The sequence below is a fragment of the Diospyros lotus genome, chromosome 15 (genome assembly GCF_014633365.1).
Source record: "Diospyros lotus cultivar Yz01 chromosome 15, ASM1463336v1, whole genome shotgun sequence".
Taxonomy (NCBI): Eukaryota; Viridiplantae; Streptophyta; class Magnoliopsida; order Ericales; family Ebenaceae; genus Diospyros; species Diospyros lotus.
Window position 1 is genome coordinate 16,177,088 of NC_068352.1, and position 72,089 is coordinate 16,249,176.

Sequence of the window (72,089 nt, forward strand, 5' to 3'; positions counted from 1 at the left end):
GAGTTTATACTCAACTATTTATTCTTTTGTAATCAAGTATTTATTATAAGTTTAGATTAGATCAAAAGTAATCGAGTAATCAAATTTATAATCGAGTATTATTCTCATATAATTGAGTATTTTTCCTTTATAATTGAGTGTAAGTCGATGTATAATTGACTATATTTAATTGGTGATTGAGTATTTTATTTATGTTGTTAAAGCTGATTTGTAAAACTCAATCTATTTTAACACCTTACAAATCTGCTTAAGTTGTTTAAACTCAATCTAGTTTGAAAATTAATATTTCTCATGTTATAACACCACTATGAAACTTTAGGGAGAATCCACCAAATTATTTATGGTCATATATCCTACACCCCAAGATTAGGAAGAAAAATGTCATATTCATCCATGATAAATTAGTTTTAATCCACCCTCGTACACAAAGCCACAAAAATATAAAAAATGAACATTACGCATGTATTTATACCATTGATGATGGAATTTATAAAAATAAAATGACAAAACTGCAAATTTAAATGGCATTCACAATATTGAAAGAGTAATGCTATTCGGCCACCCGAAAAGCCACCCAAGAGATATTGCTATATTTCCAATGAAGAGATGGTAGCAAAATTTTTAAAATTCAAATTCCTTTCTCTCTATCTCACACCTCTCTCTCTCTCACATTTTCTTTGTGTGACCCTTCCTCTCATTGTAGTCTTCTCTCTCTCTCACTATCCCATGGGAGCCTTTGACTCGTTCCTTCCTTCCTCTCGTTCAAGCCATCTCTCTCTCTCTCTCTCTCTCTCTCTCTCTCTCTCTCTCCTGTGTGTTCGACTAAGCCTTCAGCATCCCTGGGGCTCATTCTTACCATTTCTCTCTATCTAACCTCGTGCGACAACATCTCCAACATCCCTTGGGCTCGATCTAGCCCTGATCTACAAGGAAGTAAGTCTTTAGTTTGGATTTCATTTCAGCAAAGGTATATACACGAGTGTTGGCTTTAGCCGAAAGTTTAAACTTAGATTTATGAAGATTTATTGATATAGTAAAATTGAGTTATTAAAAAAAATTATTTTAAAGATGGAAGATCAAATTTTTAAAGACAAGCATAAAAAATCAAAAAGACAAAACGTGAAGATTTTTAAATCTTGTTAATAATTAGTTGAATAAGTAGTGTATAATACATGAATAATTTTGTTAGTAATTGAAGATTGAAGATCAAATTTTTTTATGACGAATGTTTGATTAAATTTTTAATTATATTTAAAATATATATAGTTGAATTATAATCGTACTTTTACTATTTGAAATATTTTTCATATGTCGAATTGCTAGCAAGCATTTATATATAAAAGAAATAAACAATAGATAAAACAAACATTTTTACTAAAATTATAATAAAATTTAAATTGGTGAGTAAATTTAATTTAAATAGTTAAAATAAAAATTAAAAAATATAATTTATTTTAAATTATAAAACATAATTTATTTTTTATTATATTATATATATATATATCTAAATATAGTTAACAAATTAAAAATAAAACTTTTTAAATTAAAGTCTTCAGTTTATTATCAAAAGAAATTAACATAGTTTAAATTTAGTAAATATTTTTTAATTTTATTTAATATAAATTTAATATATATATACACATTAATAAATATCTAAATTTAAATAAAATTAACAATAACACAAAAATAAACTTAATAATTTCACTTCAAAAATTTACCAACAATTCAATTTATTAACATTCAAATTTTAATCAATCATTTCATTTTAAACTTCACAATATTCAAAAAATCACAAATCTAATATTCAACTTAAGATTTGTTGACGTTCGGAATTGGTCGACAGAGATTTGTTAACCCGCACCTGTATGGTAGACCCGAGAGAGAAATAACGATGTATTTGGTCCGGTTTGCTGAGCCGACAGCCCGTCCCTACAAGGTACTCTGAAGCCCAAGTTAGTGAGCGAGTAAGCAAATATATTGGGTGTTCGTCAATTAATGGTAAAGAATACCTTCCCCGGCCCTTAAAAGGGCTGGTTGATATATATATATCAGCAAAAGCTTCTTTGCTTGCTCCGTACGTGTATAGGCGATGGGATGGAGTAGCCGGCGGGGGTGTCCTTACCGCGGCGAGGTGTCGATGAGACCCTCATTAATGAAGACGGGATATGCCATTAATGCGGATGAGATCTGTCATTAATGAGAATGGGATCTGAGGAGGATGTCTGGAAATCCAGGTGCGATTGTAATGATGTTGTTGCCAGAAGGCCAGGATGGGACTGGCATGGGCCGGCGAAATGGGCCAAGAGAATGGGCCCAAGGGGTCTAGCCAGGATGGCCCTTGGCTTGCCGGTATGCTGCGACACGTGCCCCTTCTACGATGCGAGCTGACGGGCTAAGCCGACGAGCTATGAAGGTCGCTGGGAACTTGCTCAGAGCATAACCGAGGGCCTGCTCGAATATGCCAACGAGTTAGAGGTGCTATCGGGAGCTCGCTTGACCCCGACGTTTAACCCTAAGCTTCAGCACTATCTGAGCTCGCTTCGACGAGCTCAGTTCGATTTTTACTAGGCCTTGAGCATTTGGGCCGAATCACCACGTTAAGTCCAGCCCACAAAGTGGAGCGGGAAATACCCGTAACATCAAGCCCCCCGGCTCACGGTGCGATCTTTGGATTGGGAGTTGACACATGTCTGGTTGTTTCGGCCTTCAATACGCTTTTCAGCTTTCCGTCCAATCATTTCAAATCATACTGTTACGTGCTGCACGTCTTGTCTGTGACGCATTTAATGTGCACGTTTCCCATAACTGCTAATCATCATGTCTGTAGTCCCCACGCTTTTGCACACCACCATTGGATCTGGGAAAGCTCATCAGTCCCTTTATCCAACGGCGGGCGTCCTGAGCTATAAAAGGGGGAAGGGGGCTATTTGGCTCCCCCTTTACCATCTTATTTCAAAACTTTCCCTCGTTCCTACAACTTGCTTTCTTTCGATTTCGAGATTCCATCGTCGTCGGTCCCGAAGCCTCTCTGCCCCAGCTTCTCAACTGGTTCCTGTTCCTGATTCTTGCGACAATCGACTTAAGAACAGTAAGCTCCTCATGTCTCTTTAATGTGTTTCAACTCTTCTCCATCCTTTCCATTATTTCTGCCTCCGTGCCTTGCCACTCGGCAATGGCAGGGCAGTTTATGGAAATAGGCTCCGCCTATTTCAGGAGCCTCAATAAACTTAGAAACCCCATCCCCCATTTTTTCTTTTGAGTCATGCCCTGTTGCGAAGCGCACGACCAGACAGGTAGAAGGTGTCTCTAGGAGCTTTGATTCGACGCTCTAATTCTTTTCTTCTCCTTTCTTTCTCTTCTTTTCCTTTTTTTTTAATAGATGTCGACGTCAGGTCAAAAGCGACGTAACCACAGGGTAGAGAGTGATGACACCTCCAGCTCTTCGGGGCAAAGAGGAGTGATGCTGTCGTGGACTGTTCAAGACGTGGCTTCATCTCGTTCAGAGATTGTTGAGAGAGCTCTTCAATGTACCGTCCTTGTCTTAGCCCAGTGATCTGCTGAGGAGCATGCGGCTCGCGAGATCTTCAAGCAATATCCCTCAAGGCTGACTATCAGCGAGTTGACGTCGCATGCAGCCACATACCGCCTTCCTTGCGGGACTCGTTTGATGGTCCCCTCCCCTAGTGACCACGCAGCTTTTCCCTTGCAAAGGCCCAAGGGCTTGGAGCCCGCACTGAGGCAGCCGGTTCGAGACATGACCCCCTCCGTCTTCCTGGTGCTAAACCTACGCTAATAGCCACAGTTCCCTCAAGGTCCATTCCTGCCGGCACCTTTTCGAAGTCAAGGGCAGCCGAGACCGTCGCGAGTCGTGGGAAATCTGTGGCTCACGAGGAAACTTCTAGAAGCAAAAGGAAGAACCCTCCGACCTCGCAGCCTGGTCAGCGGGCCCAGGCGGACAAAAGGAAGAAAACGAGTGCCTCTGTGGGGTAGAACGCATCTAACGTCGTGGCCAGTGGCTTCGGCCCCCTTCTTGACAGCATAGACCGGGTCCTTAGTAATTATGCTAAGAGCCTGGATAGGAAGGAAGTATCGGGTGAAGCCCTTGAGGATTACGTCGCTCGCCACTGTTTCCTGGTGAGGTTCCTTTTCTCGCCCTTGCACTTCTTTATTTTACCTTTTTCAAGTGTGCTGACCCCTCCGATTTTGTAGGCTTCCTTAGGCATCTTTAAGCTGAATGAAGAAAGAGCTCGCGCTAAGAGAGAGGCAGAGAAGCTCGAGGCCGCTACTGAGGGGCTCAAAGGAGACAAAAAGAAATTGGAGGAGAGCCTAGCCTTTATGACCAGTGAATCTCGCAAATATCGGAGCCAGGTCAAAGGCCTAGAGGACCAAGTAAGGGAGGCCGAGAGGGCTAAGAAAGAGGCTGAGGACGAACTATATCGTCAGAAACAAGTGCTCGACTTGGCCTATTCCCAAGCCACCTCGAAGCTAAATTAGGCGGAGGTAGACTTAGCTGCGATGCGGGGCGAACTGGAGCGGGCTCGGTTGGAGGTTGAGCAGCTGAAAGTCAACGTCGAGGTCTGGGTCACGAGGGAGCATGAGGAGGTTGAATCTGATGTCTGCGGTACGTTCCTTTTTACCTTGTGGAAAGCGCATCCAGACCTCGACTTCTCATTCTTTGGCGAGGAAGCAGTGGAGGAGGTGAAGAAATATGCCGCTGATGCTGCGAGCTCCGAAGTCGATGCCCCTGCGTCCGAACTTGACTAGGCCGTGGTCGATCTTTCTGCTGAGGACACCACCAACCCTGCTTCCCAAGGCGCGGCGACTCCAAGCCAAGATCCTCCAGGCCCTTAGACCATTTTCTTTTTCTTCCTTCATTATTGTACTTGAATTTTGGGAGTAGTACATTTCCTTTGTTCAATCGACTTTCTGTTTCTTTGTTATTTGCTGCGAACTTTGAAAACACAGCATAGAAATGAGTTGAAGTTCAGTTAACTCGAGTACACCTTTAACTTGTAAATAAGAAAATTTGAAAACGAACGGCTTTAAACAACACATCGAATAAGATATTGTTAGCTCAAGCCGCATGCTCAATAGGTTATGATTGCGGGATCAAATCCAAACTAACATGGAGTAGCTTAATAGTTGTTAAATTAATTCACATTTTGCCGTCAAGTTATACGCCCATGTAGGCCATAGTTTGCCCCCAGCTAACGTACCATGACTTTTGAGGGCTTTGGCGGGATCAAGATAAACATTCAGGCAGGTTATAGCTCATGCGTTTTGTCTAGATAAGAGGACCCCCGGCCAGTGAACCATGACTCAGGAGTTTTTAAGGGTGGTGACTCGTTTTTGCGCCAAACCATGACACTGCGGCCAAGATGAATGGGCTTTGTTTTTTCCAACCATAACCTAAGGTGAAGACTAAGATGAATACTCAGGTAAGCGACAAACCATGGCACGTTAGCCAAGTTGAATGGGCCCTAGCTCGCAAACCATAGTCTTCTAGCCCTCTAATTATTTTCTGATTCTTATTCTTAACAACCAAAGCGTGGGTGTAAAAAGATTTATCAGAGATAAAAGACACGTTAATATGGTTCAAACAGAATTTTGTTACTCGATTTAATGAAGCAAATACCAACAAAGTTCACAATTGAGAATGCGAGAGAGGGAGAAGATGTTTGCTTATCGAAAATATGGTCTCAGATGTTCCGTGTTCCAAGCTCGCGGGAGAGTTGCTCCATCCATATCGGCCAAGTGATAGGCTCCGTTGCTGAGGTTTTCCTTCACGATGTAGGGGCCTTCCCAACTTGGCCCCAACGTCCCTTCACTGTTCTTTCGAGCTCCGGGAAGGACAAGGGGCAGCACGAGGTCGTCGACTTTATAGCATCGGACTCAGACCTTCCGATTATAGTATCTTGCCATGCGCTGTTGGTAAGTTGCCAATCTCAAGCGAGCTGTCTCCCTTATTTCCTCGAGCAAATCAAGACTTGAGGCCAGTAGTCAGTCATTGTCCTCTTGGTTTAAAGTGACTCTTCTCTGGCTTGTTACTTCATTTTCCACTGGGATCATCACTTCAGATCCATATACCATAGAAAAAGGGGTTTCTCCTGTGGTTGTGCGAGTTGTGGTCCAGTAAGCCTAGAGCATGGTTTGTAGTTCATCCACCCAAGCTCCCTTTCTCGATTCCAACCTAGTCTTTAATATTTTCTTGATTATCTTGTTTACGGATTCGACTTGACCATTGGCTTATGGGTGGTCCACAGCTGTGAAACTTTTTCTGATCCCCAATGACTCACAAAATTGTACGAACTGCTCGCTGGTAAATTGGGTCCCATTGTCGGTGACTATTTGTTGAGGCACACCGAACCTGTAGATGATGTTGTTCCACACAAAGTTTTCTACCTTTGTGGTGGATATCTATGTGAGCTCCTTTGCTTCTGCCCACTTGGTGAAGTAATCCACGACCATGATAGCATGCTTACACCCACCGCGAGCCGTTGGAAGTGGCCTGATCAGGTCGATGCCCCTCATTTGCTGAAGATAGACGGGGGGAGCTCGTGGCACTTTTGTAAACCTTTGGCATGCGTCGCACCTCCTCACCAGGTCCGTAGCGTCTCGCTTCATGGTAGGCCAGTAAAAGCCTTGGCGAAATGCCTTCTGAGCCAAGGATACCCCCCAGCATGATTGCCGCAGTGGCTGGCATAGATTTCATTGAGAATCACTCAGCAATCAGGCTTATCGATGCATCTAAGTAACGGGGCTGAGAACCCCCGCTTGTACAACATATCGTTGCAGATACAATATCTGGCCGCCCGGGCTTGAAGGCGTCGTGCCTCCAGTTTGTCGCTTGGCAACTATCCCCCTTGCAAATAGTCCATGATCGGTTTCATCAATGAATATGGCCTTAGCTCAATTGTCAATGCCTCAGATTTTTCCTCCATGCTCGGTGCTGCTAGGAACTCTATAGGGATGGTTCCCAATGAGTTAGCATCTCCAACTGAAGCTAAACGAGCCAGGGCATCGGAGTGAGAGTTCTGGCTCCGTGGGACTTGATTTACTTCGCACTCCTCGAAGGAGTGGAACAATTCCTGAACTTTTTGGAGGTATGCTACCATCCTTGGGCCCTTTGCCTGATACTCTCCTTGTACCTGTCAGACCACGAGCTGGGAGTCGCTGAAAATTCTTAATTGATCTGCCTTGACCTCCTTTGCTAAGCGGAGACCAGCTAGTAATGCTTCGTATTTAGCTTCATTTTTTGTCACTCTAAACTTGAACCTCAGTGCGTAGGGGATCTGATGTCCCCCCGGGCTCTCCAGGAGTACGCCATCTCCAGACCCATGTTCGCTGGATAAGCCGTCAACAAATAATTCTCATATTGGCGAGGTTGGGGGGTTGGTTCTTCCACTGGTCTTGTGAATTCTGCAATGAAGTCTGCCAATACCTAACCCTTTATGGCCGCCCGTGGCCTGTATTCTATGTTGAATTGGGCAAGCTCAATAGCCCACTTGAGTAGGTGGCCGGACGAGTCAGGCTTCTGTAAAACCTGCTTCAGTGGGTGCTTGGTTAGCACGCTGATCTGATGGGCTTAGAAATAGGGGCGTAGCTTTCGGGACGCGACCACCAGGGAAAAAGCGAGCTTTGCCATGGGGGAATATCTTGTTTCGGCATCGAGCAGCCTGTGGCTTACATAGTATACCGGGTATTGGACCCGGTCTTCTTCTAGAACCAAGGCGGCGCTCACTGCGTACTCAGACACCCCTAGGTAGACAATCAGTTCCTCCCCTTCCCTTGGCTTTGACATGAGGGGAGCCCACCCCATATATTCTTTCAACTGCTGGAAAGCAGACTCTCACTCTTTCATCCATTCGAAGCTATTTGCTTTCTTCAGGACTTTGAAAAATGGGATAGATTTATCAAAAGATTTGGATACGAACCTACTAAGGGCCGCGACTTGTCCGTTTAGGCTTTGCACTTCTTTGGTTTTGGTGGGTAAACGCATGTCAAGTAGAGCTCGGATTTTCTCAGGGTTAGCCTCGATTCCCCTTTCATTTACCATGAATCCCAAAAACTTTCCAGAAGCCACACCAAACGAGCATTTGAGTGGATTTAACTTCATCTGGTACTTCCTCAGAATCTGAAATATTTCTCCCAGGTCGTTAACATGGTTGGTGACCTGTCTGGATTTCACTAGCATATCATCAACGTATACTTCCATGGTCTTTTCGATCAGATCTTTAAACATCATGCTAACTAGCTGTTGGTACGTCGCCCTTGCATTTCTCAGTTCGAAGGGCATACCTTGTAGCAGTATAATCCCCGGTTCGTCATAAAGGAGGTATGTTCTTCCTCGTCGAGATTCATAGGGATCTGATTGTACCCCGAATAGGCATCCATGAAACTCAAAAGCTGGTGGCCGGCCGTTGCATCCATGAGTTGGTCAATTCTTGGTAGAGAGAAGCTGTCTTTCAGGTAAGCTTTGTTTAGGTCTGTGAAGTAGATGCAAGTTCTCCACTTCCCATTCTTCTTCTTCACCAGGACTGGGTTAGCCACCCATGTCGGGTATTGGGCCTCCCAAATAAATCCGCTGGCTAGGAGCTTGTCTACTTCTTCTTTCAAGGCCGCATACCATTCAGCCGTCATTGGCCTCCTCTTCTAACAAACCGGCCTATGGTTGGGGTTGACATTGAGCCGATGCTGCATTATCCCTAGATTTATTCCCACCATATCTTTGTGGTTCCATGCGAATATGTCTAGATTTGCTTTAAGGAATTCAATCAGTTGGGATTTTACCTCGAGGGAGAGGCCTTTGCCCACCTGGAGGCGCCTTTCAACGTTTGAGCTACTAACCATAACATCTTCCAGCTCGTCTATCGGGCTAGCGGTTCGGTCGCAATCCACGTCGCGTGGATCCAGGTCGTGGCTGACTCCCTGGCCATTAGTGACTTGGGCCTCCCCTCCGGAAACCATATTTATCTTTTTTCCTTTGAGCCCTATTTTTAATACTTCCTCATAACAACGCCTCACCGAATGTTACTCGCCCTTCACACAACTAGTCCCCTTCGGGGTCGGGAATTTGATAGCCAGGGCCTTGGTTGAGACAACTAGGTCCAAGTCGTTCATGGCATGCCTACCCATGATGACATTATACGCGGAAGGACCGTCAATGATGAGGAAGTCCGCCATTGCTGTGGCCTGGAGGTTTGATTCCCCAACTATTAATGGGAGCCTTATACGCCCTTTCGGTATTACCGCATCGCTGGTGAATCCGTATAGTGGCTCTAGAGAGGATGTCAGCTGGTCCGGCCTTAATCCCATCTGGTCGAAACATCCCTTGTACATGACGTTCACCGAGCTACCTGTGTCGACCATCACCCTTCGTACTTCCATATTGCTAATCCGAGCTTGGATCACAAGGGTATTATTGTGCGGCCAATGCATGCCTTTGAAATCATCTTTAGTAAAATAGATGTCTTTCAAAGCTATCTTGGCTTTCTTTGAAGGTCCCTCTTAGCTGGCATCCTCGACAAGGAAAAGGTGGTCGGCTTCCCGAACATATCGCGACTTGTTCGAAGTTCTTGCGATATGGGGCCCACCATGGATAGTGAAGATAGTTCTCATTGTAGGCGTTTGGTCTTGCTTGGGAGCCCGGTGAGGGCTTTGTTGAGCCAGCTGTTTGGGCTGTTGATCCCTAGGATGCATTACATAGTCACGCAGCCGACCTCTCCTGATCAGCACTTCGATTGCATCTTTCAGCGCCCAGCACTCAGAGGTGGTGTGCCCCACTTCGTTGTGATAGGCACAGAATTTGCTCTTAGTTCTGTACTTGTCGGGAGTCTTCAGGGGGTTAGGCCTTCCAAAATCCTCCTTGTTGCGTTTTGTGGCGAAGATCCTGTCTTGGGAATCAGATAAGACACTGTAGTTTTCTTATCGACCTTGGCGTGCTGGTCGCTCACCCCCCTGCCTGAACCTCGCCTTTTTGGCCGCCTGGTCGTTGGGGCTTCGTCTTCGACCTTCCTTGCGAGAGTCGTTATCAACTATCTTCTTGCTCTGGCTGGTGTGTTCTACTCCCTTTTTCTGGTCACTCGGCTTTTTCAGGCTGAATGCTTCTTCCCACCGGACCTTCTTCACAGCTCACTCGTAGAATTCGCTAAGGTCCCTCACTAGGGATTTATAAATGCTTTCGTAGAGTTTCCTATCCTTTCGAAGCCCGGCGGAGATCGTGGTCAGGATACTCTTGTCGGAGGGGCTCTTGACATTATTCCCTTCACGCTTGAACCTTTTTATGTAATCTTTACAAGATTCGCTAGACTGTTGGAATACTGTAGCGAGGTGGCATGTTGGGGGGAGCTGCCTTCGGAGCGACCTGTACTGATCTATGAATTTCTTCTGGCATTCTTCCCAACTGCTAATGCTGCGGGGGTGAAGTCCCCTTAGCCACGCTAGGGGGTTATTTCTCAGGGTCGCAGGGAAAGTTCAACATTTAGCCAATGAGCTGGAGGTTTGCAGGTCCATCTGGACATTGAAAGCGTCCAGGTGGTCAAAAAGGTCGTTGTCCCCCTTACACTAAGGGATGCCAGGGACCTTAAATCTGCGAGGGAGGGGCTCCAGCTCTATTTCCCTGGAGAATGGGGTCTTTTCTTCACGGTTTTCCCTCCGATCGTGCGCACCATGTCTAACTTCCAGCTACTGGATTCTCAGCATTAGTTCCCCCACTATGGGATCCTGGTTTACCAACCGCCCGGTGGGGAGTTGTTCTTCCCGTGCGGACACTGGTCCTAAGTGATGGAGATCTCGAGGGGGAGGTCGCCTCCTATTCTCATGGTCAGGGGAGCTGCGGTGGGTGCCATGGCTACTGCTGATCCCCACCAAGGAATCCCCACGTCGTGGATTCCCAATTCGACAATTCCCTCCATGGGCATCTTTGTGGCGATTTTTGCAAGGGCTTGCACTGGTCCTCTGTTTTGCAAGGTGCACCCCAGGCTCCCTATCATAGCATTGCCACTCTTCTTCCCTTCGAGAGTGTAGGTTGGAGGAGCGGACCGAGCCAGCTCGCCTTGTGTCCCTCCTATCTTCTCTTTCTTCTAGAGGGGGTCTGCCGCCTGGAGGTCGAGAGGCAGCCGCCTGCGCCTGTGCTGTCTGGGCTTGTGTCTAGGCTAACATCTTCACTGCATTGGCGAGCTGCATGATAGTGTTCTCCAATGTTTCCTGACGTTGCTGCCACATCTGCGTTACTTCTGCGTCGGTGGTTGGAGTCACGGGCGGGTAGGAGCACCACAAAGGGACTCCATGGATACCTTCGGCTGGAGGAGGCATGGAGATAGATGCCACAATTCCCCCAACTTGTGGAATCTCTGGCATACGATTGGCGTGATTTGTAGGTCGGTTGGTTGTTGCTCCAGAACCTCTCGTGTTTCTAGTTTTCGGCATTGATGTTTTACCAGAGCGGCCCTCCTTCTAGCACCAAAATGTCGACGTTCAGAATTGGTTGATTAAGAATTGTTAACCCGCACCTGTATGGTAGACCCGAGAGAGAAACAATGATGTATTCAGTCCGGTTTGCTGAGCCGACAGCCCGTCCCTGCAAGGTACTTCGAAGCCCAAGTTAGTGAGCGAGTAAGCAAATATATCAGGTGTTCGTCAATTAATGGTAAAGAATACCTACCCCGGCCCTTAAGAGGGCTGGTTGATATATATATATCAGCAAAAGCTTCTTTGCTTGCTCCGTACGTGTACAGGTGATGAGATGGAGTAGCCGGCGGGGGTGTCCTTGCCGCGGCGAGGTGTCGATGAGACCCTCATTAATGAGGACAAGATCTGCCATTAATGTGGATGGGATCCGTCATTAATGAGAATGGGATCTGAGGAGGATGTCCAGAAATCCAGGTACGGCTGTAATGATGTTGTTGCCAGAAGACCAGGATGGGACTGGCATGGGCCGGCGAAATGGGCCGAGAGAATGGACCCAAGGGGTCCAGCCAGGATGGCCCTTGGCTTGCCGGTATGCCGCGACACACGCCCATTTTATGATGCGAGCTGATTGGCTAAGCTGACGAGCTATGAAGGTCCCTGGAAACTTGCTCAGAGCATAACTGGGGGGCCTGCTCGAATATACCAACGAGTTAGAGGTGCTACCGGGAGCTCGCTTGGCCCCGACGTTTAACCCTGAGCTTCAGCACTATCTGAGCTCGCTTCGACAGGCTCAGTTCGAATTTTACTAGGCCTTGAGCATTTGGGCAGAATCACCACGTTAAGTCCAGCCCACAAAGTGGAGCGGGAAATACCCGTAACAAGATTCAACTTCAACATCTACAATACAAATTCATAATTAAATATCACATTAAATATTGACATTTATAACATGAATTAAAATAATTACAAAATAATATTTAAACACTAATTTGTAAAGCCCCATATCGTATATGCTTAATTGTCCATTTTCCTTTGCAAATGAGACCCAAACTCCTTCTCATAATGCACATAGAACACAATAAAAAAACACATCAAATTTTTAAATTTTCACTTCAACAACCAAATCATCATCATCATCCCCATCAAAAAAAATAACACAAGCAAATAACAAAAATTAATGTAGAATAAAGGAAAATATATAAATATATGTATGTATGAATGTATGGATGCACAAAAATAGTCACAACTACCACCGCCAGTAAGCTGCCGGTAGGGGTGAGCAAAAATTCGGGTAAACTGAACTAATCGAACCGAACCGACAGAACTTGTCGGTTCAGTTCAGATATTTTCTTCAATATTTTCAGTTATTTAGTTCAGTTAAATTATTAGCTTCAGTTCTGTTCGGTTATTTTTTTTCAAGAATTTTGATTATTTTTTTTCAAGAATTTAGGTTATTCGATTTGATTTTTTTGGTATTATTAACCAAAAAATCGAATCGAACCGATAAATTAACCATCTTTTATTAGGTTTTGTTCGGTTATTAGATTCGGTTCGATTTTTTTGGTAAAAATTTCGGTTTGGTTACAACAGCTCAAAATTCAGTTACTTCGGTTTTGCTTATTTTGGTTAGTTTAGATGATTCAGTCGGTTCGGTTCGGTTATATGCCTTGATTCGGTTATGTTCGGTTAATGATTTTTGGTCGATTCGGTTATAATCGATTGTACACCCCTAGCCGCCGACGATCACTGTCGATCGAAAATTGACACTATTAGAACATACTATTAGAAACACCATGTCAAGAGGGTTAATATACAAAAAAATGGGCAAGATTTAACTGTTAGATTTTTGTAGATTTGAATTTTAATTTTTTGCCACAACTTAAAAACGCATTGCTAGCCACCATCGTGGCCAGTTGTTTCCAGCAATCAAAGAAAACCACCTGACACCCAAGGGCTCATCAACCAACATACCCAAAAACTAGCAAGATCTAACGGCTAAATCTCTATAGATCTAAATTTAAAGTTTCGACCAAACCCATAGCATGTATATACACACTATCAGTCACCATCGGCTACCATGGTCGGTGGTTTCTGGTGATCAAAGGCAACCATCCGACACTCAAAGGCCCATCGACCAACATACCCAAAAACCAACAAGATCTAACGGCCCAATGTCCTTAGATCTAACCTTAAAGTTTCGGTCAAACCTAAAAAATGCATATATACATATATATATAATGGATGTGTGCAAAAATTCATGAGTAAAAGTTTAAAAGACTTACTTCCTTGAGATCAGAGCCAATAGAGATGAGAGACAAAGAGAAGGCTGGAACAAGCCCAAGGAATGTCGAAGATAAAGTCACACGAGTAGGAGACGATGAGCTTAATGGTCTGAATGATAATCAAAGGGTTGCGCATGACTAGGAAGAAAGTAAAAGAGGAGAGAGAGAGAGAGAGAGAGAGCAAGTGAGAAAGAGAGAGAAAGAAGAGAGAGAGAGAAAGAGCAAGTGAGAAAGAGAGAGAAAGAAGAGAGTGAGAGATTGAGACGTCGGGCCTCTAGTGTAAGAAAGAAATGAGGTCATTTTCGTAAATTCAATTATGGGTAGATTGGTATTTTCGTTGAAGGTGGCTTTCTAGGTGGTCGAAGAGTATTACTCATATTAAAATATGAATTTTGCAACTCAAACAATAAATCATGCACAACATGAATCTTTTAAGGGTTAAGAAACACCACTCACCTTAAAAAGTGTTAAATTAGTTGTCCTATTATGTGTCTAAGTTCCTCGTTTGGCCTATTAAAATGATTGTCAAGCCTCTATCTTGGCCTTGAACATGCCCCGACCTTCTAAATATTTTTTTTGATATTTTTTATATATTTTTCATAAATTTCACCTCTTTATTATTTTTAATTTTTAATTTTTTTCTTTCTTTTCTTTTTCTTCCTAGTGTGTGGGCTTCATGTGCACCTAGATCTAGTGCACATGCTCAAGCTCTTATCTCTAGTCTTCTTTTCTAGCAAGACGCTTGTTGTGAATCACGTATAATTTGCTAGTTTCTTTTTCTTTTATTTTTATTTCTTATCATTTTTCCATCTTGCTTTCTCTCTTTCTTCTTTTCAAGTTAATACAGCCACCTTTTTTATTGATTGTGCATTACCAAACTCGATGAGGTAAAATTTTCTAACAAATTAACAAAACTCTCCCAAACCTAACCAAAATTCACTCTACATAATCTAATCTCTTCCGGTCTTTCCTCTATACCTTACCTAACCTTGATTTCTTAAAACAAGCCCTAGCAAGCTACCAATTTCTCTAGAAAGGCCTCAACTTCAACAAATGCCAAATTTTTGGCCTGTTACCAAAACATACTCAAAAACAACACAAAATTGTCAAACCTAGACCTCATAAATAAATAGAAAAAAGAAACTTATCAATAATTTGCATTTAGTACTTATTGCATTAATAATTTAAATCTTTCAATTGCTTTGAAATAATAAATAGTAATAAAATTTTCCTCTAAAATTTGCATTAATAATTTGCATTTAGTACTTATTGCATTAATAATTTATATTTTGTAATTTGCATTAATAATTTAAATATTTCAATGGTTTTGAAATAATATGTACTAATTATCATAAAATTAATAATGAATTTTAAATACACGAGTTTTTCAATGCTAATCATGGATTTTTCAATATATTATTATGTAAATATTAAACATTTAATCAATCCATCAATCAATAAAAAATAAATACTATTTATGAGAAATATGAATACATTTAAACTATTAATTAAATCACAGAAAATTATTCATTTATATAAAATTCTATCTTTATATAATATAATATAATATAAATATTATATATTATATATAATCTTTATATATATATATATATAAAAGTATGATAGTCTTGAAAAAAGAAATTTTCTCCCAAAACTTGCATTAATGATTTACAATTAATACTTATTGCATTAATAATTTGTGTTTTGTAATTTATATTAATAATTTAAATCTTTCAATTGCTTTAAAATAATAAGTAGTAATAAATTTTTCCTCAAAAATTGCATCAATGATTTGCATTTAGTACTTATTGCATTGATAATTTATATTTTATAATTTGCATTAATAATTTAAATCTTTCAATTGTTTTGAAATAATATGTACTAATTATTGTAAAATTAATAATAGATTTTAAATACAAAAGTTTTTCAATGCTAATAATAGGTTTTCTAATACATTATTATGTGAATATTAAATATTTAATTAATCCGTCAATCAACCAAAAATAAATACTATTTATGAGTAATATGAATAGACACTTAAACTATTAATTAAGTCACAGAAAATTGTTCATTTATATAAAATTCTATCTTTATATAATATAATATAAATATCTTTATATATTATTATAATATATAGTAGAATAGTATGCAAATATTTCTCCTCTCCAAAAATCTGCCAAACTATTTTGTACATCTAAAATTTGTATTAAACTTGCATGAATTTTTCAATACTATTAATTAATCAAAAATAAATATTTTATGTTAGATATTCTCAACAATTAATCTGTCAATCAATAAAAAAAAAATACTATTTGTGAGAAATATGAATAGACACTTAAAGTATTAACTAAATCACAGAAAATTATCCATTAAATAAAATCTTATATTTGTATAATATAATAATATATAATATCTTTATATATATATAAGTAGGATAGTCTTTTAAAAAGAAATTTCTCCTCAAAACTTGCATTAATGATTTGCGATTAATACTTATTGCATTAATAATTTGTATTTTGTAATTTGTATTAATAATTTAAATCTTTCAATTGCTTTGAAATAATAAATAGTAATAAAATTTCCCCCCAAAACTTGTATTAATGATTTGCATTTAATATTTACTGCATTAATAATTTATAATTTTTTAATTTACATTAATAATTTAAATATTTCAATTATTTTGAAATAATATGTACTAATTATTGTAAAATTAATAATGAATTTTAAATATAAGAGTTTTTCAATACATTATTATGTAAATATTAAATATTTAATTAATCCGTCAATCAATAAAAAATAAATATTATTTATGAGAAATATGAATAGACACTTAAACTATTAATTAAGTCACAGAAAATTGTTCATTTATATAAAATTCTATCTTTATATAATATAATATAAATATTATATATTATATATAATCTTTATATATATAAAAGTAGGATAGTCTTGAAAAAATAAATTTTTCTCCAAAAACTTGCATTAATGATTTACAATTAATACTTATTGCATTAATAATTTGTATTTTGTAATTTACATTAATAATTTAAATCTTTCAATTGCTTTGAAATAATTGGTAGTAATAAATTTTTCCCCAAAAACTTGCATCAATGATTTGCATTTAGTATTTATTTAATTAATAATTTACATTTTATAATTTGCATTAATAATTTAAATCTTTCAATTGTTTTGAAATAATATGTATTAATTATTATAAAATTAATAATAAATTTTAAATATACGAGTTTTTCAATGCTAATCATAGGTTTTCCAATACATTATTATGTGAATACTAAATATTTAATTAATTCGTCAATCAATCAAAAATAAATACTATTTATGAGTAATATGAATAGACACTTAAACTATTAATTAAGTCACAGAAAATTATTCATTTATATAAAATTCTATCTTTACATAATATAATATAAATATTGTATATTATATATAATATATAGTAGAATAGTATGTAAATATTTATTCCCTCCAAAAATCTGCCAAACTATTTTTTACATCTAAAATTTGTATTAAACTTGCATGAATTTTTCAATGCTATTAATTAATTTAAAAAAATATTTTATGTTAGATCTTCTCATTAATTAATCCGTCAATCAATCAAAAATAAATACTATTTATGAGTAATATGAATAGACACTTAAACTATTAATTAAGTCACAGAAAATTATTCATTTATATAAAATTCTATCTTTACATAATATAATATAAATATTGTATATTATATATAATATATAGTAGAATAGTATGCAAATATTTATTCCCTCCAAAAATCTGCCAAACTATTTTTTACATCTAAAATTTGTATTAAACTTGCATGAATTTTTCAATGCTATTAATTAATTAAAAAAAATATTTTATGTTAGATCTTTTCATTAATTAATCTGTCAATCAATTAAAAATAAATACTATTTATGAGAAATATGAATAGACACTTAAAGTATTAACTAAGTCACAAAAAATTATCCATTAAATAAGATTTTATCTTTGTATAATATAATAATATATAATATATATTATATTAAAGTAGAATAGTTTGCAAATTTTTGTTCCCTCCAAAAATCTGTCAAATTGTTTTTTGCCTCTAAAATTTGTATTAAATTTATATGGATTTTATAAGAAATATTAACAGATAACTTAAACTATTAATTAAGTTATAGAAAATTGTCCATTTATTTAAAATATTATCTTTATATATTTATTCTATATATATTTATATAATAATAAAATATGATAGTCAATCAATGGTGAATTTTTTCCCTCGAAAACTTGTATTAAATTAAATTTAGTGATTAATTAATTATTAATTACTTTAATAATTATATTATAGTCTTGAAAATGTGATATCTTAACAAATTCATAAAAAAATATTTAGGTTATCAAATGTTAGGGTTTTTCAATGCTAATTAATATTTAAGGTATCATATTTTTAAGATTATGGAAAAAATCAAAATTCATATTTTTAAAATGTTGTTATTATTGAAAAAACTGATTTTTACTCATATTTAAGAGTTTTAATTTATATTTATAACTATAATATAATAAACAAAAAATAACGAACGTCTTTAAGTGGATATATTATAAATTTTATAATACTTATTTATAAATAAATATAAGATAATAAATAAATAAATTTATAAATATTTTGTCAAATAACCTATTTAATGTGTTAATTATTCTTGAACACATTGAATAATAGTATATTGAATTAAAAGTGTTCTCCATTAGCATATTGAATAACGAATAATTAATTAAACTTAAATTTTGATAAATAATTAAAAAATAAAAAAAATATAATCATCAATTCTATTAAAATTATTTAAAATAACAAATTTATTTTTTTATTTTTAAATTAAACTCTCCCGTACATCACCCGATTTCATCACTACTTATTAATTAATACCATTATACAGTGTGCTTGGGTACAGGCATAACCGTGCATCACCAAACATGGCCGGGTGAATTCCCAGGCCGCGTTATTAGATTTATCAGGAAGGCAGCAGTGGTGGAGAGTCCACTTGTTGCCGCCTCATCATACATATAGCTATAGGGTCGGTGAGAGTTGGAGAGAGAGGGGAGTGTTCGGCTGAGTGTGTAGAAGAAGAAGAAGAGCAAAACGAAGAAGAGGAACTCGCAGTGGATAACAGAGGAAGAAGAGGTTGCAGAACAGGGGAGAGCTTCGGACGTTGCAGCAGCTTCTGTCTTCGGGTACCTGCAACTTAACAGGCAGGCTCCCTCCCCTTCTCGCTTCCTTGAATCTCTATTAACCTTTAGTGTGCGTGAGAGCTCTGCTTTGTGTGGGTTTCTGTCCATATATACATGTATGCATGCCTGCGGGTTAGGCCGGCAAGGAGAGAGAGGTTCGTCTTCCTTTTTCTGTTGTTCCTTTAAGATTTTTCTCAGTTGGTGGACCTCTCAGTAATGGCCGATTTATGTAGCCACTCATGTTGGGGAGAAATTGGAGATATATATATATATAAGTATACGCTTATTATATAAACACTCGGCTATGCGTATATATGTACGCTGTAAAATGTGCTGCTCGTTCATGTTTATATGTATATTGCAAATGGACAGCTTTTGTATATATATATATATGATGCCTATTGGTGTTCTTTAATAGTATATAATAGTTTACTCAAGTCTAGAATCCTAGTTACTACTAGTTGGAGAAGGGACTCCACTTATATATACATTTATACATATCATTGTAATGGTTGTGGGAAGACGGAAGTGGAAGTGGAAGGCAACTTCCCCCTAGTTCATTGGATGCATAAAGGGTTACATAAATATATATATATATATTATTGTGTAAAAGCAAGTAAACGATACTAGTAATTAATACTAGTAACTATGTATATATTTGTTAATTTAGAGTTATTACTATATGTTATAATATTAGTCAATAATACTGGTACTATATATCTTAATTCATCAAATTTATATTTAATTATGAATAAAGCGTTATTTATAGATATGTAATATAGGTGATAACTCAATGAGTTATTATAATATAAAAGTATAATTTCATAATATAATAGGGGTTGTTGTAAGTGTATTCTCCGCATCCTGGTTGAGTTTCCAGAAGACTTATTCACTCTTTACTTTCAAAAAAAAGGAATGAAAATAAGGTATCTTCGGGCTAGATGCTAGCTAAGGTCCTTAACAGTGCCTTCCTTGTTCCAACTAGTTAAATTCATACGACATGTCCAAGTGCTAAACGTACACTCAAGTCGAGTTTATGCATTTTGTGTAATTCATTTACACTTCAGTCCTTGTTACATGATCGTGATATATTTATTTGTAGTTTGTAGACACGAGAATTTGCATTTGGCGTGTGTTTTACTAGTTGGGCGAGGCTTGGCTTATGGGGGATTTGTATCCTGTCCGGTCTACTACGTTACCCCTTTTTGTTACATTTACACAGTCTTGGTGCCAGTTCTTGAGATACAGCTGTACGGTGTCAGGTTTCCTGAATCAAGTTATTTAGAAACGCTTCGGCATGCCCAGTTTCTATCGTAGACGCTTATACGTGCCAGCGGGTGTTGGTCGCTCCCACCCAAGCGAGCTTTGACTCGAGTGACAGGTACCGTTTACCTTCAGGGCAACAGTAGGTTTGTGGTATGGATTTGGGTGCTAGTGTATTTCTTATTTGGGCCCCACGATCCTGTATGTGAGCATTATTATTTCTACAGTTGGTACCTATATCAGTTTATGAGATTGCATGGCATGTTATGTAAGAGTTTCAGTTTGTTATGCACTCGAGATGCAGGTTCACTCTTAGCATTTACTTTATCCGTCTTTCCTTTCTTTATGAGCTTGCTGAGTTATTTGGACTCACCTTGTCTTATCTTCATTCCAGGTAAAGGCAAGGACCCGGTTGGGGGCGAGTCTAGTAGATCTCAACTTCTTGATTAGACGGTGTACAGGGCCATGCAGGCCCAGCAATTGTTAGGTTGGGGGTTTCTTTTTATGCATTTTGTCGCTTCCAGATTGCATTTTGATTCAGTTTATTGGGTCTGTATGGATTATGTTTTGTTTTGTGATTGATGTGCTAGTGTTTCATGTTATCCGTGCCTAGGCTACGAAAGCCTAGAGATCTGGTTGAGATTTTGATATACATGTCGGGATGGCAAGTTTCCTTTATCAGTTTTTTTTGCTATTTGACAGTTGTGTGCATAATAGGTTCATCCAGGTCCAGGTTGTCTCTATTTTAGTAGGGCACCTACTCTAGTTCTTTGGGAACCTGGGTGAAGGCCTTACATTTCTTGGTATCAGAGCAAGTTTGGGTTATTTAGGTCAAGTTGTCCTTGTACAGGACCTAGGTTGTTGGCTAGAGTTGGGTTTGTTTTGGTATTAAGTTAATCTTTGGAGTTGTATTTTGTCTCTAAGTACTGTTTTTATACAAGAAGTATGAATACTCGTAGAGGACAATGACGACCACACCATGTGAACCGTGGGCAGGATACTCCCCCACCTAAGGTGCCTGGAGATGCAAGTGGAGCACAATCGTAGGGGACTCCAGATATACAGGATACCTTGGCAAGCATTTTCCAGGCAGTGGATGTGTTGGCTGTCGCACAGTTGAGGCAGGGGCAGCATGATTCGGATTGCGGTTGAGTATCTCATTCAAGGGCACCGAGTGTTGAGGGAAGCTCTGGGGGTGCGCTTCTTAAGAATTTCATGTCTTTGCGTCCACCTGAGTTTCGAGAGGGTGCAAATGTAGCTGAGGCGGAGAATTGGCTCTTGGAGATAGAAAAGCATATGAGGTCTATGAGTTACGCAGAGGATCAGAAGGTGTAGTTGGGGACTTTTCTCCTGAAAGGTGATGCAGGGCGCTAGTGGGAGATTACCAAACGACAGTTTGGAGATAGGGTGCCTTCTTGGGCTGAATTTGAGGCTTTCTTTCGTGAGACCTACATTCCTGAGTGGGTTCAAGAGCAGAGAGTTTATGAGTTCATAGAACTACAGTAGGGGGGCATGATTGTTGCTCAGTATGAGGCCGAGTTTGTTGCACTAGCCCGATATGCTCCAAAGTTGGTGACTCCAGAGTCCCAGAAGATTAGCAAGTTCGAGAGGGGTCTACGTGCAGAGGTCCAACATGCTATTGCTAGAGTTTGGGCTGAGGACTTTCCTACTATTATGAGGCGAGCCCATGTTATTGAACAGAATTTACAAGAGGCTAAGATGCAGGTTCAAGCCAGGGATCAGGAGCTATTCTAGAGTGTAAGACTTGTGGTAGGAAGCATCGGGGCTAGTGCAAGGAAGCTCAGGGGAATGTATGCTATCATTGTGGGCAGCTAGGTCATGTGCGAAAAGATAGCCCATGCAGATTTACAGTTGCATCGAGCCAAGGGATTGTTTGCTATCGTTGTGGCCAGTCAGGTCACAAGGCTAATGTATGCACCTAACCAGCATTAGTTGATGGATCGAGGACTAGAGGGTCAGGTCAGAGGTCAGCCCAAAGATCAGCCACTACTAGGGCAGCAGGGAGCAACTTAGCAACCTGTCACTATTGCCACTGCTAACAAACCTCAAGTAATGGGCAAGGTGTTTGCTTTGATTGCTGCGGAAGCTGAGGGAGGCAATGAGACAATGCAAGGTATATTTTCCTTATATTGTTTAGATGTACGTGTTTTGTTTGACATAGGCTCTACGCACTCCTTCATTGCACCACATGTTCTGCATTTAGTCCCTGTTGTTAGTTGCTCTCTACCATACATTTTATCTGTCATGACAAAACACATTTTATGGTTCAGATGTACATGTTTTGTCATGATAGATAAAACATATGGTAGAGAGCAGCTAACAACAGGGACTGTTGTGCAATGAAGGAGTGTGTACAGCCTATGTCAAACAAAACACGTACATCTGAACCATATAAGGAAAGTATACCTTGCACTGTCTCGTTGCCTCCCTCAGCTTCCACAGCTATCAAAGCAAACACCTTACTCGCTACTTGAGGTTTGTTAGCAGTGGCAATAGTGACAGGTCGCTGAGTTGCTCCTTGCCCCCCTAGTAGTGGCTTATCTCTGGGCTGACCTCTGACCTGACCCTCTAATCCTCAATCCATCAACTGATGCTGGTTGGGTGCATACATTAGCCTTGTGACCTAGCTGGCCACAACGATAGCAAACAATCCCCTGGATCGATGCAGTTGTAAATCTGCGTGGACAGTCTTTTTGCACATGACCTGGCTACCCGCAATGATAGCATACATTCCCCTGAGCTGCCTTGCACTAGCTCCAATGCTTCTTACCACAAGTCTTTCATTCTGAAATAGCTTCTGATCATTAGCTGGAGCATGCATCCCGGCCTTTCTTCTTACCCTAGTTCCATGTGGTCTTCCCCATAGTCATTGCCCATATCATCTTAGCCTCTTGTAAATCCTGTTTAATAACATGGGCTCGCCTCACAATAGTAGAAAAGTCCTGAGCTTGAACTTTACCCATAGTGTGTCGGACCTCCGCACGTAGACACCTCGAACTTACTAATCTTCCAAGGCTCTAGAGTTACCAACTCTGAAGCATATCGGGCTAGTGCAACAAACTCGGCCTCATACTGAGCAACAGTCATGCTCCCCTGCTGCAGTTCTATGAACTCATAAACTCTCTGCTCTTGAACCCACTCAAGAATGTAGGTCTCACGAAACAAAGCCTCAAATTCAGCCCAAGAAGGCATCCTATCTCCAAACTGTTGTCTGGTAATCTCCCACCAGCACCCTGCATCATCTTTTAGGAGAAAAGTCCCCAACTGCACCTTCTGATCCTTTGCACAACTCATGGACCTCATATGCTTTTCTATCTACAAGAGTCAATTCTTCGCCTCAGCTACATCTGCACCCCCTTGAAACTCAAGTGCATGCAAAGACATGAGATTCTTAAGAAGCGCACCTCTAGAGCTTCCCTCAACACTTGGTGCCCCTGAATGAGATACTTGATCGCGATCCGGATCGTGCTGCCCCTACCTTAACTGTGCGGCAGCCAACACATTCACTACCCGCAAAATGTCTGCCAGGGTATCTTGCTTATCTGGAGTCCCCTGTGATCGTGCTCTACTTGCATCTCCAGACACCTCAGGTGGGGGAGTATCCTGCCAACGGTTCACACGGCGTGGTCGTCCTCATCCTTTACGAGTGTTCATGCTTTCTGCATAAAAATAATGCACAGAGACAAAATACAACTCCAAAGATTAACTTAATACCAAAACTACTCGACAACCTAGGTGTACAGGGACAACTTGACCTAAATAACCCAAACTTGCTCTGATACCAAGAAATGTAAGGCCCCCACCCAGGTCCCCAAAGAACCAGATGGGGTGTTCTACTAAAATAGAGACAACCTGAACCTGGATGAACTTGTTATGCACGTAACTGTCAAATAGCAGAAAAACCTGGTAAAGGAAACTTGTCATCCCAGCATGTATATCGAAACCTCAACTAGATATACAACAACTGATCTCTAGGCTTACGTAGCCCAGGCATGCATAACATGCAACACTAGCACACCGGCCACAAAATAAAACATAATCCATACAAACCCAATGAACTGAATCAAAATGCAATTCGGAAGCGACAAATTGCATAAAAAGAAACCCCTAGGCTGACAACTACTGGGTCTGTATGGCCATGTACACCATCTAACCAAGAAGTTGGGATCTATTAGACTCGCCCCCAATCGGGGCCTTGCCTTTACCTGGAATGAAGAGAAGACAAGGTGAGTCCAAATGACTCAGAAAGCTCATAAAGAAAAGAAAGACGAATAGAGTAAATGCTAAGAGTAAACATGCATCTCAAGTGCATAACAAACTGAAACTCTGCATAACATGCCATGTAATCTCATAAACTGATACAAGTACCAACTGTAGAAGTAATAATGCTCACATACAAGATCGTGGGGCCCAAATAAGAAATGCACTAGCACCCAAATAAATACCACAAACCTACTACTGCCTTAAAGGCAAGCGGTACCTATCACTCGAGTCAAAGCTCGCTCGGGTGGGAACGACCAACACCAGCTGGCATGCATAAGCGTCCAAGATAGAAATTGGGCACGCCGAAGCGTCTCTAAATAACTCGATTCGAGAAACCCAACACCGTACAGCTGTATCTCAAGAACAAATGCCAAAACTATGCAAATGCAACAAATAAGAGGTAACATAGTAGACTGAACATGATACAAAACCCCCATAAGCCAAGCCTTGCCGAACTAGTAAAACACATGCCAAATGCAATTGCTCGTGTCTACCAACTATAGATAAATATATCATAATCGTGTAACAAGCACTCAAGTGTAAATGAACCACACAAAATGCATAAACTCAACTTGAGTGTACGTTTAGCACTTGGACGTGTCGTATGAGTTTAACTAGTTGGAAGAGGAAAGGCAGTGTTAAGGACCCTAGCTAGCATCTAACCCGAAGGTACCTTATCTTCATTCCTTTTTTTGAAAGTAAAGAGTGAATAAGCCCTCTGAAAACTCAACGAGGATACGCTGAATACACTTACAACAACTCCTATTATCTTATGAAATTAAACTTTTATATTATAATAACTCATTGAGTTATCACCTATATTACATATTTATAAATAACACATTATTCATAATTAAATATAAATTTAACGAATTAAGATATATAGTACCAATATTATTTACTAGTATTATAACATATAATAATAACTGTAAATTAACAAATATATACATAGTTACTAGTATTAATTACTAGTATCGCTTATTTACTTTTATACAATAATATATATATATATATGTAACCCCTTTATGCATCCAATGAACTAGGGGGAGTTGCCTGCCACTTCCGTCTTCCTGCAACCATTACAATGATATGTATAAATATATATATAGGTCAAGTCCCTTCTCCAACGAGTAATAACTAAGATTCTAGACTTAGTAAACTATTATATACTATTAAAGAACACCAATAGGCATCATATATATATATATATACAAAAGCTGTCCATTTGCAATATACATATAAACATGAACGAGCAACACATTTTACAACGTACATATATATGCATAGCCAAGTGTTTATATAATAAGCGTATATTTATGTATATATCTATATATATATATATTATAACAAAACAGCCGTCAAATTTTTTCCCGCCCATTTCCAGTTACTATTTTGATATTTTATTATGTTTTTTTAATTTTTTTGACTTACCCAAAATGAAATTTTTATAGGTCATTAATTAAGTCTTGAAAATGTAGTTCTTGGAACATGTAAATGATTTTTTTTCATAACTAAATAGTGTTTGGAGAATGTGTAAGCATGTTGGTATACGAAGAGTCAAGATAAATATTATTAATTTATTCATATTATTAATTTTTAAATATTAACATAAAATTTTAATTGAAATAAATTACAGAAAAATGAGACTTTTTTAAATCGGGAGAAATCTTGAGATATTAGGTAATACTGTTGAATACCGACTGTCAATTAAATTTTTTATTTTATTTTTATTTATATATAGTTTAATTAATTTATATTTATTTTTTTATTATTTTAAATGTTATAATTTTATATATAAATTAAATGTTATAATTTTATTTTTTAACTCTATTTTTTTTGGTTGCTTTTTAAAAAACGTGACATGTCTTAAATGTGATAATTGATTGCTAGGAGAAATATGTAAAGTCATGTATGGATAATCAATTTTAAAATTTTGATTATTATTATTTATATAATTAATTAATTATTTAAATTGTCTTTATTTTATATATAGTTTAATTATTTTAAATTTATTTTTTTATAATTTTAAATGTTATAATTTTATATATAACTTAAATGTTATAATTTTATTTTTTAACTTTATTTTTGTTTGTTGCTTTCTTAAAAATGTGATATGTCTTAAATGTGATAATTGATTGCGAGGAGAAATATGTAAAGTCATGTATATATAATTAATTTTGAAAAATTGATTATTATCATTTATATAATTAATTAATTATTTAAATTATCTTTATTTTATATAATTTAATTAATTTAAATTTATTTTTTTATAATTTTAAATGTTATAATTTTATATATAACTTAAATGTTATAATTTTATTTTTTAACTTTATTTTTTTTTGTTGCTTTCTTAAAAATTTGATTTGTCTTAAATATGATAATTGATTGTCAGAAGAAATATGTAAAGTCATATATGGATAATCAATTTTAAAAATTTGATTATTATCATTTATATAATTAATTGATTATTTAAATTATTCTTATTTTATATATAGTTTAATTTATTTAAATTTATTTTTTATATTTTTAAATATTATAATTTTATATCTAATTTAAATATTATAATTTCATTTTTTTAACTTTTTTTTGGTTACTTTCTTAAAAATTTGACCTGTCTTAAATGTGGTAATTGATTATTAGGAGAAATATGTAAAGTCATGGATAATCAATTTTGAAAATTTGATTATTATCATTTATATAATTAATTGATTATTTAAATTATCTTTATTTTATATATAGTTTAATTAATTTAAATTATTTTTCTTATAATTTTAAATATTATAATTTTATATATAACTTAAATGTTATAATTTTATTTTTAACTTTTTTTTTTTATTTCCTTAAAAATTTGACTTGTCTTAAATGTGATAATTAATTATTAGGAGAAATATGTAAAGTTGTGTATGGATAATCAATTTTAAAAATTTGATTATTATTATTTTATATAATTAATTGATTATTTAAATTATCTTTATTTTACATACAATTTAATTAATTTAAATTTATTTTTTATAAATTTAAATGTCATAATTTTATTTTTCAACTTAATTGATTATTGTCATTTACACTGAAGATGTGTTATATGTTAGACTTTGAGAAATTAAATGCAAATTAAATTTGTGTTTTGAAAATTATGTTAAGTGAGTAAGATTCAAATTGTGTGGCAAAGCGTGAGAAAAAAGAGAAACTTAATGGTGGCATGTGATTTGATAAATTGAGAGAAATAGAAGAATTTGAAGGAAGAGAAATTAATAAAAGAAAGTAAATATCTCTCTCTCTTCTTCTTCTCCGTTCCCGTTCAACCCTTCCATTTCTTCTCTTCTCATTTCTCGATTATTCTTCTCAAATTTTATTTTCTTCTTTACTTTTATTTAGTAAATTTTAACCGTATTTTTTTACCCAATTTGATTTTCTGGTGTAATATAACACTATTATTCTGTCAAGTGAGTGATGTGAATGCAACTAAGAAAAATTAGGCCTTGAAGGTTCGTGTGGTATGCACATATGAGACAAATACACGTAAAAATCCACACAAAAAAAACGTCTATCCTTAAATGCATATTTCAAAATAAAGAGGTTGGTTATCATTTATTTTTTTTCCTGTTATTGTGTAATTTTTTATTTTTTACGCATTGCTTATTATATTACATGTTAATTTAAGTTTATTTTTACATGGTTTCGAGATAGAGTTATGTGCTTTTAATTATTCGTCTACCCTTGAATGCATATAAGGAAATCTTTCAAAATTTGTAATCTTTTTGTTGTATTTTTATGATTGTAACACGATTATTTTATTTATTTTTTATTTCTTTATTGTGATTTTTATTTATTATAACTACTAAATTATATAATTTTTACTTTAATATATATATATATTTTTTACTATATCCATTCATCCATGCATCGCATGGGTGATCCACTAGTATATATATATATCTCCAATTTCTCCCCAACATGAGCAGCAGCTTGATCTAGAATTTAAATAGATTATAGTATATTTTAAGAACCCACACTAAACCAGTTAAATTGGAGAACAGGGCAAGAGGAAAAGGCTTAAGCAGGGCCTCAGCAGAACAGTCACTGCGTGCTACAATTTTTATATGTATATACGTAATGTATGTACCGTTCCTTACGCGCTTATACCCACAGCGGCTACATAAATTGGCCATTATTGAGAGGTCCACCAACTGAGAAAAACCTTAGAGGAACAACAGAAAAAGGAAGACGAACCTTTCTCTCCTTGCTGGCCCAACCCGCAGGCATGCATACATGTATATATGGACAGAAACCCACACAAAGCAGAGCTCTCACGCACACTAAAGGTTAATAGAGATTCAAGGAAGAGAGAAGGGGAGGGAGCCTGCCTGTTAAGTTGCAGGTACCCGAAGACAGAAGCTGCTGCAACGTCCGAAGCTCTCCCCTGTTCTGCAACCTCTTCTTCCTCTGTTCTCTACTGCGAGTTCCTCTTCTTCGTTTTGCTCTTCTTCTTCTTCTTCTACACACTCAGCCGAACACTCCCCTCTCTCTCCAACTCTCACCGACCCTATAGCTATATGTATGATGAGGCGGCAACTAGTGGACTCTCCACCACCGTTGCCTTCCCGATAAATCTAATAATGCGGCCTGGGAATTCACCCGACCATGTTTGGTGATGCACGGTTATGCCTATACGCGAGCACACTGTATAATGGTATTAATAATACTAACAAGGATAATAGTACTACAATATAAATAATAATAATAATAATCATAATAGCAATATTAATAATAATAATATAATAAAAGTAATAGTAATAATAATAATAATAATAATAATAGCAATAGCAATACTAATAATAATACTAATAATAGTAGTCTTAATAATCATAATACTAATAACATGACATTAATCATAATAATAATAAGAGTGATATTAATCAAATAACAATAACAATATAAATAATAGTAATAATACTAATAATCATAAGAATGTGCACGTATAACTTCACAAACACATGATAAACTTTTAACTAGAAGCATCAACACCTCGAATCATCAAAGCATGAACCACACGTTAAAAGGAAAAATAAATTTGGGTCATTACATTATGTGCATCTATGCCATGTTTTACTCAATTACATAACTTTATGCATATGTACAGATGCACATATACGGTCATTGGGGTTTGCATAAGACATTCTGGCACTCAAGACCCTAAAATACAAGTAAAAATACATATTTATAAACAAATCATTAAATTGTGGACCAAAATCCTTCATTACATTAGGTTTACACCTACCGAGCTTATGGCATAAAAATTATCAATATATGTATGTTTGTACATTAACAACATACATATATCCCCAACAATGATCAACCATAATATTAAATCAACAAATGCATGTATGATTGACTGATACACATACACAATACAACCACACCTATTTTAAATGTGAGGACCCAACATGAGAGAAGTATCATTTCTTTGAAAATATAGGGTGAATCAAACCCTATTTAAAATTTTGGACGAGATGTAATACCCAAAAATTTTGAGATATTTATGTAATAAATGTTTTCACGGAAATATGAAATTTCATAAAAATTAATATCAAAATATCCTAAATAAGTGACCGAATCAACTACAAGGAGTACCCTGGGACTTAGATATCTAAGGAAAATGTTATTTGATCGATGAGCATCTCGAGACAAGATTTATGGCATAAAGATCAAAGATAGTTTTCGGTACAACTATGATTCAAGCTGAAAAATTGAATAATTGTAAGGGATTTTCAGAAAGTCAATGAAACCCTGAGAAGTTTCATATTTAGTATAAGGAACAACCCTTAAGTGGTTTCGAGAAGAAATGAAAAGGTTTTCAATCAAAACATGATTTTACTTATATTCGGGCCTAAGTGTAATTTTTTAATCTTACCCGACGGAGGTCGAAATGATGTTATTTCTACATCTTTGGGGATGAAATGAAGAGTTTGAAACTTATGGGGTTTAGTGGAATTGTTAGAAAACTTAGGGGCTTCAAGAAAAATGTCAAAATGGCATTTGGAAGAAGCTTGGGGTGATAGTGTAATTTTTTGAAACTTGCAGTGTGAACACAACAGCATGGCCGACCCGCTGCTGCACATGGGGCCAAAATTTGGCGATGGGATAGTCAGATCTTGCTAGGGCATGGCCAGCATGGGCCTAGGAAACGTATGGGGTGAAATTATGACGGTGATTGGCCGAGGAATGGCCAAATTTTGCTTATAAATAGGCCAAAGGTTTCAAAGGTTTTGGGTATCAATTTGTTTGTGTTTTGAAGTGTTTTTGAGAGACTGGATAAAGGGCTTTTGTTACTTAGTGTGTGGGCATCATTTCTGGTGAATTTTGGTGAGTTTTCATGATGGTTTAATTAAGGGTGTTTCGAATGGTGGCTGAAAAACACAAGCTTCGTCAGAGCCAGACCTGTAACAAACTGATTGGAAGTCTTCTGATGGTGTTTTCGGGCCAAATAGGTTGCCATCGTGATCGACTTGAAGAATACTTCAAGAGGGTAGGGTCAAATCGACCATTAGAGGTCGTTGCAGTCGCCAATGGCGAAGGGCTCGCTTGAGAAGACAATGCGTGTGAGGTGTACACATGGTTCAATACGGGTAGGGCGCGTGAGAACACATGAGGTATCAATTTTGTCTGAGATTAATTTTATTATTTTTAGAAAAATATGTTATGAATTATGGTGGAGAAAAATTTGGGAAAACCTTGGGAAGATATTTATTTTGGAATTTTTGATGAGAAAATAAGGAGAAATTATGAAAAAATAGATGTTGATATTCTTTTGAATGAATATGATGTCTAACGATTGTTAGGGCTCGAGGTTGAGTAATAGTAAGATTATTTGAGGCCTGGGACAGAAATCGAGGTTGGGCACAAGAATCGAGATATTCTAAGTATGTTCAAGGTGAAAGTTTCTATTTCAAACTTGATTGTTTGTGAGTTCTTACTTCAAAACTTGGTTTATTGAGGGTGGTTCAACTCTATACTTGATTTGTTTTATACAAACGGCTCGACCTGCGATAAGTTGATTTCATGTAAATAATTCATCCAAAATGTTTATTTACGTATGCATTGAAATACATGCATCGAAATATCATTTTATGTAATGTATCATTTCATGTTGTGGTTATGGTATTGGCATGTGTGTTGGAAATAGGTAATGTTTTCGAGATGTTTTTGAGTGGAAACGTAATTTCTGACGTGATTATGGTTTGTCGGGTTCCTGTATTAATGTTAACCCTGAGTGATAACGATTGTTCCCAAGGTATCAGAGAGATACGTTGATGTTGTTCCCTTTAAGTTAGGATTGTGTTATGTTAATGCATCAATGTGATTATGTTGTTTTTAGAGAGATTGTTCTTTTTTCGTGGTATGGGTTAAACACTATGGGTTAAACACTATATGGAATTTTCTTAAGTAAAGACATGTTAGGATATGTCAGGTTGTTCATGGTCTTACATATATTTATGAAAATGTTTTGAACTCTCATTTAGATGATTCAACATCTAATTTGGACTATGTTCTTAAAATATTAAAATGTTCTAGGTGAAAGTAGCGGTGTCAAGGGAAAAGAGGTGATCGAGATGTAACCGCTATATTAGATCTTTAGTAGGTTTTTGACTGTGTACGAGTCATTCAGTTGTTATGTATATTATTTTGATAATGTCATGTTGAACATCAATACAGTTACTTAGTTATAAATAAGAAATTGACAGTTATGTATCATTGAGGTTTCGATCTTACTTCTACATATGTGATGATTACTTAGTTTAATTTATTTCATTTTTAAGTTTAATATACTGAGAAGATATTATGGGATTGTTAGGAAATGATATATGTTAAGTGTATGTGAAACAAAAAAAATAGTACCAAAATCTTGGATTAATGCACCCTGAGAAAAAATGGGGTGTTACACGAGATTCATCAACTATTTAAGAAAGAATAAAAATTTTGAAATAATTGTTAATTTTTAAATTAAAAAAATTAAGAACATGCATTTGAAAGACAATAATATAAGAAATTACATTTTCGAATAGGTAAATATAAAATTTATCTCCCAAAAGAAAATAAGGAGAAAAAAGAATTTTTTTTAAATATTTTTTTATTATTTTATTGTTTGAATGGAGGTGTTAAAGTATTAGAAGTGAATTTAAAATTATAAAGATAAAAAAAAGAGACAACTACACGGGAAAAGGGGTTGCCAGCTACTCATTTCTTATATATTATATTATATATATATATTACACACGACACACGCACACAGCACTTCCGTGTCTTCTCTTTTTTTTTTTAATTATATATATATATTAAATAATAATAATATATATTATATTATATATATATATACTATTCACCCGTTGGCAACCCTTCCCACGGTCGCCGTTTTACTGTTTTAGATTTTTTTTAATAATATATAATAATTTATTATAGTATAATATTATATTATATATATATATAGATGGGACAGCTTCACGTGAAGCTGCTACTCCCCAATCTTTACTATTTTCTATTTTTTTATTATTAATTAAATAATTTTTTATTTTAATAATTCTTTTAATATAATATATTATTACATATATAATATTATATAAAAATTAATCAAATCATAAAAATAATTCTCATAACTAATATCTCACTAAAATATTATTATTTTTTAATAATATATATATATATATTATCAACACTTTCACACTTATTGATTTTAGTCTCTGCTAATTTTTAATGGAAGAAGTATTGTCATTTTGTTTAAAAATAACAAAATAGTTATTTTGACAATCAAAATGCTATAAAAGGTCAACAATTCTAATTATGCATCAAAAATATGTCATTAGGACCTCAAGAACCTAAATTTTCAAATTTTTCATTATTTACACTCAAGTCCCTAAATTTTCACAAAATTACTAAATATGCCCAAAAATTAATTTTCATAAAATTCTACACACAATTATGGTTGATCATAATCATGCATATTTCATCTTCAAACATTAAATATAATAGTTCAAATTTATTGATCAATAAAAATGTGCAACACATGCAAAAACATCAACAGAGTGACCCAAACTCCGTTAACGGGTTGTTACATTGTGTGTTCGAATGCTCGGGCAATGTGATAGGTATTGTGTAACACTCTATTTTCTCGGACGTGTTATAACTTAGGACAATTTTGAGATGATAAATTTTTCTACTCAAAACTACTGCCAAACCATATTATTCCTCATATCCATTCCAAAATTTTCATATATCTATCTCGAAAGAGAATCATTATGAACATTAAACGCGAAAATTAAAATCGAATCTTAATTTTAACATTAACCAATAAAAAGGTTATATATCATCATTCTTCAAAACATTTAGAATTCAAAGTAGTAGAACTTTAAATACATAGGCAACATGAACGCATAACTATTATATCATGCACTTTAGCTAAGTGTCATTACATGCCTCTTTCATCCTCATTCTTGCTACAATCTCCATCTGAAATGTTTGAATATTCCAAGGGCAAAACCTACGTTAGATGTTGAATCATCTAAATAAGGGTACATCATTTAATGCACATGTATGTATGTAATGCAACATTTTTCATTACTCTATGTTTGGGTTGACCGCACTCAATTGTTGCCCTTTATTTTTACAGTCTCTCTGTCAAATCGAGGTGTATGGGTGCACCATTGAGAAAACAACGATGTTAGTCCCTAATCCCAAACCCATGCGACTTATAACCGTGAATCTCATCAAGCTCATATGCATATTTCATCATTAGAAAATGTAAATACACTTTACGTGATGCATAACATACCAAGACATGACAACATGATAACAAAATGTTTGCATAAAACTGGGTTTTGGGTTTAACTACTTATCTTGAACGTATCTTATAACATCTTAATTCTCATGTCAAGCTTCTAATGTACATCAATTCGGATCCTCAACATACCTTGGCCATCATATTTATTCAAGGATATCAATATCTTATTTTTTTTTCTAAATTTCTCATAATTTTTTTTCCATTTCTTCCTATTTTTCCTCAATAAATCTAAACTAAATATTTCTATATAACAATTCATAAAATAACTTTCCTGATTTTTTAAAATTTTCTAAAAACATTTACTCACCTTAATTTAGCCTCTTAGGCTTTCTCGGTATGCGTGTCCTGACCTCGAAATGCATGCCCGAACTCATTTAATCCCAATTAATTACTAAAAATTTTTAAAATTTTTCGAGAACATTTCCCTATTTTTCTCTATATTTTTCTATTTTTTTCATTTCAATTATTTTATTTTTTATTTTTCTTCTTTTATTTCTTTCTTTCTTTCTTCTTCTTCTTCTTCCCCCCTTGCTTCATTTGCACACGAACCAGCCTCTCGACCATCGTTGTTCGTGCTCCAACCACTGGCTATTGTCGTTATTGCCCGTTGCCGGCCATGGCTGTCGCTTGCTATTGCGGCCGCCTTCGGCCACCAGCATCACTCCCAACTTTTTCTCTCGATCTCCTGCTACCTCTCTTCCTCTTCCGATCAGCTAAGCTCTCTGCATTTCCAACTCTCTACCATTTCCATTCTTCCCTCACTTCCCACTTCTCTTTCTCTCTTCATCTATTTATAGCTAATTTATCACCTACTCCCCTGACTTGGCCATCCCTTATTGCGTGTAAAATCTCCCATAAATCTTGTAAGAAACAATCATCAAGTTGCAAGGCATGGATAGCCATCACTCACATGCACACAAACACGTACATATATATATATATATAACTACATATTACATAATAAAATTACACATTTAACTCCCAATTTTATTTCTATTTCACCTGAAATTTTTTTTAATTGTAATTACATGCTCAAACATCAAATTAATTTACATTGCGATACCAAAATTCTAAAATTAATAATTCATGACTTACTCGATAAGGACAATTTCATCTTTGTGTCTTCACCAGACCTTTGTTTCGTCCTGAAATCATTTCAGGGTTGATTTTTACCCAAAATTGGAGTCCCTCAGGGTTTCGTTGATTTCCGAGAAGTCTCTTACGACAATTCAATTTTTCAGCCCAAATCATAGTTGTATTTTAGCTATATCGAAAACTATCTTCGATCTGACTGCTTTCAATTTTATAAATCACATCTCGAAAAGCTCGTTAATATCATATCAATTTCCTTAGGCATCTACATTCCAAAACATTCCCTGTAATCGATTCGATATTGATAACTGTAAAAAATTATAGTTAAGTTCCAATATTTTGATAATTTCACCTATGGCCTTAGTTAAAATTACTCTTGAACTTTTTAAAAAATCTGAGAGATTACATATTGCGTTACTACACGAGAGGCCACGAGCACGGGTCTTTGACCCAGTTTTACCTGGCCCGGCTTGATTGCTCGATTTGAGTCAGTGTCTGTAAGTTATAAGGGAGAATGTGACAGTCTTTGCTGAAAGCTTATGTATTGGGACTTCCTTCAATTCCTATGATATCGAAAAAAAAAAAAAAAAAACATAGGGACTGTCAAGGTTTTGTTCCTCTATTAAATGTTCTTTGGAGCCCTCATATAACACTTGTCATTTTTATCCCCAATTTAAAAATAATATGGGAAATTTTTTATTTCAAATTAATACTAATTTGAATATTTAAATGTAAGACTAGGTTACACAATGGAGCCATTAATGAAAAATCCTGTGATTTCCCTAGTTGGTCGCCCGATCATGCAACTCACACGAGACAAGCGCTACCCATCACCTTGTCAGGTTTTAATTAGTAAATTATTTCAACCTTCATGTAAAATCTTGAAAATTTCACCTAGACTAGAAGATCCATAAGTTAACCTTACGAAAGAGTACAAACCCCAAAGGGCATCATTTATCCTATCAAAAAATTTCATGAAGTAGACTATTCACTACTATATTGCTTTTATGACACATTTCAATATTTTTAATATTCTAATGATCATTTTTTTTTTTTTTTGGACGATCCATATATCGTTGAAAAGCTTACATAGCAAGCTACAACATAACCAAAAAAAAATTGGTTGGTCAGCATGGGCAGCTTAGTTGGTTAACAACAGTGAAGTTGGAATAAATGACCCAGGATCGAGTCTCATTAGCGGCAGTATGAAAGTAATCTCTCAAATGAGGGGATTCTTTGTGCGCAGTGTGCACTGGTCTAGCTGCTGTTGGTTGGCTGAGTCACCATGATTAACCTTCCCTCATATTCTTGTCGAGTCAGGGGTGGGAGCAACTGGGATGAGCGATTTTACCTTTTGGAACAAACATAACCAAATTTTATTGTATTCCAAGAACGTTTGACCCTCCCAAGTTAGACTTAAAGTCAACTAGTCTGACTAAGTAATTGTAGCGCACAATCATTACAAATTAAATGGGCATATTTGTCACAAAATCCAAACGTCAATAAGTCTAGATTTGTTAGAAACTAAACTTCTTTTTAAATAATGTTGAATTTTCTTATAATTTTCCATCCCATGTAAAAGTTTTAGAAACTCACCAAAACATACTGATGTACCATCGTGTTTCATCTCGAATTATTTAGATAGGGTTTATGATAAAATTCATAACTAATTGTAAAAAAAATAATTTTCTCATGAATCTTGCGCTGAAAGTCCTATAAGACATTTTATCTTCTAATAAAAATATAATCTAAGTGTATGACCCACTTACCCTATTTAAGTCCCAAATAATAGCATCACATCACATCACAATTTAATACCAAATATCTTAAACTACAAATGGTAGTCCTCTAATGAGTTCTGATGGTCAAAATGCCCTTGTAAACATCTGAAAACGATAGAGATGCAATCATGAAATTTGCAGGCTTAGTAAGTCCAAACCATGAAATGCAACCCCTGACTACATTCTTCACATTTTTAAGGTCTTTATAACCAAAGATGCCTGGACTTTTAAAGATGGTAACACCTAATCTTGGGTATTCTTGTCTTAAAGTCTTATGCATCAATCTCTTATTGATAATAGTCCCTAATCTGATATTCTCATCTAAAGATCTCACATATACATAACCCCAATATGTCCCCATGACATTTACAAAATAAATAGGTGATAATGCACCCAAAAAGCAAACCATCAACATTTCATGCCAATGAATGCTCCGTGCATTATGAAAATGGGGATAAAGGACTTACTAGGATGAGTTTAGGAGCTAAAAAATTGGAAATTAGTGAGCTTATCACCTTTAAAACTACATTAGGAACCCAACAATTACACTATTCTCTTAGCTAATCATGATAGCAAATAAATAATAATGGAGTTAGTCTCATTACCTTGATGAAGAATGATCCAACTCCAAAAGAAGAACCCTCAAACTTATCTTGCCCAAACTCACCCTTCTTTGACTTCCACTTGATAAAATAAAGAGAATAAAAGGATTGCCTCCTATCTATATTGCACCATTTACTTTGTCATTTTCCCCTTAATATTTTTTTTTAAAAAAAAACGGGTGACTTGGACGAGAGAGGACCAAAGTGGCCCCCTTATCACTGCCCAGCAAGAGTTAGCCTTACTAGTTGCTTGTTGGCTGAAAACAAATAGTGGTTGGCAAGGACTAACTACTGGGCGGGTGCATGCCTGGCCTTTGTGCCAGGCTGGGAGTGGCCATTGGCTGATTCAATATTTTTTTTCACTTTCATCCTCTTTCTTATATATATACATATCCATTTCATTCATTTTTTTCCAAGGTACGTCATTGTCCAATTCTTAATTTAATTCCATAATTAAATTTATTATCTTTTCGAGGCCCACAAAGTCATCACTCAACTCGTAAAAGAAATCTTGCTGGTCACTTTAACCTACCATGAGCTTGATTTCGAGAATTTACTAGACCTTAAGCTATTTTCTTTGTTTTTTCTCCAAAATAAATATTTTTCTAATTTACTCCATTATTTCCAAAATAAGAGAAAAAATTACAGGTCGTTGGACCCCCCTTAAAGGACTTTTTCCTTAAGCACTTCCAATGCGAATGCAATCGTGCCCAGAAACAAATGGAGGCATCCTCCTTGAAGTAAAGGCTAGATCATGCAATCGACACTCAAGAGAGGCTTCAAAAAACCTTAATGAAAAAGACCGGGAAAGGGATGACTTTGTTTATCAACTTTGAGACATGGTAAGATCTTCCAATGAAGCAGTAGTCAAGGTGTTCCAAGGGGTGTTAGTCTTGCCTAGGTGACACTAGAAGAGGTTGTCAAACCAAATGGCTAGCTTAAGTGTCTTGGGTTGCATTGCTTGCCCACCCCCATTTCTTCTTCTTTTACTTTATCTCACTCCCTCTTTCTTTTTTTTTCTTTTTTCTTTTTTAATTCTCATTAAGTGTTTTTTTTTTCTTTTTCTAAATAAACACACATTTTCTTTTCCTTCCTCATCTCTTTCTTTTATTTTATCACACATTTTTTTTTCACAAATATGTTGACACTTTGAACTCATTAGATTATTGTGTCCGTGGCCCAAGAAATTTGCAACTGATCCAATTTTTGTTTTCCCTTAATTCGTTCCCACATATTGTGCCACTTGATGACAAGAAAACTACATCATCCAGGAATATGATCAAATCAAGTGTAGCTTTCCTAGGTTGCATTGGGCTTGTTTTGGCATGATAGTCACCTCCATTGACTATTGCGAGAGACCTCTAGTACAAGAACCCTCCAATAGTGATGATGCAGATCCGATCATTTTCTTCTATCTCGGACCAAGTATCTGCAGAAAGGGTAGGGACTTGCTCCCCATGATCCTTCCGACACTTAAGTCAATTCATAAGGTTATAAATTGGAGATAATAATAGAAAAATAGAAAAGTCCCTTAGAGGTCAGATTCTCCTACTTGTAGAAGCTGTCATCTATTTATAGATGTCCCTTGACCTTTCCCTTAGGAGATAAGATATCTTTCAAAAATAAAGGTTAATCCCCTTTCCATGGGGAGAAAAGATAACCTTCCTCAATGGAGATAATTCTTAGGATGTTGGAGATATTCTTAGTTGATTGAATCTCTCTCTATCTCTTTCCAGTTCAAAATCATAATAGAGATTATAACGACATGTGGAGCTCCTAGGACTTGACACGTGGTGATCGCATATTGGCTTTTATTGGCACACATGGCTCTAAGGTAATGGTAACCTCCCAGGGATAGTATAGTAAAATTGCCACTGTAAATATTCCCTCATCACTTGCCCCCACTCCTTGAGCTGATCGAGCGAGGAGTTTGGGCAGCTGAAGGAGTAGTTGTCATTATTTTTCTGAGCCCCTGTAAGAAAATTCTACTAAAACTTGGGTTAGCAGTCTCGGGTGCTGAATTCTCTTTTCAAGTCTCCCAGTGCCCTTTCACTCTTCCCATGTAGAGGGTGATTAGGTCGTTTGAGGTGATAGAGACGTTCGAGGATTTTTCTAAGGTAGAAAGGGGCTAGCTCTTAAATTAGTACATATATATATTTATTGTTATTTTTTGGCCTAGGGCCGAGGCTATGCTGGTCGAGGCTGCGTGCCTTGGCTTTGGGGGCCTAGGGTTGAGGCTATGTTGGTCGAGGCCGTGCGCCTCATCTTCGAGGGCCGCTAGCTGAGGCTGTGGTGGTCGAGGCCGCATGCCTTATCTTCGGGGCCGCTGGTCGAGACTATGTGCCTCGTCTTCGGAGCTGTTGGCCGAATGTGTGGTGGCCGAGGTTTTCTTCTTTCGCTTGCTTTCCAAAGCTCATAAAATCTTGGCGCTTAACCATTTAAGCGTACTAGGATAAGCTCTACTATCCCAATGAGGTAGCTTTTTCATGTAGCACTGCTTGCTTAGTGAGAATCTTGATCCTTTGGCTTTCGTTGGAGGTTCTTTCCGAACCGGGGAGGGGTGTTACATCGAACCTTCTTTTTGTTTTGGGAGTGATTCCTGGAATTGACTCCTTAATTATTAGGGGTGGTCCCATTTGAGCCTTCGATGGTCGAGGTTCGTAGCCCCGAACTCTTTCCTTGGTCGAGGTGCGTAGCCTCGAACTCTTTCCTTGGTCGAGGTGCGTAGCCTCGAACTCATTCCTTAATTATTAGGGGTGGTCCCCTTTGAGTTTTCGCTTGGCGGAGGTGCATAACCCCCAAATTGGTGTCTTAATTATTAGGGGTGGTCCCCTTTAGTCTTCATTTGGAGGAGGTTCGTAGCCTCCGAATTGGTGCCTTAATTAGTAGGGGTGGTCCCCTTGGGTCTTCGGTGGTCGAGGTTCAAAGCCTTGAACTCGTTCCTTAATTATTAAGGGTGGTCCCCTTTGATTTTGAGTTGTCAGGAGTTTGAGGATCATATGTGATCCTTTTGTCTTGAGTTGTCGGGGGTTTGGGGCCTCCTGAGGATCACATCCGATCCTTTATTTTTAAGTGTTCGGGGGTTCAGGGCCTCCCGAGAATCACATCTGATCCTTTCGCCTTGAGTTGTCGGGGATTTGGGGCCCTTGGTCTTCGTGTGCACATGATGGCTTGGATTGTAGTTGATAACGAGATTTTAAAGAATATCCATATTTTATTTTCATGTTCAGCGAAATGCCTACGTCCCCCAATCCAAAATAATGTCCATATTTTATTTCGCGGTTCGGTAAAATGCCTACATCTACAATTCCAAAATCATATATATGCGTATACACGTCTGCAATCATGCAGTGGCCCAATACTATTCCTTGTTTACTTGCCATGCAAAAATGCATCCCACTGGCCATTGGCCATCTCTTGAGGATATAGGTTGGCCTAATATGGCCCCAACAGTCATGAAATAATGTCCCATGGTTGGAAAGAGATGTTATGTTCATTGGAGAAGTCTCTTGTTGGTGTTGTGGCTCAAAAGATGTGTCAAAAAGAATACGATATATACCATGTGAATGAAGTCAAGTTTCATCCTTTTGAGGTTTTCAACCTCAACAGGTGCAATTAATATGCAACCCACATTCTATCGATTGAGATAATGGACAACACATAGACCCAATAAATTAGAAAAAATAAAGAATTTACCATCACTGCATGATGTTATTGCAGAATCAATTGTAAAGACCAGAGTGTATGTGGCCATTCCTAAAGAGAATTCCACCATTTCTTATCAACTTGCTCTAAAGTAGATTCTGACTTGAAGCAAATTTTTCCTAAGCAGGCAATGGTCCATTTCTCGACCAAACCGACCAGTTAGATTGACAATTGGTCTGATGGTTCGATTGGGTGCTTCGGTTTTAAGGATGTTAGTGGCTACAGCCACAATTCTGAGGAAAAGGAGATCAAGATCTAAAGCAAAATTAGCAGTACCTTGGATATCAACAACTTTTTAGGGGAGACTAATTGCCTCGGTCTAAGTCTTCTGTGACTGTCACTTTATAGATCATCACTATCCTCTGTTGGCCATTATCGTGGTCGGCCTTCTGTTACTTACTTCAATCTCTGCTTTCTTAATATCCATATGCCATTGCGTTAGAGAAAGAAAAGAATCTAGTTCTTGATTTCGCTTGTGTATTTTCTCTGAAGATAAAAACAAAGAGAATTCTTTCAAAAAGACAAACAGTCACAGTAAATAAAATGAAGGCAGCAGGATTAAATTGTTGAAGTGCATCAAGAGACAGATATAGGATTAATCAATGAAGAAGCAAAATAAGAGGCCGTCATCTCTGTTTTCTAAGGAGACTATTAAGCCATCGAACGGTCTTGCGACGCTGCTCCTTCTTTTACTCCGTCAATCGTCATTGCTTGCCTTTGTTACGCCTCTCTGTTGAGAGCGTTTGGCTATTCCCCTGTTTCAAGCTTCCTCTTTTACAATAAAATACATCACAAAGGCTTTTCCCAGCTACCGCGAGAGGCAATACATAGATAAATTCGTCTTTGCACACATAAGTTAATGGTTGATACATATAATGCCTTACCGTTGTCTTTTCTAGTTTTCTTCATGTATATACCACAATTCAAACACGAAACAGTGATGGGCACAAAAATATTAAACAAGGAGCATACTGTCAATGAAGCTCTCACATACATATCATGTATTTTTTTTTTCAATTGATCGGCTCTTTACCTTTCGCTATTAATTCGTCACCGCTCTCTGTGGCTGTCGGCTTTCTTTTGTAGTGGCCATTGATGCGCCTGTTCCATTGGGGGCTTCTGGATCTCACCCATCTCCCAAACTTTTTGTATATAATATAAATATACATGGCAGACAACTTCTCTTCTTACCCAGAAGCTTTAATATGCTGGTATAATGGATAAAATTATTTTTTCTTCAGAATGCTGCACATGAGATTTTCTTCCAGGCTTTCTCTGAAACTTCTCATAATATAATGTAAGAGCGAAATTGATGGAAAAGAAACAAAATCCATAATATAATATGCATAACATATGATTGGCAGTTTTGTCTCCACCCCTAATGGTACGTATATATAGATGTACTTTACAGTATGCAATATATACATCATCTATGCACATCATTCCGATTCAAATTCCACAAGAAACCATTATACATAAATCGATGCTTGCACACATGAATTAATGATGGATATATACAATGCCATCTTTTTCAATTTCCTCTCATTCATGCCAGTTCTTCCATTCGCATTTGTATATGATGTATATGTGTGCGTATGATACAAAACAATGGCAAAATTATTTTATTCTTGTTTTTTGCAATTAAATTTTCTACCATGTCTCAACCAGAACTTCTTACAGCATATATATACATATGTATATGAATCTTTCGGCCTTCTCTTTCAATTATTTTTTGCATAAAACAATAATTGAAAAATAAAATCGTAGCAGGCACAAAAATATTAAAAGAACGAGCGTACCCATGATGCAATCAGTACATACGTGTAATTGAGTTGGATAGATTTCATATGGCTTGAAATTGTACTTGGCAGACATAAAGAAAAGACGAGGGCCCCACCGTGGGCGCCGATTGATGATGTAGAGCCAATCACCTTCTTTTGTCTCGGACCAAGTACCTACAAAAGGGGTAGGGACTTGCTCCCCGTGATCCCTCCGACGCTTAAGTCAGTTCATAGGGTTATAAATTGGAGATAATAATAGAAAAATAGAAAAGTCCCTTAGGGGTCAGATCCCCCTACCTGTAGAAGTTGTCCTCTATTTATAGATGTCCCTTGGTCTTTCCCTTAGAAGATAAGATATCTTTCAAAAATAGAGGCTGATCCCTTGTCCATAGGGAGAAAAGATAACCTTCCCCAATGGAGATAATTCTTAGGATATTGGAGATATTCTTAGTTGACTGAATCTTCCTCTCTCTCTTTCCAGTTCAAAATCATAATAGAGATTATAAAGACACGTGGAGCTCTTAGGACTTGACACGTGGCGATCGTATATTGGCCTTTACTGTCACACATGGCTCTAAGTTAATGGTAACCTCCCATGAATAGTACAGTAAAATTACTCCCGTAAATATTCCCTCATCAAATAGTTAAGTCAAAATTGACCGTGGATCTAAAGTTAGCAGGCAAATAAATAAAGGGAAGCATATCAAAGAAGGACCATGAGAGAAAGAGAGAGAGATTTACCCTATTTTGATGGGAGATTTTATACCCTAGGATCCAAATCACCATATGAATCGAGGAGATCTTTCTTTTCTAGGGAAATCCCCAATTTTAACACACTGTGCCCTGCCTTTGTTGTGGTATCAAGGATATGCTTTGCCATTTTTGGAAGCACTTCAACTTGGTCCTTTATTGGCAGCCCATGCATATCTAACGAGAGGTTGGTTAAGATTTCTTACATGGTTGATATGATACAATATTGAGGGCAAAGAGCTTAAGAGCTTAAGGGTCAGTCAGAGCTTAAGACGTACGTAGGTCATGTGGCTGAGCCCCATAAAGGGGGGATTTTTCATCCCTTATATTAATTATGAAATCTAAAGTGAGGTAGATCTACGTAGGGATAATTATAGCCAACGTCTCCCTAAAGAGAAAAAGATTGTACATTAATTTTTATTTGATCTTTTCAGCTCTACATACAAAGGAGAAGAAGAAATATTTATACAAGAGCAATTAAGGAATAGCAATTAAGCCTTCCTGGAAAATATCCTCAACAGTAAAAAAAAGGAATTAATTGTCTTGAACGTTAGTCTCCTAGAGGATTGAAATGAATTTGCAAAATCATTAATCATATATCCAACAATAGTCAAAGCATTGAAGAATATTAATTGCAATAAAATGCACAAGTTGTTTGTCCCGGTCTTTGGTATTTTTGGGCAAAGCTTAATCTATTTTTGAATATGATTTAATTGATATCTTATCAGCCCCCTTAAGCTGGAGAGTGTCATGGAGTGACCTCCCAGCTTGGTGCGAAAAGTTGAAAATAAGGCCTGAGGCAAAAGTTTTGTGAGAACATCAACAATTTGGAGGGCAGTAGGAACATATTGAGATTTCATCATCCCTTCATGTATCTTTTCTCGGATAAAATGGAAATCCAACTCGATGTGCTTTGTACGAGCATGAAATATGGGATTTTATTTTATCATATGGAGAGCACTTTGATTGTCACAAAGGAGCAGCAGAGGATTAGCAAGTGAAAAACTAATTTCTTTTAGAAGATGTGAGCCACAGAAGTTCAACAGTAGTAGAGGCTAACGAACGGTACTCAGCTTCAGTATTAGAGCAAGAAATTGTAGTTTGTTTCTTAGAACTCCAAGAGATGCAGTTGGCACCCAAATAAACACAGAAACCTGAAGTGCTGCGCCTAGTGATAGGGAAACCTGCCCAATCAAAAGCAGAAAAGGCATAAAGTTTGGGAGCACTCTGAGATAGATATCGTAGGCCATAGTGAGAAATGCCTTTGAGATAGCGAAGAATTAATTTAACTTCACTAAGGTGTGTACGTTTTAGTTGGATTTTGAAAATGTTGGCATACACGGCTGACAGCATGTTAGATGTTTGGTCGAGTGAAAGTGAGGTATTGTAAACTCCCAACAATGGCACAAAAATGAGTAGCATCAACAGGTTGGTCATCATTGGATTTTGGAGGAGCTTTAACCGCCGTAGGAGTGGACATAGGTGAGCAATCTAGCATGTGAGTTTTAGCTAATAGATCATTGATATATTTCACTTGAGTTAAGAAAAGTCCATTGTTAAAATATTTAACTTCAATTCCAAGAAAATAATGAAGTCTACCAAGATCTTTGGGAGTAAATTGAGAGCTGAGAGTGCTGATATGATATTATTAATAACATAAATGCTGGAACCTGTTATGATCACATCATCAACATAAACCAAAATTAGTATAAGAACTGAAGAGGTTTTAAAAATAAACAAAGAAGAGTCAACCTTACTACTATGAAATCCAAGTGTGAAAGGAGCTTTCGAAAGGCATTCAAGCCAGGCACAAGGTGTTTGTGTGAGGCCATAGATGGAACGATGAAGTTTACAAACATAAGAAAGACAGTTTGAGTCGACAAATCCTGGAGTTTGTTCCATATAAACATCTTCTTTGAGATTTCCAGGAAGAAAATCATTTTTAACGTCTACTAGTTTTATTTCCCATTTTGAAGCAAGAGCTATAGCAATGACTAGACGAATGGTAGTTGGTTTAATTACATAAATAAATATTTCATCAAAGTCCATTCCTGGGATTTGTGCGAAACCCTTAGCGACTAATCATGCTTTGTAGCGATCAATGTTGCCATCTTCTTCATATTTAATACAGTAAACCCATTTTGAGCCAACGACATTGGTATTTGAAGGTTGTGGGACCAAAGTCCAAGTATTATTTTTGGTGAAAAGCAGTAAGTTCTTCTTCCATGGCTCGAAACCATAGAGGATTTTTAAAAGTAGTTTTTAGCATTTTTGGTTCACTAGGAGGAATGTTGGTAGTGATGAGTGCTCATTGTGAGGCTAGAGCAGGATCCAGTTCAGGGTTAGATTGAAGTTAGTTGCGATTTATCATGCTACAAGGAACAATTGTTGTTAGTTATGAACTTGAAGTAGTAATATTTTGTGAAGGAGGAAGATAATGAATAAATGCTTTGAAATATCAAGAACATCATTTGAAATGGAGATGGAAGAGGCATTGGAGGTAGCATTGAGAGTAGATGAAGATGTTCTTGATGTAGAAAGGGTAGAGGTTGGAAGAGTGGAATTACTAGGGGATCAAAAATGTCAATATTTCCAGGAACACCAAGAATTGTTGAGGTTGTTTGAGAGATGTTATTGTCGCAACAATCAAGAGAGCGAGTACGATGGTTGGAGGTGCTGTTATGCTGATTTTGTTGATCAAAATCCTTAGAGGAGTTTATGGTGGTATGATGTGGTGTTCTTAGTGGGTTTTAGCTATTCATCAAATTAAGGATACGAGACCATTTGACCAGGTTTCTGCACAAGTGAAGAGAAATCATTATTAGCAAAAGGAAAAATTGTTTTGTCAAAAATTACATGGCAAGATATATAAACTCTACTCGAGCTAGGTTTAAGACAACGATATCCTTTATGAAGTGGATTATAGTCCCAAAAAATACAAGGATACGTCTTTCTTTGAAACTTGTTTTTAGTGTAGTCTCTTAAGTATGGAAAACAATGACAACCAAATATTCTTAGTTTTGTGTAATATGGTTTTCTTTTGAAGAGCTTTTAGAAGGGACACATCATATTGAGAGTAGAAAAAGGTATCATGTTGATCAAGTAAACTGTTGTGAAAATGCATCAACTCAAAGTTTTAAAGGAATAGAAGCATGAAACATCATAGTACGAGCCATTTCAATAATGTGACAATGTTTTCTCTCAATGACTCTATTTTGTTCAGGAGTATAAGGACAAGAAAATTGCTTGATAATGCCACATTGATCAAGATGAGTTAAGAATTTTTTATTAGTAAATTCTCCTCCACCATGACATTGAAAGATTTTTATCTTTCTTTCTAAGAGATCTTCTACTTGTCTTTGAAACTTCAAAAAGCATTCAAAAAATTCAGATTTTCTACAAAGGGTAAATAACTAAGAAAATCTAGTACAATCATCGATGAAAAGAGCATAATTCCAAAAAAATTGTGAGGAAGTAATTGGAGCAGGTCCCCATAAATCACGATGAACTTTTTCTAAAGGAACAACTAAAATTTCATTAGGCAAAGAAAAACTAAGTTTGCAACTTCTTCCTTGTTGACATGAAATACATATTTTTCGTTTGATAGTCCAACTGGAAATATTGATGTCTTCATTAGAATATAAACTTTGAAAAACTTCTTTACTTGGGTGGCCAAGTCTTTGATGCCAAAAGCTAGATAAAGCAGATCGTCTGGTAGTAGCTTGATATACTTGTTCAGTGCATTCTTCTAATGCATACAAACCATCTTGCTTATTTCTCTTGGCCGTTACTCTACTTTCTTGATCCTTAACAACAAAAATATTATCATTAAAAATAACATAACACTTGTTATCGGAGGTAATTAAGTTGACCTGTGGACAAAAGTTTTTTTACCAAGATGAGGAACAACGAGCACCCTATTTAATTTTATTTTATCATATTTTGTGTTTAAATTAGTTTTTCCAATATACCAACAAAGACTTAATTTGTCTTTTTCCCCTTTGTAAGGGAAGGGTTTTTCAAACTTACTAGGATTATTTATCATGTGAGAAGTTGCCCCAGTATTTCCATTGATATGATATTCAATGCCTAGACTTTTTATCAAAGGGAGAATCTGAATTTTCCATTGAAGGTAATTTGTGCCGATGAGTTTGGTGGGAACAAGAGTGGCACATTGGTGAAAATGTTGGATGGAAAGTTTTGGTTCAATGAAAACAGCCATTGAATCTCTGTGATATTTGGTGAAAAAAGGTTATTGAATCAGGAGAGAGAAGGCAGTGCTCTGATACCATGCATAAAGAGAAAAAGATTGTACAGTAGTTTTTATTTGATTTTTTCAACTCTACGTGCAAAGGAGAAGAAGAACTATTTATACAAGAGCAATTAAGGAATAACAATTAAATCTTTTGGAAAATATTTTTAATAATAAAAAGGAATTAATTATCTTTAAGACCAAAAGGTGAAATTTATCACTTTTCCCGCAGTTCAGTACCAAGATTTTTGCATGAGATGTAAATCACGAAATTCAGTAGTGAGATTCGAATACGAGACCTAACTGGTTATATAACAACTAGAATCCAAATTTTTTTGGGACCAACATATGTATGGTCACAACCACTAGACTATATTCGCATAGGTAAAAATTATTTGTCTTGAATGTTAATCTCCTAGAGAATTGAAATGGGTGTGCAAAATGATTAATCATAAATCCAACCGTACGCAAATCATTGAAGAATATTAATTGCAATAAAATGCACGGGTTGTCGGTCTCGAGTCTTTGGCATTTTTGGGCAAAGCTTCCTCTATTTTTTTAATATGATTTAATTGATATCTTATCACTTCCAAGATTAGGAGAAATTACATGTGATACCTCTATATTTTCAAAAATGATACAACCTCCACTATCATTAAAAATGTAATAAAAGGTTATTTTTCTCTTAATTTATCTCCTCTCTATATATATTTTTTATATTATAAAAATATATTTTTAAAAAATATAATGTAAACTACAGTACTCTTATGACTAAAATACTATATTTTTTTAAAATATAAATATAAATTAAACACACATATGAAACAAAAACTAGATATAATATAAATATATGAACTAATTAAATACAACAACACAATAGAAAAAAGTTCATAAACAATTTGATGAGATTCGTGTGTCTAATGCGGAGGAACAAGCTCTTACATTCTTGGAACGTTACGATGGCCGGTATTCGAAGAAATAAGCGTAACTTTGAGGTTGTTTATAGTGTTAAAATGTGTTTTTGTGTTTTTAGTTCATTATTTTAAATGTTTCTTTATGTTGTTTTGAAAAACTCAGCCCGTTAGACAATTGTGGCCCAATAAATTTTCAATTTTCACATATTTAAGACATTTATTCGCATTGTAGGGTTTTTTGGTTGTTTATGAAATAAGAACGATATTTATTTTCTTAGTGCAATCCGTACTTGAACATATACGTTGTAGGTGAGTCTACATCACAACTTAGATACAATAAAACTCGAACCTAGAATTTTAAAAATTCTCAATATCTATGTTAAGTGCAATTAAATGATCCAATTCAAATACCTTCTTTCATCATGCCTTTTTGTTAAAAAAATTAAAATTTTGAATTTTTTTTTGCTTCTTTTGCTCTTAAGAGAAATTTGAATTTAATGTTAACGTGACACTATGAACTTGTAAAAATCTGAATTTTTAGGCCAGAGATGATATTATGGAGAGAGATGGAAACAGAGGCGACAGGGTGATGTTGCCATGTTTGTCCGGTAGTTGCAGCCGACGGTGGACCGTCCACGGCGGCGGGACCCGCCGCAAGGAATTTTATATCACCGGAAAGGTTCACGTGGTCACGTGGAGGGAGGGCGACAGCATATACTTGTGATGGACGTCTGGCATATCCCCACCGCCAACCAATACCTCTGTATACATATACATATACGTATATTTATATGTATTTATGGGGGGGGGGGGGCCAAATTAGTAAATAGACAATATCGGTTCGCTTTCGACCTTGTGGTAGCGTAACTACGGATCCGTGCAACACGTGGATGCATTGGAAGGTTTGTACACTTCTTGTGGAGGGGATTTTATTTCACGAGAGGCCAAGATTCTACAGCTTGGTAGTAGCAGTAAGTCAAGTCTCGTGATAACTACAAATGATAAAATCCCCCATTTTCACAGATTTCATCGTACGGTCTGATAAGTGGGGCATCGTATTAGGGTTTCATAAACTCCACCAAACATTTTAACGCTTTAAAAATGTAATTAAAAAATATCTTTCACACAATTAATAATACTTAAATTTACACCAAATAACCTCAAGATGACACTAAAATATCAGCTTAGACAATATTGAAGGGATGGATGTGTGGCAGAGATATGACTACGTACCTTTGTTGGGTGGAAATATTATTTAATTTTACAATTTGGGTGTATAAATTACACGTTGAAAAGATTAATAATAATAATAATAATAATAATTGTTATATGTATTTCCCGCATCACCCCGCATGGGCCAGACTCGATCCGATAGACCGGCCCAATCACCCAAGGCCAAAAAGGCCCGGACGACCTCGTCAAGGAAAGTCCAGCCTCCACTAAAGATCCGGAACTCGTAAAGCGAGCATATGGCGAGCTCCCGGTAATCCCCTAACGAGCTCCCAGCAATCGACTAATGAGCTCCTGAAATATCCTCCAGATCGCTGGCCCATCCAGGTCGCTGGCCTAAAACCTCCAGCTCGCATAAGTGGCAAAGCTGCTGAGAAGTCAGAGGTAGGGTCCGATCACTTTATCTGTAACAGCCCATGCCCCTCGTAATGAGGATCCCACTCCTGGTCTTGTGAAGGCGATAAGAACTGTTTGTCCCCCATTATACAATTACTGTATTTTTATATATTATCTAAATTGTAAAAGCCCCTCAATATAAATGAGAATCAAAGAGGCCATGAGGGGCAAAATGGGACAAAAAAAAGAATAATGAGATACCGTCACTCTGGGAGAATAATCAGATGGCAGCCGTGGACTAAGCATCGTTCTGGCCGAACCACGTAAAAGATTCTAGTGTACACGCTTGGAACTTTGGGGGGGGGGAGTTCTTCCTTCCTTCTCGGTATTTTTAGATTGACTCACCGCGGCCCAAAACGAATCACAGTCGGCCGAAATCAAAAGTCGACAATAATAAAATAGGTTTTTTGCTTATTTGACCCACAAGTGCATTTTTCGATTATCGAAAGTAATGCGGTTGGATGCATTTTTATTTTATTTTTTTAAATAAATTATGAGGATTTAGTGGTTCAGGTAACTCTTTTGTAGAGTTGATTAGGTGGAAAGTGGCTACGCTTTCCTCTTCTCATTAATTAAGATTTATTTATTTTAAATAAACTACAGCATTTAGTGTTATAATTCTTTTATAGAGTTGAAGTGACTAGACTATCCTCTTCTCTTTAATTGAGGTTTAATTTTTTTAATATTAAACTTGTATGTTTACCTAAGCCTGATCATGATTTAGTTTGAATAGTGAAGTGAACAGGAACTACTATTTTAAAAATGAATCAAAATTATTTTTTTGATCTTGGTTTAAAAGCTGGAATTGGAATTGAAAATTTACGGTTCGATCTTGGTTCTAAAAACAAAGAATCAGAAGCAAAACCGGTTAAAGTTATTAAAAAATAAATTAAATAAATATAAAATATATAATACAACGTATAATAATTGATACCTCCAAAAATAATTTTGATTAAGGTAAAAGGATTACAAATTCAAATGGTAAGTGAACTAGGTGAGACTTGATTCCTTTAAACCCCCCAAGAAATATGTTGGCAACTTAATTTATATAAATTAAGTTCAAACCCTTTTTAATTTTTTTTATCTTTTTTTTTTTTTAAATTGGCTCAAACCAGAACCGAAATCGGAACTGTTTGGAACCAGAATTGAACCATTAGGGAACTAGAATCGGAACCATCTATAGACATAAAAGATTATTCAAGAAAGGTGAATTGGGTGATTGACTATTTTTACAAATATTAAAAATATCTTGTGAAATCAAGATATAAAGATATTTGAAAATATTTTTTTAAACTACAAAACAGGTGCTAGTGCATTAGCAGATGGAATAAGCATGAGTGAATGCACAACATAAGGATTTTTCATAGATGATAAATTGTATTGTTGCTAAAATACAACAATCTATTTTTTTTCGTGAGAGAATACAATTTGTGTGTGGTTGATCACAAGAATCTCGAGAGTGTAGTGTCTTATGGGTATTGGGGATCCTGAGAGTCTTTGAGAGACTTGAGGATCTTGTAAATCTTGTGAGTCTTGAGGGTTTTAAAAGTCAAATGTTTCGAGAGTTAAGTCTCGTCACTAAGTGTCTTGAGAGTTGAGTCTTGCTACCGAGTGTTTTGAGAGTTAAGTCTCATCACCAAGTGTCCTGAGAGTTGGGTCTCGTCACCAAGTGTTATGAGAGGTGGGTCTTGTCACCAAGTGTTCTAAGAGTTGAGTCTCGTCACCAAGTGTCCTGAGAATTGATCTTATCACCAAGCGTCTTGAGAGTGGAGTCTTGTCACCAAGCGTCTTGAGAGTGGAGTCTCGTCACCAACGCACTTATGTCCTTCTCAATCTGTCGATCTATTGGGCAGCCCTTTGCCTTCAAAGCACTCATGTCCTTCTCAATATGTCGATCACATGGCTTGTCTCGCATAGGGCCTTGAGAGAGCTAGGGTGGAACTTCTGGCAAGAGGGGGTTGAAGTTGTGACTGGAGTGGTTGCAAAAATAGGGTTATCATAGAGCTGTCTTCTTAGATTGATAGTTCAACCTCTACAAAGTTGTTGTAGAAAGCACTGATAATTAATCTCCTCTCGTCAGCACTTCATGTAGCTTTACAACTCCTACCTCCATTTGAGTTGGTAGGCCATCCTCTTCTTTTAAAACTCCTCAAACTTGGAAAAATATTTTCAAGGAAACTGGGAAGTCCAGGGAGACACTTCCTACGTTCATAGAATGCTCTTGTAGACACATCCCATGAAGACTTTCCTCGTAGGACAGGTCTTCATAATTCTAGCTTTCTGGCATCTCTCTTCCCGCTGGGGCCGACATTGTTAGGGAGTATAATCCATGGACATCAATTTCAAGTTTAGGAATTACTGTGCTCCCGAACTTAGCCTTCATCAATAAGGGGACCATCCTCCTCACTTTTTACTTGCCTAGCTTGAATCTCTGCCTTGATGAACAACATGGACGCCTGACAAAGATACAGGATGGGGAGGTGCATTCTTCTCCTGAGGACCGACATAATAGCAAGAGATAAATCTTGGAAGGGTCATAATAACGTGAGAAAAGCCTCACAAAAAGCTCCTCAGTTCCTTCTTGGAGGATTCGGAGCGTGGCTCATTGGGAGAGACTATAGGATGAAATGGAAGCGTAGTATACTCACACTACTAACCCTTAAAGCAACCAAGTAGGGATAGATTTTTGTTTGATTTCCCACAGACAACGTCAAATTGTTGTTGTCAAACTACAATAATTACATTTATTTGTCTGGGATCATCCAAAGAAAAGTCCTACACCACAGCTGAGGGTCTAAGATGTTACCGGTGAGGTCAATCAGGTCTGAACCGGGTTGGAGCTGTGGTCCTAAAAGGCTAATACAACTAGAGCTCAGAAGAGGTTCACGGGGCCTTCAGGACAGCTTGGTCGAATAGGGTCTTCGGGGAGATAAGCCTTCGGGGATCACATCTTTCCCTTAGCCTATGGACAGAAAAGGACGTCAGAAAGGCATACGAGAGACTCCTTTATGCAGGCCTTTTGATGCCTAAGTTAGACAGTAGTCTAAACGTGATGTCCAAGAATATGCATGTGAATGTCTTATGTACAATGTATATGTGATGTAATGTCTCTCATAAGTCCCGAAGAGTAGTCAGCGGTTGTAATACCCGCATTGTCATAAGGTTGCCACATATTTTAAGTAAGTTTAAAATACCGAAATCATGGTGTAATACTCGGTATTACATGGTGATTGAAAAGATATAATTTCCAATGATTTTGAAGGACCTTGGGTGGTTCGAAGAGCCCAAAAAGTTGATTTCGAGTAATTAATTAATAAAATTTGTCAAATCGGTGCCAGGGAATACCTCAGGACTTGGATGTCCAGGGAAGAGGGCATAAAATTGGTAAGCGTCTCGAGGTAAGGTTAATGATATTGGAAGCGATCAGACCTAGAATAATTTCCAGAATAATTTATGTATAAGCCCGAATGAGTGTTAGTATCGAATGGTCGTAAGGGACCTTTAAGAAGCTGAGAGGACCCTAGGGGTGGTCTGGTTTTGCGAGTGAGGCAACCCTAAAGTGTTTTAGGGTGGAATAAAGGTTCTATGCAGACATAGGGACAAAATTGGTATTTTTGAGTAATTGTCGATTATTAAGTTTGGAGAAATTAAGATATTTTGTGACTTGATGGAAATTAAATTGAGGTTGGGAGGGCTCAAGAGAAATTAATAAATTTTCTAAGTGGATTTAATGAGAATTTAAGGGTTGAAATTGTAATATATATATATATATATATAATATGTGTACTTATTGGCCAAGTGTTCTACAATAAAGTGAAATTAAAATCTGATTTCTCTCGAAGCAAAGAAAGGGAGAGACAGAGAGTGAGAGGGCAGAGGCATGCAAGATCGCAAGAGAGATGGGCTAATTAGTGGCCGACTAGGGGTTCGCCAAAGGTGGCTGTGACAGTAGCGTGCCATAGCCGGCGAAAGAGGCAACAACGGCCATGGCTGCGGCGATGGAGCTCGATGGCAGAGATGGTGGCTAAGGCAGAGGCGATCCGCTTAGCTAAAGGGCGAGCAACAGTAATGGCGAGCGACGGCCGCCTAAGGCGTTTGCGATGGAGGCCGACGGAGCTAAAGCAGCCATGGCAGTTAGTGGCTGGTCACGGGAGGAAGCTGGGTTGTGGCCATTAGCGACGGTGGCGGCCGGCTAATTGTGTGCGACGACGAGAGGCGGTTGTTAGTGGCAACATTAGCTGCAGTGACGGCCAGCAGAGGGGCAGCAGTAGTGGTCGGCTAGTGCACGCTGAGAGCAGGCGGCGCGATGAAGAAGAAATGAGGAGAAGATGAATAGGAAGAAATAAAAAGAAAAAAAAAAGAAAAGAAATATAAAAAAAATCTAGAAAACAAGGAGAAAATGGGAGAAAAATGTTGAAAAATCATGAAAATTTTGAAAATTAATTTAGGACTCGAGGAGCGTGCTAGAGGCTCGAAAATGGGAATTCAGACACTGAGTGACAGCTCAGGAGACAACGCTGGATGGTGATTTTCCCGATTTCTCCTCCAAATTGATTGAGGTTCAACCAGAAAGGCGGTGACCCTAGAAGAGCTTGGGGTTCAGGCAAGCGTTCTCACTCTTGGCAAGAGAAGTTTTGAGCCAAGTAAGGGGTGGCCATAGTGGTGGGTGGCCTTACGAATGATTGGTAATATGATTAAATATATGTTGTTTGCAATACGTGTTGTGCATGTTCTATAGGTGGTCTAATGGAGTCCTATCATTACAAAAAAAATCAGCATTTAGTGGTCGTTTTTTTTGCATTTAGCGGCTGTTAACCGTCGCTAAGTCAGCCGTCGAGGAGCGTTTAGCAGTGGTTTTCAACAACCGCTAGAATAACCGCCACTAATTATATTTTTTGCGGCGTTTTTAAAAATCACAACAACATAAGTGATTTAGCAACGGTTTCTATAATATTTAGCAACAGTTGCAAAACTGCCGCAAAAAAATTAAAAAAAGTTAAATTTTTAATTTTAGCAGTAGTTTAAAAATCGCCGCGAAAACTAATAAAAAAATTAAATTTTTAATTTTAACAGCGGTTTCAAAACTACCGCAAACCTTCCTCTCCCCAAGTTTCAAACCTAAGACCTCAAGTGTGCGCGCGCGCACAAACCAACTAATTTGCGAACCACCTCTTGACATATATGCACACATATATATTATATATTAATCTAACAACTAATTTTCAAAATTATATTTTATATTTTTTAATATATATTAAAAATATTTATTAATTGATTATTTTTTAAAAGAATATTAGAATAAATTAAAAATAAATTAATTGAGGTAAATTAAATAAATTAATTGATTAAAAATAAAAAAAAGATTTTATATATTTTTAAAAAATTATTAAAATTTGGTTAAATTTATTTTTATTTTTTTAAAATTAAATTTTTAAAGAATTTTGCTAATAATTTAAATGCAATTTTAAATTTATTTTTATTAATTTAATTTTTAATTATTTTCTTAAGCAAAATTTAATTTTTTTAATGAATTTCGCAGCGATTTATAAAAGCTACCGCAAATGTTAATTTAATTTTTAATTTTAAATTATTTATTTTTTTGAATTTAGCGTCAATTTTTGAAAAATCACCCCTAAATTTAAATTTTTAATGAATTTTGCGGAGATTTTCAAAAATCACCTCAAATTTTAATTTAATTTTAATTCTGAATTATTTAATTTTTTTTTTAATTTTGTGGCGGTTTTTGAAAACCGCTGCAAATGTTAATTTAATTTTAATTTAATTTTTTTTTAATTTAGCAACGATTTTTGAAAATCGTGGCAAAATTTAATTTTTTAATGAATTTTGCGGTGATTTTTGAAAATCGCCACAAATATTATTTTATTTTTAATTTTAAATTATTTAATTTTTTGAATTTAGTAGTGGTTTCTCAAAAATTGTCGCGAAATTGAATTTAATTTTTTAATTATTTAATTATTTTTTAAATTTAGGAACAATTTTTTGGAAACAGCCGCAAAATTAAATGTTTTACTAAATTTTGCGGCTGTTTTATGAAATCGCCACAAAATTTTAAAAAAATTGCCGCAAAAATCATATTTTGCGGTGATTTCGAAACTGTCGCAAAATACCATGTTTTGCGACGGTTTTTAAAATCGCCGCAAAAAAATCAATTTTTTTGTAGTGTATGGCCATGGGAGAGACTAGATACATGTTAGGGATAATTTGGGAGGTTATGCCTCGAACATGTGGGTTCGGAGGGCAATGATGCCTTGCCTTTCATGCATACATACTTGTCATTGCATCGCATATATTATCTTGTTTACATTCATTTTCACCCTTACTAAGTCTTTATGACTCATGAGATTTTACCTCGTGTTGTAGATATTGGAAGTCCAGATGCAAGCAGGGATGATGTCAGGAGGATGATGTAGTGAATAGTAATGTTGCCCGAGGTTGTATGTCCCATGATTCTTGTATCTGTATTCTTATTGTTGATTGTATATGATGTTGGACACTAGATGGTATCTATTGGGTTGTAATCGGTTTAGTGTATTGGTAATTATGAGATTGCGTGTGGTGAGTGGCTTTGGTTTCGTTGAGCCGAGTTTGAGATTGAGTAAGGATTGAAAAATGTAATTCTCATAAATCCCCAGTACTCAGCAGATGTGTAATGTGTTATTATTTTGTGCTTGGGTCACCTTTGACTATTGTGAGGCGAGCTAAAGAAAGGTAAAGCTCACTCGGGTTTCAAGTCCCATTCCGCTGTGTTTCTTTTGTGTTGGGACTGATTCCTTGAGTGGAGCGAAGGGAAAAACGAAGCCTAGTCCCCACCTAAGGTGTTTCTTGATGAAACATAGTCTATCTCTTCATTAGTTTGGCTGTTGTGTGTGAGTAATCTGGGCGATTATTCACCAATAGCGCCCATAGGTGGGAGTAGGTCATTACACGTGGCTTAATAATAAAATAAATGATCGAATCGATGGCATGGAGCACCCCAGAGCGTAAATACTTAAGGATAAGGGTATGGCATTGACGAGCGTGTCGAGGCGAGATTTATGACTCCAAAAGAAATCAAATCAGAGATGATTTTCAGTACAGTTGTGAGTCAGCTTGAAAGATCGAATGATGGTAAGGGACTTTTGAGAAATCTACAGGACCCTAAGAAGGCTCTAATTTTGTGAATAGAATAACCCTTAAGTGGTTTTGGGGTGAAACAAAAGGCTTTATGATCGAAACATATATTCAGGCCTAAGTACAAATTATTAATTTTGGATGAGTGAGGTCAAAATGATGGTTTTTCTAAATCTTTGGGGATGAAAAGAAGATTTTGGAACTTATGGGGCTCAATGGAATTGTTGGATAACTCGAGGGCTTCAAGGAAATTGCCAAAATGGTAAAGGAATAAAGCTAGGGGCCGAAGTGTAATTTTTAAAATTTTTGCACCAACATGGCCGACCTGCCACTGCGTATGGGCCAAATCTGGCAATGGGAAGGCCCTATCTCAACCAGGGTATGGCCGTCTCTAGCCTAGGAAGCGTGTGGTTGAAGCAAAGATCGATGATTGGCAAGTGGGTGGCCGAATTTCACCTATAAATAGGCAAGGGTTTGGCCGAATGTTGAGCATCAAATTACTCGAGTTTGAGGGTTAATCGAGGGAAACCAATAAGGGGCTTTCATTCCTTGTGTTGAGTGGATGATTTCTAGAAATTTGGGGGCATTTTCCTGTTGATTTGAAGTTGTTTCAAAGGTGGCCGGAAAAATGCATCAGTGGCCAGAACCAGACTGATCTTGACCAATTTGGAGGCCTTCTGGTTGTTATTTCGGGCACCTAAAGGTGCCATGGCGATCGACTAGAAGAGGGCTTCGAGTTGGTGAAGTTGGGGAAAAATTCCGGTCGTCGACCAGCAAGCAGCTCACCGGAGAAGAAGATGCGTGTGGCCTACACACATAGTTCCACACGCACAATCCACACGCCAGGGCGTGGGGGCGTGTGCCAAGGTATAATTTCCTAATTTTTATTTTAAAATTTTTAGAAAATTATTTTATGATTTATAATAGAGAAATATTTGGGAAAAATCTTGAAGAGATTTATTTTGGAATTTTCGAGGATAAAATAAGGAGAAAATAAGGGAAAAATTATGAAAAAATTAGGAAAAATAGATTTTGATATTCCTTTGAACAAATATGATGGCTAGGGATCGTTGAGGCTCTAAATTGAGAAACAGTACGCCTGGCACGAGAATTGACGTCATGCACAAATTTTGAGAAATTCTGAATTAAGTTCAAGGTGAGACTCTGATACTCAAAGTCATGTTTTTGTATAAAGTTTATATTGCATGAAACGTATTTTGTGAAGTTCATGTACGCAAACTCTTGTTGTTCTCTTACGTGAAATCATATTGCATATATGAAATATATTTTTCTGAAAATATAAGTTATTGGCTTTTAACTATTACATTTATAAAAATCCGTGTGGCTATACTATCGTACCTATTCGTTGGTGGCTGAGGGCAAAAGTCTAGATATTCCCGGAGAGGCGCTATGCATGCGCAATCGAGAAAGCTCTAGTAAAGAAGACCATGAGCTTACTAAGGGACGATAGATGTGGTACTCGCATGAGTTCTATTAGGTCGGGCCTAGATAGCATGGTTAGGTACCTTCCAAGAGGTGCGCGCCATTGAGAAAGCTCTCATTGGTGGAGACTGACATGTTCACAAGACACTTCGAAATAGTCCTCGTTGTTTCCTGATAAGTTTTATACCTGTTCATGCATTTATATAAACTATTTTGGAATTCTCACTAGAAGATTCATAAGTTCGACAAAAGGCTTTAAGGGAAAAAGATGGATAAAGGATAAGCTCGTCGACAAGAAGCTCTAAGCTTGTTTTGCTGTTTGTAGCATATTTTAGCACATCTTTAAATTGTTTGAGAAATTTAGTTGATGCGAACCTTAGTACGTTTTGATTATATTTGAGGCGTTCGATTATTGCTTTCAAGAGATAATATCCATTTAATCTATTTTGTAGACGTCTTGATCGGTTTCTTATATGATAAATAAAGCATTATGGTTATGTACCATATCAGATTCGATCTAGCGTCCATTTTTGTAATTATATCACCTATCTTAACTATTTGTTTATTAGGTTGAGAATGTGAAATTGAGATTTTTAGGAATTGTATGTTTACATCAGTGGATGTGGTGTGAAAAAAAAATTTCCTGAAATCCTAAGTTATAACACGCCCAAAAATTTAGGGTGTTACAAGGGCATTCCGAATGAGTTTTAGAGAGAGACAAAGTTAGATCCAAAGGATTTGTGAGAGTTGGGGAAAAGATCCAAATACCCATTTGCCTTCAAAGAGACTAATATTTATAGATGAACATGTGGGACCCACGGATGGGTCCAAAAGATGCATTGGAAAGCATAAGTAGAGAGAGGCCGGAAGGCCCAGAGACGTCTTTAGGACAAGGCCCCGATAACTGTCTGTAGATGGTCTCGAAGAGGGCTTCTGTGACGACCTAGAATTTCCTGGATCTTTGTTTACAACTAGATAATAACCCAACCGCATGGGTTGGAATTATAATACCCAGGAATGATTTGAGGTCATAAGTAATATTTGATGAAGGGTACAAGTGGAATTATCAAAAGAATAAGGCTTTAGGACACACTGTTGCAGTCTTAAAAGACCGAAGTGGCTCGAGGGATGAAGTACCCCGGACCCTAGACGAATAAGGAAAATTGTATAATATCGACGAGTGATTTAAATTATGATTTTTAGTGGTGAAAGAGATTGGATCGGGAACAGTTTTCGGTACAACTGTCAACCAGACTGAGAAAATCGAATCAATGTAGGAGACGTCCAGAAGGTCAACGAAGTGTGTCAAGGACTAGTAGTTAACGTGTAGAACAACCCTTAAGCAATTTCAGGTTGAATTAAATGGATTTAAGGCCAATTTGACCAGTCGGGCCTAAGCGTAGTTTTCTAATTTTGCCCGAGGGAGGTCAAAACGGTAATTTTTCAGGAGTTTTGAGGGTCAAATGAGATGTACTAAACTTGTGGAACTTAGAGGTATATTTGGATTTATCAGGGGTGTTATGAAAAGGGCAGAATTGTCATTTGAAGAAAACAGGGGTCAAAATGCAAAAAATGGAAAATGCATAGTGTGAACGCACAAGGCAAAAACGGTCGCCGCCTTCCGCCGCACGTGGAGGTAGACATGGCCACGGTTCATGAACCGCCGGTTCCGGTTCATGAACCGCCGGTTCCAGTTCATGAACCGCCGGTTCCGGTTCAAGAAATCTTTGAACCTGAACCGAACCGCCCAAGGGCGGTTTGGGACGGTTCGGTTCCGGTTCCGGTTCATGCCGGTTCGGTCAACGGTTTGGACCGGTTCGGTCAACGGTTTGAGCCGGTTCGGTCAACGGTTCCGGTTCCAGTTCAAACCGAATTTTTTTATTTTTTTTTAAATATTGTTGTATTCAATTTTGGTCCTTGTTCCGTTGTTCGGTTCGGTTTGGTTTCGATTTTTAATTGTTAAATGTAATTGTAAATATAAATATTCTCAACCATATTTTTAATAAAAAAACACTACTAAAAATTGAAGAAATATAAGTAATAATTTCATTAAAAATAATTAAAACAACTAAACAAGTATGTAATACAAGTAATTAATTTTTACAAATGTGAAAAATAAAAAATAAAAAATAGAATTAGACTTAATTTCATTAAAAAATAATTACAACAAAAATGTAATACAAGTAATTAATTTTTACAAATGTGAAAAAAAATAAAATATGGACTTGGATCCTACGCATCTTCATTGGAGTCGGAAGTCGCCGTTGTTGAACCATCATTAACCCATTCGTCAGATGATGATGAATGGATAAGTTCTTCTTGACGTCGCATGTTAGCTCTTTCCCAATCATCGAGGCAAACTTGAGCTTCCAATGATTCTGGAGCCAATCTTGATCTTCTTTCGTCCAAAATGTTGCCTCCACTACTAAATGTTTGTTCAACGGCTACAGTTGAAGCTGGAACTGCAAGAAGTTGACTTGCAATAATTGCAAGAGTTGGAAATGTCTCCTTGTGCCTTTTCCACCACTCCAAAATTTTAAAATTTAAACCCGTATCATCACCAAACTCAAAAACTGTGGTTAGATAAGTTTCGAGCTCCGAATGTGAGCTCGATCTAGGTTTTTTCCTCCTTTGATCTAAAAATTTATGACCCCATTTCATTGGTTGGGAGGAAGAGGAATGCGGAGCCATGGATGGAAATGATTCTTCACTACTAGGAGCAATAACATATGCTTCATATAATTGATTGCATAAAGTTCTAACCTTAGAAATTATAATATTCACATCAATTTCTTCATTATTTTCTAATCCTAACAACGAATAATAGTTAAACAAACACTCAATTAAACCATCAAATTTACACCTAGGATCAAATACCATAGTAACAAGAAAAATTTCAGGAATAAATTGATAATAACGTAACCATTTTTCTCTCATTTCTAAAACAGCATGACAAATTTCTTCAACATTAATTCCTTCCATTAATACACCGGCCACATTCATTGCTTCTATTAAAAATTGATGTGAAGTTGGTTTATAAACACTACTAAGTGTATGAGTAGCATCATTAAAAATTCGTAAAATATTCAAAATTGAACTACAAACATTCCACATAGTTGGAAAAATAGGATATTGTGGAATATAATTTGCTGCAAAAGAGCACAATAAATCTTTATATTCAAAAGATTGATTAAGTAATTTAAAAGTTGAGTTCCAACGAGTAGGGACATCTTTTGAAAAACGTTTTGGGGTTTGACCATTGGAGGTGCAAAAATGTGCCCATGCTTTTGCAGTTCGAGGGTGTACCCAAATATAAGAAATAACATTTCTAATTGGATCTAAATAAGAATTAAGTGACTTAATACCATCTTGAACACATAAATTTAAAACATGACATGCACATCTAACATGAAAAAATCTTCCACCAAAATTTGGTTGGCAAATTCTTTTCAATTCATTAATAGAAGCAGTATTAGCCGATGCATTATCAAAAGAAATTGAAAAAATTCTATTAACTAATCTATATTCTTGTAAAATTTGTTGAATTAATCTACAAATATTTTCAGCATTATGACTTTCATCAAAACATCGATACGCAAGAATTCTTTTTTGTAAAACATAATTTTCATCAACCCAATGACAAGTAATACCCATATATGAATCAGTTTGCCAATGATCACTCCAAATATCACTACAAATAGAAACATTAATATTATTGTTTTGAAAATATGTTATCAATTCAATTTTTGAGTTTTTAAACAATTTTAACAAATTCCTTTTCAAAGTATTTCTAGGAATTGATTTAAAACTAGAATTAACAAAGTTTTGACAAAATCGAGTAAAACCTAATTTTTCACCAAAACTAAAAGATAAATGATCAATTGCTACCATTTCAGCTAAACCAGACCTACAATTAGCTTCATTATAATGAAATAATTGAGGAGAGTTTGAAGAGGTAGCAAACCCGGATATTTGTGTTTGATCGCGGCTCAATCCAACCTTGAGCGGGTGCTTTGTTTGCAAATGTCGGGCGAAAGTACCATATCCACCTCCTTGCTTGAATTTGTATACCTGATTACAATAATTACAAGATACATCAAATTTACCATCTCCTTTTGGTGTTTTCTTGAAATGAATATTAAAAATATCAGAAGTAGAAATTTTTCCACCTCCCTTTTGTTGAGTTTCACTCTCTTGTGTTTGAAAATTTTGAGCTTCAAACTCAACATTTTCAACATTTCTACCTTCACTTGCCATTTTTTTGAAAAAAGTATGATAATAAAAAAATATAATAATGATAAAATAATATAGTAACAAGTAATAAATAATTAACAATATAATTGAATAAATTGATAAATAACAAAATGAGAAGATTGAAGAAATTGAAATTAAAATATTAAATGAGAGACAAAATTGAGAGAATAATAGCTTGAGACTTGAGAGAGAGAGAGAGAGAGAGAGAGAGAAAGTGTGAAAAATGAGTGGGGGAGGGAGGGGTATATATAGATAGGAATTATAAAATTTAAAAAAAAAAAAAAAAGTTGGCTGGGGGTGGCAGCCAACGGTCCAATTTTGGATCGTTGGGGGGGGGGCCAACGGTCCAAAATTGGACCGTTGGGGGAGGGGGGGGTGCACGGCCGCACGGGGGGGGGGGGCCACGGGGGAGGGGGGGCACGGCCGCACGGGGGGGGGGGGGCCACGGGGGAAGGGGGGAGGGGGGGGCACGGCCGGTTCCGCGGAACCGAAACCGGCGGTTCCGGTTCTCCGGAACCTTGAACCGAAACCGAACCGAATTTCGCCGGTTCGGTCCGGTTCCGGTTCGAACCGCCGGTCCGATTCAATTTTGGCCATGTCTACATGGAGGTCATTTCAGGCGATGGGACGGCCGAGGGAGGTTCGGGGAAGGTAGTATCCGGCGCTAGGAAGCTTGTAAGCCAAGCCTCGGCCGCTGATTGGCCGGAAATTAGCCGAAATTCGACTATAAATACCTAGGGTTTCGGCCGAAACTTTGCACAAAAATAGGCCGTGATTTGGTGTGAATCGAGGAGAGTAAAAAGGGGGCTTTTCATCCTTGCATCAAGGCGAGCGATTCTGGAGAGTTTTGTGAGCTTTGGTGTGCATTTGGAGGCTGTTCGAAGAAGCGAAGCGGTCCGCCTCGCTGGACCTGCAACTGCCGATTTGGCAGCTTTTCCGGTGTCCTTTCGGTCGGAAAATGGCACCAATGGGATCGACTCATCAAAGGCTTGAAGGGGGTGAGGTCAGATCGGTCATCGGAGGAGGTGTCGCCAGCTAGAAATCGGAGAAGAAGGTGGCGCGTGAGCCACACGCGCCATACTTCACACGCACTCACGCGCTAGACGCGTGTGGGCGCGTGACAGGGGCAAAATCGGTAATTTTAATTCCAGTATTTTCCTTTAATTATTTTAGGAATTATCATGTGGAAAAAATATTTTATAAAAGTTGATGTTAGGTATTTTTAATGAATTTTCGAAGGTATAAATGCTTGAAAAATAAATAAAAATAGAGAAAATTGTGGAAAAATAGAAACGTTGATTCTAAAGGTCTTGAATGGTGAAATAGGAGTCAATTGGGTCGTTGGAAGAAAGATTACGCGATTTTCAAGGTGTGGCACATTTTTCGAGGCAGAATCTGGACTTTTTCGAATTGAGGTGAGTGGTTTGATTCTAGCTTTACCTTGTCTTGGAAGTGTTTTTAAATGCTTGTGGTGAGTTCTAGCGAGCGGTTTCGCCCTCCTAGACTTAGATTGTTTTACCAAGCTTTTACTTATGAACATTGTGTCGACATTCGCTGCATTGCATTAACTGATTTACTTTAAAATGTTGGTGCATGGCGTGTGAATTTTCATATCGTTTGGGGTCAAGTTTCATTGCATTGTTGGGTTCATACGGGGCGGGACGGGGTCTTCTTGGGAATGGGACACGATTAGTCCTGGTGATCGGGTGACACGGTAGGGCACCCGGGGCCAGTACTGGTGATCGGGTAACACGGTAGGGCATCCGGGATTGGTAACCGAGTGACACGGTAGGGCACCTGGGGATTAAGTATGTCAGGGAAATTCCTCAAGTTTGACGTGTCATGCATGTTGTCGTTTAGTATGCCATGCTCATGTGTCTTTCATGCATTATATAAACTGTTTCATGCCGTCACTTAGATGTTTTATCATCTAACCTAGGCTATGCCCCTGGAACGTTTAATGTTCCAGCTAAGGACTGTTGCGAGGGCAAGGATGTGGTCGGTTGAGGGCCGATGGTGCTTAGTTTGTTAAGTCATTGTAACGTTTGGAGGTTTTAATAAGTATTTCAAGTTGTAAATGAACAGTTGTATAATAGCGATTTTATCATTTGATCTGTATTACGTATTTTGCTATGGAAACACAATGTAAGAACTACGGTGTTTTGATATTAATGTATCTGCTGCGTTGTATTAAGTCTCGTTTAGCTTAAGATTATTGGTCTTGATAGTTATACGGGCAAGGCTGGGGTTCTTGGGGTTTGTATCTGCATGTGAAGATTGTTCTTGATATACCGCGCGTGTTGAGTTTGAAGAGAAAAAAAAAAAAAAATCCTGAGAATACCGTTATAGTGACACGCCTGGTGAGACAGGGTGTTACAAGAATTTTTTCCCATTAATATATATAACAGCGGAAGCAAATCAAAGATAAATACATCTCTCAGGGGCATTTCCTTACTCAATAAAGTATCAATCAATCAAATATCACATATACATAATTAGGGCCCCCGATCACAACTCACACCACAAAGATCTTTTCGACTAGGATTGCCCTGTACACACAAAATCCAAAGAAAAGATCCACAATCGCCAAAGCAACCATTCTCAAGCACCATCCTTCTCAACCTAGAATGATGATAAAACAAAGTGAGCCACAAGGTTCAGCAAGCATAACAGAAGAGATATGGTAAGGCTAGGAATAAATCTCTCACACTAAATACTACCCATTAATACCGTGATGGAAATCAAAGTGTCATGCCATGTATTACAACATGCAGCCATCAATACAAATAAATAAACCAATGCACATAGTGGCAATCCCTAGGACCCACATAAGAAATGCACAACCTGGCACCCAAGTTCGCATACAAATCTGCCACTGCCATGGACTGGCTAGCATCCATCATATGGGCCTGAAGCCCTTGTATAAATCATATGAGCCCGAGGCCCTGGCTAGCATAAATATCCAATATCGTAACCATGTAATGCAACAAGTAATAAATGCAATGGCTTCTATAGATGATGACAAGGCTCCCATAAGTCAAGCATCAGGCCATGTTACGCCCACATAGGAATTCATACAAGCGAATGCTCTAAATGTATATGCTCGCCTAACATACACAAGTCAGCACTCGGTAGGCCAATCGTATCATGCTAATGCTCACACCCCCAACACATATAAGCATGATCCCTAATGAATGCAAACCCAATCCCATACACTGCAATGCCATGCAATATGTCACATAATGGCAGAGCCAATTGTTAGTGACCAAGTACCGGTTGACAATCTGTGACTAAGGATCAACCAGCCAACAGCCGTCCTTGGCCCGATCGACGGTTCACTCCAGGGTCACCGAATGGTCAACCTGTCACCTCACCGACCAACAGCTCATGCCTCTAGTTATCCAGACTCACACACGCAGGACACCATAACCACAACCCAATCCACTAGGAACTTAGCCCTGGTTTAGGTCCAGCATCATTCCCAAAAAAATAAGGGCGACACAATACCCCGTAGGCACACAACAAATAAAATCCCAACGAGTCTCATATTTAATTTAAATTAAATTGCACCAATAAATTCCTCAATTCTTAATATTAATACGCGGAACCAAATCAAATTAAGGAAATGCTTGAAAGTCATAAAATGGAAGGGCTCACAAAAGAAGTAGGGAGTTTGCCTCTATTTAGCTGATTTCAGCATTTTTACTCTTGCACGCCATCAAATTAATGCACATTGCAAAATAGTATAACCTCCCAAAATTAACAAAATTGGATCCAAAATTAAATTCTAACCATATAGAATTATTAATACTAATTTCTTCACTCACCTGGCTAATTAAACTTAGATTAAACCAAGTTTGATCTTGAATTTCTCCTCAAAATAGCCCATGCGCACTGCTTCTTCTTTTTCTAATTTCCCTATTGTTTGCTGCTCAAACTCACTCCCAAAGCTTATTGAAATTGGCATTTAAAAAGGCAAAAGAGAGAGCCACCAGCGGCTGCAGCCCAACACACCCCATCGCCTTGCCCAAAACAACCCCAAGCACCCGCGGGCTTGATCCCGCGACCTCACCCAGCACACGTGCACGCGTGACTGACCGCGCTAGCCACCATCCTCAACATATAAGCGCACCAAATTAATTTTAAAGTGACCTCACCACAATTTCTGGAAATTACATTAAGACCCCATAACTTCTGAAAATTCTCACATACACACCAACTATTAATAACTCTTAAACGCCAAATTTCCAACAATTACTTACCATTTCTTCAACACACATAATCATTAATATTTCTCTTAAACCCACAAATATTTGATAATCACCTTATACGCAATAATTAATAATTATCAACTGTCCACTAAATTAATCAATTCCAATAAATCAAAAATCACTTCAAATGTAGAATTTAATAATTATTAACTACTCCCAAATTATCGGGATGTTACAGCTTCGAGGCCACCGGGTAACTTTGGTCTGGGAGACCCTGAAAGGTTTTTGGACTTATGCAAAATGAATTAAGTTAGAGCAATCCCATGGGACCTATCGGGGGGTCCGTGAGGCTTTCATGCCGAAGGCTACCTTGGGGAACTATGATTTATATACTTAGGAAAATTTTAGGGCACCCCACAACAAAAGCCCAATTGTCAATCTCTTTGTTTAAACTTCAAATTTTATTCTATTTATATGCTTTTGTCGTCTCTTCTTGAAGATATAGCCATTAAAAACAAAGACCTATCCCATAGAGATTGAGAAAAATTAGCCATTGAAATTTCTGCAACAAAAATGGTTAACTAACTTTGGTAATTAATTGGCAAATTTTTGAACTGTCCAGTTGACAGTTTAAGAAAACTTTTGATTGAATTATTTATAACTGTTGTACCCTGCCTCCCCGAGAGGTCTCTCGAAAAGACTCTCTAGGAGAGGACCTCTCTGGGGACGCTCTCTCCTAGAGGCAGATGGAGGTTCTTTCGGGAAAATCCTTTTAGGGAACAGAGCTCTCTCGGAGACATACTCTCTGGAGACAAATCACTAACCTACCATCAGAATTCCTATAAAAGACGAGACATAACACAATAGCAAGACCCGAAACATCTGGTAACCTATTCATATTCTCTAGACCTTTCTCTCTTCAAAGCATTTGAATTCCTTTCGGTGACTATTTCTCTTTCCTTGTACTGACTTGCTCATCGGAGGGTCTTCGCAAGATATTCTTCTTGCAAGCCTTCTAACCTTCATCTTAGGTGGCAGTCTTTCTGAAATATGAGCTAAGACCCACTTGTTCTCTCCAAGAGGGCGTTTGTCCTTTCCGAGCTTGTCAAAACACCTTCCCGAAAGAGCCTTTACTCTCTCCAAAAGTCGATCAATCCTCTACGAGGGGTGTATCAGACCCTTTCCTAGAGCTATTGCTAAGGAAAGCAACCAACTCTCTGAGAGCCACCTTTCTCCCCGAAAGAATTTCACTCCGCAAGACCGGCCATTCTGTCTTCCCTCCGAGATGGCTCCTTCTCCCCGAGAGGATTACTTCTCTCCTAAAGGACTGCTCATCTCCAGAAGAAATCATCTGGTGACTAATCCCTCGAGCATGGACATCAAATACAGCATCAGACGACGATTTTCCCTACCCAAAACAAATTCTATTATCATAGTTTTTGGGCTACAACAATAACAATAGTCGAAGCAAATAACCGAGGGTCTATATAATGGACGATCGATAGTTTGTAAGAATCAATTAATTGTTTTAACTATGAAAAGTTTTATCAAGGAGATAATACAATAATCAATCAATAAGTAACATCACCTAATTGATAGTTTTGACATTTAACTTAAAAAAGAGTGTTTTAAAATTATTTATTTAAAATTTTGTGAAACTAATATTTATTATTAAAACATCATCAAAATTAATACAACATGTAAACTCTAAGTGAGGAGATCTAATAGCTCCTTTCAGGTGGTGGGTAATCATGATTTTTTTATTTATTTTTTATGCTTGCTTATTAATACTTATGCACCCTATGAGTAACGAGATTTAATCACTCCTTCTAAATAGTGGGTAATCATCTCGTTATTGATATTATTATTATAGTTGTTCTGGTGTCATTGTTCATTCCAAACTTTGAAAAGATAATTTTATTTATTTTATTTTAGTTCCCCTCGAGTCATGCCACTAAGAGTCAAGAACTGCACGTAAGTAAACCATAGGCTTATGGGAGCATTTTGTCTTATTATTCCTAAAAGTTCTACTATTCCTCGAGTTGGCTAGGAAATACTAAACAATAAATATAATAATTATCAATTGTTTTACAGCCATACTTGTTATCGGTTTAGGCAATATAAATTTTAAAGTAAACTGCCACTTGAGCTGCAATTTCTTATTTGTTATCTGTTTTTTTTTTTTTTCTTAAACATTCCATTACAAGTGCCCTTATTTATTGGCTCTAGAATATGATAAAAGAGTTAAATTAAAGAATCCGATAATTCTCGATTTCGATCCTAAATCAATATTTTGATAATGATGAAACAGACTCTAAACGAGACCCTAAACCTTAAACTCTAAACTCAACCCCAAGACCACAAAACTATGCTACTGGAGACTTTTTATTTGCTATCTGTTGTTGACAGAGTGTGTTGGCGCAAAAGAATTGTGGTAAATGAAATATTTTAACATAGAGAGCAACAATTGACAACCACCAACAACTTAGCTTATTATAGGCAGTAATGTAAGTGCCAGCGGTAAACTTTTCCTAGCGAAAAAGTACCACCGACAAAAATTACCCATTCCCCGCCATTTTAGCATCGGTAGTGTAAATCATCGGGAATTATTCTGACGACTTTCTAATCGCTCGATCAAATCGCCAGAAAATTTGTCGAGAAAAAGGTTCTTTTAACTACCAAGAATGTCGTAAGTAATCTCTAGTAGTGGTGAACTATTTGAGGTGGTAAACAAATAAGGCGATGGGACTTGAAATTTGAGGTTATACTAATGTCATGTTTGTTTTTTAGTCAAAAATATTTTCTATATTTTTCAATATTTTGATAGTAAAAAGTAACAAACAAAAAAAAAATATTTCCATCAAAATGTAAAAAATTCACTTATGCGTTCTCGTTATTGTTTTCAGCCCGTTTTGAGTATTTAATTTTTCAAAACACTGAAAACGTGTTTATTTTGTTATTTTTAGAAACGTATTTTTGAAAACAAAACAAAAAAAATTGTAAAAGAAATCAAAAATAACAAAAAATATTATTTTAGATGTTTTCAGCCAAAACACATTGAAAACACCAAAACGTGGAAAATGCTACCCCCACCCCTTCCCCAATCTCCTAGATCTCTCTCTCTCAAGTCTCGGTCGTTGACTGCACCCACCATCTCTGTCACTACCATGAGCCGTTGTCAACTGCATTAGTCGCCACCATCACCATCACCGCCATCGACCGCCCTCCGCCATTTGATTTTGCTAGTCTTTTCTTCTCTCTCATTTTTCTTTTTTTTTTGTTGGTTTTTGGATATGTTGGTCGATGGGCCCTTGGGTGTTAAGTGGTTACCTCAGATCATCGGAAACCACGAGCCTCGGTGGCTGGTGACGACTGGCAATGCATATTTAGGTGGGTGGGTTGAACATTTAATCTTTAGATCTAATGAGATATGGATCTTATTGGTTTTGGGTATGTTGGTCGATGGCCCCTTAGGTTTTGGGTGATTGCCTCTAATCACTGGAAACCACCGGGCATGATGGTCAGTGGGGACTGGCAATGCGTTTTTCACTATTGATTGAAAATTAAAAATTAGATTTATGAAAATTCAACTGTTAAATTTGACTCATTTTTGTGTATATTAATCTCCCTTGTCTTCGAGTTTCTAATGGTAGGCTCTGATCGTGTGAATTCTCGGCCGACAATGATCGCTGGTGACGAAGAATAAAAGAAGAAAAGAGAAAAAAAATATTCTTAAATTTTGCAAATAAAATTATATATTTATTTAAAATTTAAAAAATATAATATATTTATATTATAATAATTAAAAATATAAGATACTATATAGTATATTATTAAGTGTATAATTTAATATAAATTATTGATAAGATGTATGTCAACAATTCATTAATCAAATTTATTGTTTTATTTTAATAGTAAAATTTTAATAAAAAACTTAATTTTATTATTTAATAATCAATTTTATTGAATAAAATATCATAAAATATTTTTTTTTCAAAATCTCAAAATAAATACATTTTCTAGTTTTTTATTTTAAAAAATAGTTTTTCAAAATGACAAAAAAAAAAAAAAAAAAAAACGCACACAAATTTTAAAAAAATTTAAAACACACTTATAACATAAAACTGGAAATAAATTCAAAACTAAAAATCGAAACACGAAAAAGAACACAGCCTAAAAAATTCACTTATCTAGAAAGTTTCGGTAAATATAATTTGACAAAATCTCGCACTACTAATTTAATTTACCCAATTATTC